Here is a 72,089-nt window from a genome sequence, read left to right on the forward strand (position 1 = left end):
TTGTTTTTGAATATAGTGTTCACATGTGATGATGCATAAAGGTCAAACTCATATAAGGAGAAATTGTTTCTCAATTGATACCATTTCTAACAACTTACAAAGTGGTGTTACAAATCCTACCCCCCTTAAAAATAATCTCGTCCTCGAGATTTAGGAGGAACGAGGAAAAAGATGGGGAAAATCTATGCGAAGCTCTTCTTCTCTTTCCCAAGTCGCTTCATCTTCGCCATGGTGACTCCATTGCACTTTGCACATCTTTATCACCTTATTCCTTGTAACTCGAGTCAATGTATCCAAAATCTTGATCGGGTACCCCATGTAAGTCAAATCACCCTGAACACTGAGCTCTTCCATTGGTAACTGTTCCTCGGGGACACGGAGACACTTCTTAAGTTGAGACACGTGGAACACGTTATGCACATCCGATAGAGTAGCAGGTAGCTCGAGTTGGTATGCCATCTCTCCAACTCTCCTAAAGATCAAGAATGGTCCAATATAGCGAGGGGACAATTTGCCCTTAACTTTGAATCTCCTCATTCCACGAAGTGGTGACACCTTGAGGTACACATAATCTCCTTCTTCAAATTCCAGTGGTCTTCTTCTATTATCAGCATAGCTCTTTTGCCTGGTTTGAGCCACTCTCAAATTCTCTCGAATTATACGAACTTGTTCTTCTGCTTCTTGAATAAGTTTAGGTCCAAAGAATTGTCTTCCTCTAGTCTTATCCCAATATAGAGGAGTCCTGCACTCCCTGCCATATAGAGCTTCAAAAGGTGACATCTTCAGATTGGCCTGATAACTATTATTATATGAGAACTCAGCATAAGGTAGACTCTTATCCCAACTTCCTCCATGCTGAAGGGCACATGCTCTCAACATATCTTCCAATACTTGATTAGTCCTTTCAGTCTGTCCATCAGTCTGAGGGTGATAAGCTGTACTAAAATTCAACTTTGTACTCATATTCTCATGAAAGCTTCTCCAAAATCTTGAGGTAAACTGTGAACCTCGATCAGACACGATCTTCTTTGGTACTCCATGTAAACACACAATCCGAGCCATGTATAACTCTGCTAGTTGAGAACCTTTATAAGTAGTCTTCACAGGAATAAAGTGATCCACTTTAGTCAATCTATCCACAATCACCCATATAGCATCATACCCTTTTTGGGTGCGAGGCAATCCAGTAATGAAATCCATACCAATCTCTTCCTATTTCCACTCGGGTATCTTCAGTGGTTGCAATAGTCCAGCTGGCCTCTGGTGTTCAGCCTTAACTTTTTGACATACATCGCACATAGCCACATGTGCAGCCACATCTCTTTTCAATCCATACCACCAATACTTCTGTTTCAAATCCTGATACATCTTGGTACTACCAGGATGAATAGAATAATCCGAGTCGTGGGCCTCTTTCAATATAGTCTCTCGAAGGCTTTCAATATCAGGAACACACATCCTGTCCTTGAACCATACAGTGCCCTGCTCATCTTCCGTGAATTCCGGAACTCGACCTTCAGTAATCAGATCCTTGATCTCTTTTATTTTAGCATCACCAATTTGTCCTTTGCGAATTTCTTGCTCCACAGTATGTTCCACATCAATAGTAACTCCTTCCGTGTGAGCAACTATCCCTAGGTTAAGTCTCCTGAAATCCTCAACAATCTCATCAGGTAGCTGGGCAACAATAGCTGAATGAACATGCTCCTTTCGACTCAAGGCATCTGCAACCAAATTTGCCCTGCCCGGGTGATAGTGAATCTCCAAATCATAATCCTTAATAAGCTCTAACCAACGGCGTTGCCTAAGGTTGAGATCCTTCTGAGTGAATATATACTTCAAACTCTTATGATCCGTGTACACTTGGCACTTGGTCCCCATGATATAATGTCTCCAAATCTTAAGTGCATGCACAACGGCTGCCAATTCCTAGTCATGAGTGGGGTAGTTCAATCCATGTTTCCGCAACTGACGAGAAGCATAAGCAATCACATGTCCTTCCTGCATGAGCACACATCCTAAGCCTTGGCCACATGCATCGCAATAGATATCAAATCCTTTCTGTAGGTCTGGCATAACCAATACTGGTGGCGACATCAACCTCTTTTTCAATTGCTCAAAGCTGTCTTGGCACTTCTCGTCCCACTTAAATTCTCTTCCTTTCTCCAAAAGTGAAGTCATAGGCTTAGCAATCTTAAAAAATCCTTCAATAAATCTCCGATAATATCCAGCAAGTCCCAAGAAACTTCGAATCTCAATAACTGTAGTGGGTACTCTCCACTCCATTATCTCCTTAACCTTAGCAGGATCCACTGAAATTCCTCCATTAGAAATAATATGACCAAGAAATGGCACCTCGCCAATCCAAAACTCGCACTTGCTGAACTTGACATATAGCTGGTTATCTCGTAGCTTCTGTAGCACCAATCTCAGATGTTCCTCATGATCGCTATCACTCTGAGAATAAATAAGAATATCGACGATGAATACCACGACGAATCTATCCAAATACTCCATAAACACCTTATTCATCAAGTTCATAAAATAAGCTGGGGCATTGGTCAATCCAAACGACATAACTGTGAACTCATATAATCCATATCGAGTCGAGAATGATGTCTTAGGAATATCCGATGGTCAAATCTTCATTTGATGGTAACCCGATCAGAGATCAATCTTCGAGAATGCCCTTGCACCTCTCATCCAATAAAAGAAATCCTCAATGCGGGGTAATGAATACTTGTTCTTCACAGTGACATCATTAAGGGTCCTATAATCCACGCTCATCCCTTGCGATCCTTCTTTCTTCTGTACAAATAGAACTGGCGCTTCATAAGGTGAAGAATTCGAACGAATGTACCCAGCCTCTTGTAACTCTGTTAATTGCTTCTTAAGTTCTTGTAACTCTTCTACGGACATCTCGTATGGCCGTTTGGAAATAGGGGCAGTCCCAGGTAAGGGATCAATGACAAACTCAACTTCACTATATGGTGGCATCCCTGGTAACTCCTCTGGAAAGACATCCGGAAAGTCTCTAACCACACGGATGTTGTCACCCACAAACTTCTCAACTACTAAGATTGCCACTAGTCTAATGGTGGTAGTTACTGCAACTTCAACTTCAATTCTTTGTCCTTTGGAATTGGTGAGTTCTACGGTTCCCTTAGCACACTGTATATACTGCATTTGCCTTTCTTAACCATGACATACCAAGGATCACGTCTATAGTGCTCTCTTCTAACACTATAGGGGTAGCCCATCTGGGTTAGAAACACAGGGTAAGAAAGGAAGAATTGTAGACAAGGCGAGTAATTACGAGGAATGTTACTGCGGGGGATTTATTAGCTAAGTAGATTAATATTTCACCTACTAAAGCTAATTCAATACCTTATGTTGGTACATGCTAAGATGTCCATCTATAATAATTCAATCAATCAAAGAAGCAAATCAGACATTTAGCATCAGCACAATCAACCAATCATTTTTAAATAAAGAAAATAGTTTTGAATTTTGTCTTAGGATCCCTATCTCTTAAAAAGATCATAGTGGTAGGATTCCAAGGTGTGAAATTCATCTTGTCTTAGAGTAGAAAAGATAAGATTAATCAGAGTAAAATAGCAAAAGGTGAGACAAGATCAAGATGAGGTAAGTATAGAATGAATCAGAGTAAGGTAAGTAAGTGAGGGTTGTCCATTTCTATCTAGGTTTCGTCCTACAGTCAACATTTCCTCTGATACCGCTTCTGTCACACCCGGCTTTAAGGAACAAAGCCAGGTGCATCTCATACATGTGCCAAGAAGACAACATATATAATAACAGAGTGTATAAAGATAAATGTCATAAAACATCAGAGTATTTATTACATAGCGGAAGACTTATTACAAAATAAAATAATAAAGATAAAATGAACTAAGGATCGTCGGCGCCAATGTCAACTGAGAAACGCCACCTAGATCAGATCATACTCCTCGCCTTGTGGCTCCTCCTGAACCACCTGCTCTTCTCCTGTGGGGGGGTGTGAGACAGCAAGGGTGAGCTCACACATGATCATAGCTCAACAAGTTGTGGGGAACCAGTGGACATAAACTCACAAAGGTGTGAGTTCATGTGATGTGTAAGGCTAATCAATGATAGGGGTTAAAGCTGAGCATTGCTTTTAAGTAGTTGGTCAAAATTTTATTAGCAGTTACTAAGTGTAAGTAAATACCAAACCTTAAGTGAAGTAATAGAACAAAATTAATAATAAACCCATGCAATGCATATGACAAAATTGAAGTTAAGTTCCATAATTTAAACATCAGAGAGTCCTGAGCTGCCCATGACCGTGAGCTCGGCTAGTATACCAGTTTTACACTCTGCAGAGGTTGTACCCTTTACCCACAAGTCATGTTACCCATCTGCCAAGGGGTCGCGAATCCCATACACCTCTACCTAGGAAGCGCGGCAGGGCAACACTACGAGGCCTTTACAAAGTTCCACTAGCTTCCGAAAACCCGCTACAGTTTATAGGAAGTTCCAATGCAGGGTTCTTGGCTGACCGCCATCGCAGCAAAATCAACCAAGGACCTCCCTACACTGACCACTCCCCTACTGCCCTTGCCCCTTTCGGGTAAGGCAGTCTTCCACTAGCTTTCCTAATTAGTCAGCCAAGGGCGTCCCATTAAACCCTTGTGGTGGCACGTGGTTCTCAAGTTAAGCTCTATGTTCCAATTAACATTAATGAACTTGACATGAACATAAATAGAATAACAAGAATAATTGGAACATAGATATAATAAATGATTATCTCAAAACCATATAAAGCAATAGCAAACTACCCAAGTGATTCAGGGGTAAACAAGGTAATGAGATAAACAATCTAGGGTGACCTATTGGGTCCCGTCAAAATTAACCTATGCATGGATAAGTGATATTAAAGAACATTATTGGGTAAAAAGTGGTCAAGGGCACAACTTGCCTTCAATGAGCTCCTGCTCAGCTACTTCAACCTGCTGCTCACCAGGATCCTCAGCAATGGGCTCTTCTACTCGCCACAATGCAAACAAGCATAGTGCATATAGAGAAATTAACATTACACCAAACATATAAACAAAATACACAGTAATAATCTACACATTAAAATAAAATTCTAGGAACAGAAATCATATTTTTTTGAGTTATAGATTTTAAGATATGAATTTCCAAAGGTCTTATGTGCTTAAAATAGGATTAAGCGAGAATTAAATTTTCTTATTGTTTTCATGACAAAACAGAGACTCTAGATGATAGATAATAATATTACAAAATTTTAGGAATTGGAATGGACTAATTTGGACTAAAAATGGATTTTCTATGAATTAAACAAATTCTATCATTTATTTTCACATTAAAATCATTTTCTAATCACTTTTCTGAATTTTATAAGTCTCTGGACTGGGCCCCAATTCCCAGAGAAGGCAGGGGTTATTATACAAATATTCCCGAGACTCAGAACGCTGTTGCCCTGGACGGTGGGTTCTATTTTCTAATTTTCCAGGGGGTTCATATGAAAGTGTGTTCGCGAAGGGGTATTGGTCACACAGGACCGTTGGATCCGCGGCCGACGGCACAGATTAAATCTGGGTACATTATGAATGGACACGCAACGCCAGCGCTCGGATCCGAGATCTACGGTCCGAATTCTAAATAACCGAGATCGACTCGTAATCACAGGATTGCAGATCTACGGCCCGGGTTCCTTCCTAACCGAAGGGGTAGCGTGGTTAGATCAGGGCCGCCCGCTTATGATCCTATGGCTAACGATCCCTTCCCAGCTTTCCCCCTCCCAGCTTGGGCCATACGGCGGCGCCACCCAACGGCCACCGTAGGGAGCACGCCGGCGCGACTCCGACTGACGCCCAGGGTGCCCCAATACCCAAATTGTTCCGAGCTACGCGATGCGGGAGACAAGACGATCACCGGAGATAGGTTTCTTACCGAGGGGATGAAGCACAGGGGCCTGGCCACGGAGAGCTTTGCCCGGCGGCGAAGTCCTCACGCCGATGAGCAATTTCCCCGTGTCAGTTTGAATTCCCACACGAAGACACCCCGGATACACACAGGGGGCACTGGCGAAGTCCTTTGGCTACACGCTAGGGCAGAATCGAGTCTAGAAGTCGCCAATGCCCATGGCAGCGGAGTTCTCACTCGGTTTTTTTTGTTTCTCTGATCGACGAGCTGCCTGGTGGGGGCGAGCTAGCTAACTAGGGGAGGGCCGCACAGGCAGGCATATATGCGCAGGGTTGAGGGTCTTCCCAGGCGAAGTACGCACGGACGGCGAGATCCACGGCGAATTCAGCAGGCATGCGCGCGGCTTACGGCGTAAAGCGCGGTCGGTTGGGGAAGGCTCTGGTCAGCGGCTCACACCGCCAATGAGTGGGGACCCGGTAACGCGCGCGCGGTCGAGTCCAAGGTGGGCGAATCGACTGGCAAGAATCTCGGTCCGATCACACTGCCCTTTGATTTCTCCGCGCGCCGGTGCGCCGCGAGGAAGACGGGTTCTGTTGAAGGGAATTCTGATGAGGCGGTCCCACACACAGTGAAACTCTCCACAACATACGCGCCACAGCGGCTGACCAAATGGGGCCACATGTCGGCGCGCGCGCGTGACGAAGGTGGGCTGCGCAGGAGTGACTTGAGTTTGGGCCGAATTGGTGTTCTGAGCCCAGTTAGAGTTTTATTCTTTTCCTTTTTCTTTTCTTTTTTTCATTTCTTTTTAAATTCAAACTTCAATTCAAATTCAAACTTTGTGGCACTTTGTATACTGGCTAATTATTTATTTTGATCATATCAACTGTGATGAAGTTATTTTAATGATAATTTTATTTGTATTGAATAATATTCCTTTCTCTTCTCTATTTTCATGGTTTTATTTTCAAGTTAAACTTTAAATTCTATGGATCCATTGATATGCTATTAATGGTATATTTATTTTATTAAGCACAAATGCACAACCAAATAAAAACTCAACATGATGCATAAACTTTAATAGTATATCCTTTTATTACCTATTTGTTTTTGAATATAGTGTTCACATGTGATGATGCATAAAGGTCAAACTCATATAAGGAGAAATTGTTTCTCAATTGATACCATTTCTAACAACTTACAAAGTGGTGTTACAGCTTTGGTGGATGGGATGGCTGGCCAGTTGAGGTTACAGGGTGCTTCTGTCCCAGAAGTAGCTTCGTCACTTGCATGTTGGAATTTAGCGTCACTCCAACATCGTGTCTCTGAATTGGAGGCGACCAACGCTGGTTAGTGCCTTTTTGCTTCTCTTTGTCTTCACTGTAGACTGCTTTACATTCTGATCTTTTTTGTTTGATTGTCTCCTGCTAGGAATGACTCAGCAGATTTCCACTCTTGAGGAAAAACATTCCCGAGATCAGGCTGAATTGGCCCAGCGGTGTGCTGACTTTGAGGAAAAGTACTCTCAAAGTCAGATTGAACTGGGTCAGGTCTCCGCTGCCTTAGATGACGCCAATGCACTGAGTTCTTCTCTTCATGCTCAACTCAATTCTGAAAAGGTAATTTATGAAACTGTGCTTTGCCTTGTTGTGCTCCTATTACTTGCTTGGTGTTTGAGGGAGTTGACTTTTGTTTGCAGGAAGAAAAACGTATCCTTGCTGCTTCTCGCGACAGTCTTGAAAGATTGTATCGTGATTCTAGCAACTCACTGACTATCTTGGAGAGGAGTCATCGCTTCACCATGGAAGAGTTAGACAACCAACGCTGTAAGCTGCAGGAATCCATGGATGAAGTGACCCGGCTCAAGCAGTTGATATCAGCGAAGGACGCTACTTTCAAAGAACTCCGAGCTTCCAAGAAATCCATCACCCAAGAATTAGAAACTGCTCGGCTGGCTGCCAAGGTTGCTGAAGAAACTTCTGTTACTCTCAGAGCCCAGTGTGATAGAGCCATGGACAAGGCTATTCAGGCAGGGCGAATCTTGATGAGGAGACCCGGCGTGGTTGTTCCCAAAGATATAAGGGTTGATGTGAATGTTGCCCCTGATTCCTCGAGTCGTCCTTCCTCATCGATTGCTCCTGAGAAAAATATCACGAAATAGAGAAACATTTTGCGTGCTTTGAACGCGCAGTTAGCATGGTCAAACATTTGTTAGAGGATGTCATTTCAGTACTTGGACGATATCGTTATTTTCATATTGTTTCAGAATTCATCAATTCATAAATTTGTGGTAGTAAAATGATGTGCGATGGTTTTGAAATTTGTTTGTAGGATATAGAAGCCATCCTTATATGAGTAATTGTAATCACGTCAAATCGCCTTAAGTCGCTGCTGACTTAAGTCGATTGCTTCTATCAATAGGGCGTAGTGGTCACCCTGAATTGCGTGGGCGCGAGCATGTTGCACCGCCTTAAGTCGTTACCGATTTAAGCCGATTGCTCCGTTAGCAGGGCATAGTGGTCACCCCGAGTTAAGTAAGCATGGGCATGTTGCACCGCCTTAAGTCGCTGCCGACTTAAGCCGATTGCTCCGTTAGCAGGGCATAGTGGTCACCCCGAGTTAAGTAAGCGTGAGCATGTTGCACCGCCTTAAGTCGTTACCGACTTAAGCCAATTGCTCCGTTAGCAGGGCATAGTGGTCACCCCGAGTTAAGTAAGCGTGAGCATGTTGCATCGCCTTAAGTCGCTGCCGACTTAAGCCGATTGCTCCGTTAGCAGGGCATAGTGGTCACCCCGAGTTAAGTAAGCGTGAGCATGTTGCACCGCCTTAAGTCGTTACCGACTTAAGCCGATTGCTCCGTTAGCAGGGCATAGTGGTCACCCCGAGTTAAGTAAGAATGCAAGTCAATCGTGAACAAACTGAGTATCTTTGAAACCTTTCTTTATTGATGACATATTTCCATTTTACAGAGTACATCGTCATCCCGATAGCTTTTGAAATACAGCTAGGGATAAAACTTCCTGAGGTGTTCTATGTTCCAGGAGTTCCCGACTTCTGTGCCATCCATCTGAGTGAGACGATATGATCCTGGCCGAGTGACTTCTGCTACCACGAAAGGTCCTTCCCATAAGGGCGATAACTTGTGCCGTCCCTCCCCCGTTAGAATTCGGCGGAGGACGAAATCTCCTACTGAGAAGGATCGCTGTCGCACGGCCTTGTCGTGATAGCGCCTTAGAGTCTGTTGGTACTGTGCTGATTGGATTACCGCATTCAGCCGTTCTTCCTCGAGTATATCATTGTCTTCTAGCCTAGTGGCTTCGACTTCTGCTATGTTTTCGAAGATCAACCTTGGCGCCCCGAATTTGAGATCGGCGGGTAACACTGCCTCCGACCCATAGACCATGAAGAAAGGAGTGTTTCCATGCAGAGCTCGGCTAGGTTGGGTTCTTAGGCTCCAGACGACATAGGGCAATTCCCTTATCCATTTTCCTGCAAACTTTTCATTCTTATCAAAGACCTTTTTCCTGAGTGCCTCCAGTATCATCCCGTTGGCTTGCTCAACTTGCCCGTTGGCTCTTGGGTGTGCTACAGAAGCATACTTGATCTGAATGCTTTTTTGCTCGCAGAAGTCGAAGAACTCTGAACTTGTGAAGTTGGATCCTAGGTCAGTTATGATGCTGTTTGGTATCCCGAATCTGAATATTATGTCTTGTATGAATTCCACGGCCTTAGCTGAGGTCAAAGAGGCAATGGGCTTGAACTCTATCCATTTAGTGAATTTGTCGATTGCTACCAATACATGAGTGTATCCTCCTTGGGCTTTCTTGAAAGGTCCAATCATATCCAGTCCCCAGCATGCGAAAGGCCAAGTTACTGGTATGGTCTGCAGTTGCTGTGCTGGTAGATGTTGTTGTTTTGACAAGTATTGGCAAGCTTCGCACCTCTGAACTAACTCGGCTGCATCATTCTTCTCTGTTGGCCAATAGAATCCTGACCTGAAGACCTTCCCGACTAGTGTTCTGGATGCTGCATGTACTCCACATTGCCCAGCATGGATCTCCTCCAGAAGTCGTTTCCCAGTAGATGGGAGAATGCACTTCATAAGGACGCCCGATGCAGCCCTTCTATACAACGTCTCCCCAATGAGGGTGTAGTGGGCTGACTGTCTGGCGATGCGTTCGGCTGTATTTTTGTCATCTGGTTCTTCTTCGTTCTTTATGTATCTGATGATCGGCCTTCTTCAGTCATCAGAGTCTGACTCGGGTTGATCCACGATATTACATTCTTCTGCTTGATCTATTGAGATGCTCGGTCGTGGTATTTCTTGCATGAAGACTCCGGGTGGGACCTGAGTCCGGCCGGATCCTAACTTGGACAACACATCGGCTGCTGTGTTCCGATCTCTTTCTACATGATGAAATTCCAGACCCTCAAATTTATCTTCCAGTTTTCGGACGGCAGTGCAGTATTTTCCCATTGAATCGCTTGAACAATCCCACTCTTTGTTTATCTGGCTAATGACTACCAGAGAGTCTCCGTACACCATCAATCTCTTGATGCCCAATGATACGGCGATGTTCAATCCATGGATCAGAGCTTCATACTCGGCTGCATTGTTGGAGGCTGGCAACAGCAACTGGAGGGCATATTTGAGGTGCTCGCCTCCAGGTGCGGTGAAGAGAATCCCTGCTCCTGCTCCCTGCAGCTTCAGCGAGCCATCAAAATACATCTTCCATACTTCTGCAGTTTCTGGGTTCTCTGGTATTTGTTGTTCAGTCCATTCTGATACGAAGTCAACTAATGCTTGAGACTTAATGGCAGTACGAGGTCGAAATTCGATGTCATGAGGCCCCAGTTCACAGGCCCACTTGGCTATTCGGCCAATGGCTTCCTTGTTGTGAAGAATATCCCCTATCGAAAAACCGGTGACTACTATGATTTTGTGGTCATCAAAGTAGTGACGCAGCTTGCGGGCAGTTAGAAGTACTGCATATAATAGCTTCTGAACTTGAGGATACTTTTTCTTTGAGGGGCCCAGAACTTCGCTGATGAAGTAAACAGGATGTTGCACTGGGTAGGCATGTCCTTCTTCTGTTCGCTCGACTACCAACGCAGTGCTTACCACGTGAGTCGTGCAAGAGATATACATTAGTAGATCTTCAGCTAGTTGAGTTGACGTAGCTCGTCGTGGTGGCTTCAGTACTGGTGGTGTTGTCAAGAATTTCTTCAGTGCATCTAGAGCTTCCTGTGCCTCTGAAGTCCACTGAAACTTGTCCACCTTCTTGAGTAGCTTGTAAAATGGTAAACCTTTTTCCCCCCAGCCTGGATATAAATCTGCTCAGAGCTGCCATACATCCAGTAAGTCGCTGAACCTTCTTTTGTGATCGAGGTGCTTCCATCTTCATGATAGCTTCAATCTTATCCGGATTAGCCTCAATTCCCCGGTGGCTGACAATAAACCCGAGTAACTTTCCTGCTGGTACCCCGAAAACACATTTTTCGGGATTAAGCTTCCATCTATACCGCCTCAGACTGTTGAAAACCAGTTGTAAGTCTTCGATGAAGTTTTCCGAGTTCTCTGTTTTGATTACCACATCATCTACGTAAGCCTCCACACGCTTGCCCCAGTGATCGGCTAAGCATGTTTGGATGGCTCTCTGATAAGTCGCTCCAGCGTTTTTGAGGTCGAACGACATGGAGGTATAACAGAAAGCACCAAACGGAGTAATGAACGTTGTTTTTTCTTCGTCTTCCTTTGCCAAACTGATCTGGTGGTATCCGGAATAGCAATCCAGAAAAGACAGCACAGAACATCCAGCGGTGGAGTCCACCACCTGATCTATCCTCGGGAGCCCGAAGGGATCCTTCAGACAGTGTTTGTTGAGATCAGTGTAGTCGACGCACATGCGCCAATCCACTTTATTCTTTTTGAGTACAAGAACAGGGTTGGCTAACCACTCGAGGTGTAATACTTCTCTAATAAATCCAGCCGTGACCAAGCGAGCTAACTCGGCGTGAATGGCCTCTCTCTTGTCAGGCGTGAAACGTCGTAGTTTTTGACGGATCGGCCTCGCCTGGGGATAGACTTTCAGTTTGTGCTCGGCCAGTTCTCTTGGGACTCCCGGCATATCCGCAGGTTGCCACGCGAATACGTCTCGGTTGTCTTGCAGAAACTGGACGAGCGCGCTTTCCTATTTGTCGTCCAGGCTGGAGCTGATGATGGCAGTCTTGCGTTCATCAGCGAACCCCAGGTTGATCCTTTTAGTTTCTTCAGTCGGTCGCATAGAGGTCGCGGCCTGAGCTTCGTTTGCCAGTACTGCAAGGTCTTCCTCAGGCTGAGTTTGCCTGTGTTGAAGAAATCGTTGACGGCTTGGTGGCGAGGGCTGCTTGGATGGCCACTCGGAAACACTCTGCGGCGCCTTGGAAGTCGGCGCGCACAGTTATGATTCCTTGCGGTCCTGGCATCTTCAGTATCATGTACGTGTAGTGCGGAATGGCCATGAATTTGGCCAATCCCGGCCTTCCCATGATGGCGTTGTACCCGTAGTCGAAGTTCGCCACTTCGAACCTCTGGAACTCGGTTCTGTAGTTCTTCGGAGTTCCGAAGGTGACAGGCATGTAGATGTGGCCCAGCGGGTATTCTCCTTCAGTTGGCACGATGCCAAAGAAGGGAGTGTCTGACTCGTGGAGTTCTTTGAGGTGAACTCCCAAGCCTCGGAGTGTCCGGGGGAAGGTGACGTTGATGCTGCTCCCCCCGTCCACTAGCACCTTCTTCACCCGGCTCTCTCGGATCACCGGATCGACGAGGAGCGGGTATTTGCCTGGATGGTCGAAGTTGAGCCATTGATCCTCCCGAGTGAAAGTGATCGGGTGCTCCGACCACCGGTATGGAGTGGGAAGACCGGTGTCACACCCGGCTTTAAGGAACAAAGCCAGGTGCATCTCATACATGCGCCAAGAAGACAACATATACAATAACAGAGTGTATAGAGCTAAATGTCACAATAATCAGAGTATTTATTACATAGCGGAAGTCTTATTACAAAATAAAAGATAAATATAAAACGAACTAAGGATCGTCGGCGCCAATGTCGACTGGGAAACGCCACCTAGATCAGATCGAACTCCTCAGTGTTAGGCGGCTCCTCCTGAACCACCTGATCTTCTCCTGTGGGGGGGGTGTGAGACAGCAAGGGTGAGCTCACACATGATCATAGCTCAACAAGTTGTGGGGAACCAGTGGACATAAACTCACAAAGGTGTGAGTTCATGTGATGTGTAAGGCTAATCAATGATAGGGGTTACAGCTGAGCATTGCTTTTAAGTAGTGGGTCAAAATTTTATTAGCAATTACTAAGTGTAAGTAAATACCGAACCATAAGTAAAGTAATAGAACAAAAATTAATAACAAACCCATGCAATGCAAATGACAAAATTGAATTTAAGTTCCATAATTTAAACATCAGAGAGTCCTGAGCTGCTCATGACCGCGAGCACGGCTAGTATACCAGTTTTTCACTCTGCAGAGGTTGTACCCTTTACCCACAAGTCATGTTACCCATCTGCCAAGGGATCGCGACTTCCCATACACCTCTACCGAGGAGGCGAGGCAGGGTATCACTACGAGGCCTTTACAAAGTTCCACTAGCTTCCGAAAACCCGCTACAGTTTATAGGAAGTTCCAATGCAGGGTTCCTGGCTGACCGCCATCGCAGCAAAATCAACCAGGGACCTCCCTACACTGACCACTCCCCTACTGCCCTTGCCCCTTTCGGGTAAGGTAGTCTTCCACTAGCTTTCCTAATTAGTCAGCCAAGGGCGTCCCATTAAACCCTTGTGGTGGCACGTGTTACTCAAGTTAAGCTCTATGTTCCAATTAACATTAATGAACTTGACATGAACATAAGTTGAATAACAAGAATAATTGGAACATAGATATAATAAAAGATTATCCCAAAACCATGTAAAGCAATAGCAAACTACTCAAGTGATTCAGGGGTAAACAAGGTAATGAGATAAACAATCTAGGGTGACCTATTGGGTCCCATCAAAATTAACCTATGCATGGATAAGTGATATTAAAGAACATTATTAGGTAAAAAGTGATCAAGGGCACAACTTGCCTTCAATGAGCTCCTGCTCAGCTACTTCAACCTGCTGCTCACCAGGATCCTCGGTCACGGGCTCTTCTACTCGCCACAATACAAACAAGCACAGTGCATATAGAGAAATTAACATTACACCAAACATATATATAAAACATACAGTAATAATCTACACATTAAAATAAAATTCTAGGAACAGGAATCATAATTTTTGGAGTTATAGAATTTAAGTTATGGATTCTCAAAGGTTTTATGGGTTTAAAATAGGATTAAGTGTGAGATTAAATTTCTTATTGTTTTTATGACAAAACAGAGGCTCTAAGTGATAGATAATAAAATTACAAAATTTTAGGAACTGGAATGGATTAATTTGGAGTTAGTATGAATTTTCTATGAGTTATTGAAGTTCTAGCAATTATTTTCCTATTAAAAATCTATTTAATAATCATTTTCCCTGATTTTATTATGTTCTGGACTGGGCCTCAAATTTGTAAAAGGGCAGGGGCTCTGGCGCAAAATAGCCCAGACACAGTGAACAGCGCTCACAGGACGGCGGGTTGATTCACTGAAACCCGAGGGGCTCTTTAATAAATGTACACGGCGAAGGGGTATCTGGGATCCAGGGCCGCACGATCCAGATCTGGCGGTCCGGATTAGATCGCCATTAAATGAAGAGGTATGCGGTCATGGCCACTGGATCAAAGATCAAGGGTAGGGATTTAATGAAGCCGATATCCACCCGTGGCCCTCGGATTCCCGATCTGCGCCCACGATTTAAAACAGCATGACACTAACGCTATCCGTCCGATCTCATCACAACGGCTCCGATCCAAACGCGTGAAGGGGTATCCCTACGATCTAATCTCGACCGTTACCTAAGGATCCGGCGGTCACGGACCCATCTTCCCCAACCGAGCCAACGCACGGCAGTGCCGCCATTCCCACCCGGCGAACCCACACCGGAGTGACATTCACCTACCCCGCTAGTAAATAATTCGCGCTCAGAATCTCACAGAACCAAATTCGCCCCTAACCGAGTTGACTGGCACGGGTTTTATCTCGGGTTGCGGTCGCGGCGACCCAGTCGTCCACGGTTCGTGGCCATGGTTTAATCACGGCGGTGCCAAGCTGTCCGGCTCACAGGGTGTCTAATTTCTACACGGCGATGGACTAGGGAGTGTGGTACGGACACGAGTAAGGTGCGGGTTGCTCACCGAATTCGCGTCGAGGTGGGTGCCGGTTTCCGCGCGGTAGGCGAAGAAGCACGTCGACGGCGAGGAATTAACGGTCCGCTGCAGGTGCTCCTTGCCAACGGATGGTTCCTACACGTGTGGCGGGGGCGTGTGGAGTAGCAGGCCAATTCGCCGTGGCCGATAATCCGACCAAGGCCCGATTCAACGGTGGCGGCGCGGCACCAAGCTAGCGGCAGAACTTCCCTCTCCCAGAACCAGGTTTTCACTGGCGCCAGAGGGATTTAAGGGTTGGGTTTGGCTCGCAGCGCGAGTTGCCCAGGCCTAAATACCCAAGGCAAAGCCGCAACGGCATCACCGGGATCATGGGCACGGCGAGGTCGGCCATGCGGGTCTTGCGCGAGGTGGTTCTGACCGCGCGTGGAAGTAGCTGACAAGCCGGCCCGCGTAACAGTGCAACAGAAGAGCGCACGGCGCAGCGGTGGTGTAGCTGAGCGGTGGGCCCCGCGTGTCGGTGTAATGATGAATGAGCTGGGCTGCGCGAAGGTAACGACAGGTGGGCCGAAATGGAGCGCCAGGGCCCAGGTGGGTTCTTTTCCCTTTTCCTTTTTTTCTGTTTTCTTTAATTGTTTTGAATCCAAATTTGAATTTGAATGTGAGTTTCTCTTTTGAGTCCATTATACAAATTCACACTCTAATGTTGGAATAATGTATTTTCATTTACATATTTTTATCCTTACATTATTTATTTCCTTCTCTTTCCTAGTTTCAAGAATTTCTTTTAGGTTCAAAATTCCCTTTTTTGGTCTTTAATATTTTCTTGTCACAAAATGCACACAAAATAAAATGTTCAGCATGATGCATAATTTTAATGGCATATATTCTTTTATTAATTATTTGCTTTTGAATTTAGTGTTCACATGTGATGATGCATAAAGGTAAAACTCACATAAAGAGAAATTGCTCCCCTATTGTTATTATTTCTAGCAATTTACAAAGTGGGTGTTACAAATCCTACCCCCTTAAAAATAATCTCGTCCTCGAGATTTAAGAAGAACGAGGGAAAAGGTGGGGAAAATCTATGCGAAGCTCTTCTTCTCTCTCCCACGTTGCTTCATCTTCACCGTGGTGACTCCATTGAACTTTGCACATCTTTATCACCTTATTTCTTGTAACTCGAGTCAATGTATCCAAAATCTTGATCGGGTACTCCGTGTAAGTCAAATCACCCTGAACACTGAGCTCTTCCATCGGTAACTGTTCCTCAGGGACACGGAGACACTTCTTAAGTTGAGACACGTGGAACACGTTATGCACATCCGATAGACTATCCGGTAACTCGAGTTGGTATGCCATCTCCCCAACTCGCCTAAAGATCAAAAATGGTTAAATGTAGCGAGGGGATAATTTGCCCTTAACTTTGAATCTCCTCATTCCACGCAGTGGTGACACCTTGAGATACACATAATCTCCTTCTTCAAATTCCAGTGGTCTTCTTCTATTATCAGCGTAGCTCTTTTGCCTGGTTTGAGCCACCCTCAAATTCTCTCGAATCATACGGACTTGTTCTTCTGCTTCTTGAATCAATTCAGGTCCAAAGAACTGTCTTTCTCCAGTCTGATCCCAATACAAAGGAGTCCTGCACTTCCTCCCATATAAAGCTTCAAAAGGTGACATCTTTAGACTGGCCTGATAACTATTGTTATATGAGAATTCAGCATAAGGTAGACTTTTATCCCAACTTCCTCCATGTTGAAGGACACAAGCTCTCAACATATCCTCCAAAACTTGATTTGTCCTTTCAGTCTGTCCATCAGTCTGAGGGTGATAAGCTGTACTAAAATTCAACTTCGTACTCATGTTCTCATGAAAGCTTCTCCAAAATCTTCAGGTAAACTGCGAACCTCGATCAGACACGATCTTCTTTGGTACTCCATGCAAGCACACAATCCGAGCCATATATAACTCTGCTAGCTGAGAACCTTTATAAGTAGTCTTTACAGGAATAAAGTGAGCCACTTTAGTCAATCTATCCACAATCACCCATATAGCATCATATCCTTTCTGGGTGCGAGGCAATCCAGTAATGAAATCCATACCAATCTCTTCCCATTTCCATTCAGGTATCTTCAGTGGATGCAATAGTCCAGCTGGCCTCTGGTGTTCAGCCTTAACTCTTTGACATACATCGCACATAGCCACATGTGCAGCCACATCTCTTTTCAATCCATACCACCAATATTTCCACTTCAAATCCTGATACATCTTAGTACTACCAGGATGAATAGAATAATCCGAATCATGGGCCTCCTTTAAAATAGTCTCCCGAAGGCTTTTAATATCACGGACACACATCCTGTCCTTGAACCATACAGTGCCCTGCTCATCTTCCGTGAATTCCGGAACTCGACCTTCAGTGATCAGATCCTTAATCTCTTTTATTTTAGCATCCTCAAGTTGACCTTTACGGATTTCTTGCTCCAAGGTAGGTTCCACATCAATAGTAACTCCTTAAGTATGAGCAACTATCCCCAGGTTAAGTCTCCTAAAATCCTCAACAATCTCGTCGGGTAGCTGGGCAACAATAGCTGAATGAACATGCTCCTTGCGACTCAAGGCATCTGCAACCAAATTTGCCTTGCCCGGGTGATAGTGAATCTCCAAATCATAATCCTTAATAAGCTCCAACCAACGGCGTTGCCTAAGGTTGAGATCCTTCTGAGTGAATATATACTTCAAACTCTTATGATCCGTGTACACTTGGCACTTGGTCCCCATGATATAATGTCTCCAAATCTTAAGCGCATGCACAACGGCTGCCAATTCCAAGTCATGAGTAGGGTAGTTCAATTCATGTTTCCGCAACTGACGAGAAGCATAAGCAATCACATGTCCTTCTTGCATGAGCACACATCCTAAGCCTTGGCCACTTGCATCGCAATAGATATCAAATCCTTTCTGTAGGTCTGGCATAACCAATACTGGTGGCGACATCAATCTCTTCTTCAATAGATCAAAGCTGTCTTGACACTTCTCGTCCCACTTAAATTCTTTTCCTTTCTCCAAAAGCGAAGTCATAGGCTTAGCAATTTTAGAAAATCCTTCAATAAATCTCCGATAGTAGCCTGCTAATCCCAAGAAACTCCGAATCTCAGTAACTGTAGTGGGTGCTCTCCACTCCATTATCTCCTTAACCTTAGCAGGATCCACTGAAATTCCTCCATTAGAAATAATATGTCCAAGGAATGGTACCTTGTCAATCCAAAACTCGCACTTGCTGAACTTGGCATATAGTTGGTTATCTCGTAGCTTCTGTAGCACCAATCTCAGATGTTCCTCATGATCGCTATCACTCTAAGAATAAATAAGAATATCGTCGATGAATACCACGACGAATCTGTCCAAATACTCCATAAACACCTTGTTCATCAAGTTCATAAAATAAGCTGGTGCATTGGTTAATCCAAATGACATAACAGTGAACTCATATAATACATATCGAGTCGAGAATGCTGTCTTAGGAATATCCGATGGTCTAATCCTCATCTGATGGTAACCGGATCGGAGATCAATCATCGAGAATACTCTAGCACCTCTCATCTGATCAAATAAATCTTCAATACGGGGCAACGGATACTTGTTCTTCACTGTAACATCATTAAGAGACCTATAATCCACACACATCCGCTGCGATCCATCCTTCTTCTGTACAAACAAGACCGGTGCTCCCCAAGGTGAGGAACTCGGACGAATGTACCCAACATCTTGTAACTCAGTTAACTGCTTCTTAAGTTCCTTCAACTCCTCTACGGACATCCTATATGGCCGTTTAGAAATAGGGGCGGTTCCAGGTAAGAGGTCAATAACAAACTCAACTTCTCTATCAGGTGGCATCCCTGGTAACTCCTCTGGAAAGACATCCGGAAAATCTCTAACCACCCGGATGTTGTCACCAACAAACTCCTCAGGTATAAAGAACATTGCACGCATGGGTGAGGAGGTTACTGCAATATTAACTTGAAATCTTTCTCCTTTAGTGGTAGTGAGTTCTACGGTACCTCTACCACATGCTATAACGGCCTTTGCCTTTCTTAGCCATGACATACCAAGGATCAAATCTATACTACTTGACTCTAATATTATAGCAGTAGCTCCAAATTCTCTACCCATAATGGTCAATGTCAATCTACGTGTCATTTGATTCGCCTCAACAGGCCCTTTAGGTGTAATTACTATCATGGGTTTTCTCATATTTAGCAGTGGTATTTCATTTGTGTTGGCATATCTAGCAGACATGAATGAATGTGTAGCACCAGAATCAAATAATATGGTTGCAGGAATTGCATTAACATAAAACATACCAATTACGAGGTCCCCTCCATCCGGAGTAGCATCAACGCTGACTTGATTAACCTTGGCAATAGAATATCCCTTGCCAGAACTTGGAGTTTGCTGCCTGTTCTGAACTGGAGTAGTAGCAATCCTCTGTGGGCAGACATTTGCATAATGACCAGTCTTCCCACACTTGAAACACGTAGTGCCTGGACTCTGTCCTGGAAACTTCGTCGGGGTGCCAGTAGGGGTAGCCTGTCGAGGAGGTGGAGTCCTCAGTGGTGATTGCTGAACTGGGCGTGGTCCTCCTGGTCGAGTCGGTGTACCCTGTGGTGAACTGTAGCGAGGACGAACACTGCTGCTTCCTTGTCCTTGAGATATTGCCTTTCTCTTCAAATCTCCCAATTGAACACGCTTGTGTTCAATAGCAAGAGCCTTATCCAACAGTCTCTGAAATGACGGAAATGTGTGTGCCACTAGAGCATACTGCAGTGGTCCATTAAGTCCTTCAATGAAATGCTCCTACTTCCTCTCGTCTTCAGCAACTTCTTCAGGGGCATATCTGGATAACTGAATAAACTTGTCGCGGTACTCGCTGACTGACATACTTCCTTGCTTCAGCGACAGAAATTCCTTCTTCTTGATCTTTATCATACCAGCTGGAATATGGTAGTTTCTGAACTGTGTACTGAATTCTGCCCAAGTAATAGTATCCGCAGCATCATGGGCAGCAGTATAAGAATCCCACCAGTCAGCAGCAGGACCAGTGAGACGTCCAGAAGCATATAAAACCTTCTCCCGGTCCGTGCACTGTGCAATATTCAGCATCTTCTCAACGGACTTCAGCCAATCATCCGCGTCCAGTGGATCAGGTGAGCTAGCGAATGTAGGTGGCTTATGACTCATGAACTCTCTATGCTTATCATGGGGTGGAACTGGTGGTGGTGGTGGAGGCAGTGGTACTTGTTGCTGCTGTTGCTGCTGTTGTTGCTGTTGCATTTGTTGTTGCAGCTGCTGTTGTTGTGCCCTCCTTTCCTGGCGTATCTCATCCCGCTCCTGGCGCAACTCCTGGCGTATATCTTCTCTTTCCTGACGCATCTCCTGGCGTTCTTGCTGCATCTGGGCACGCATATCAGCCATAGTGTCTGCCATTTGCTGCATCACCGCCATCTGAGCAGCAACCAGTGGGTCAACTCCGCCTGGTGGAGGATTGGGAGGATTCATCTCTGCAGGCTGTGGCTGAGGTTGTCTATATATCCTTCGAGTGTGTTGGTTAGGAGGCAAGTCAATTCCACCACCCCGCCTGGTATTGACCATCTGAGTTAGATACATATGGTAAGAAAATAGTAGACAAGGCAGGTATTTACAAATCAGGTTACTTTGGGGAATTTTATTAGCTAAGCAGATTAATATTTTACCTATCCTAGCTAATTCTATACCTTATGGTGGTACATACTAAGATGTCCATAATTCAATCAATCAAAGAAGCAAATCAGGCATTTAGCATCAGCACAATCAAACAACATTTTAAATAGAGAAAATTTTGTCTTAGGTTCCCTATCTCTTAGAAAGATCATAGTGGTAGGATTCCAAGGTGTGAAATCCATCTTGTCTTAGAGGAGAAAAGATAAGATTAACCAGAGTGGATTAGCAGAGGGTGAGACAAGATCAAGATGGGATAAGTATAAAATGAGTCAGAGTAAGGTAAGTAGGAAAGGGTCTGTCCATTTCTATCTGGGTTTCGTCCTACAGTCAACATTGCTCTGATACCACTTCTGTCACACCCGGCTTTAAGGAACAAAGCCAGGTGCATCTCATACATGCGCCAAGAAGACAACATATACAATAACAGAGTGTATAGAGCTAAATGACACAATAATCAAAGTATTTATTACATAGCGGAAGTCTTTTTACAAAATAAAATATAAATATAAAACGAACTAAGGATCGTCGGCGCCAATGTCGACTGGGAAACGCCACCTAGATCAGATCGAACTCCTCAGTGTTAGGCGGCTCCTCCTGAACCACCTGATCTTCTCCTGTGGGGGGGTGTGAGACAGCAAGGGTGAGCTCACACATGATCATAGCTCAACAAGTTGTGGGGAACCAGTGGACATAAACTCACAAAGGTGTGAGTTCATGTGATGTGTAAGGCTAATCAATGATAGGGGTTACAGCTGAGCATTGCTTTTAAGTAGTGGGTCAAAATTTTATTAGCAATTACTAAGTGTAAGTAAATACCGAACCATAAGTAAAGTAATAGAACAAAAATTAATAACAAACCCATGCAATGCAAATGACAAAATTGAATTTAAGTTCCATAATTTAAACATCAGAGAGTCCTGAGCTGCTCATGACCGCGAGCACGGCTAGTATACCAGTTTTTCACTCTGCAGAGGTTGTACCCTTTACCCACAAGTCATGTTACCCATCTGCCAAGGGATCGCGACTTCCCATACACCTCTACCGAGGAGGCGAGGCAGGGTATCACTACGAGGCCTTTACAAAGTTCCACTAGCTTCCGAAAACCCGCTACAGTTTATAGGAAGTTCCAATGCAGGGTTCCTGGCTGACCGCCATCGCAGCAAAATCAACCAGGGACCTCCCTACACTGACCACTCCCCTACTACCCTTGCCCCTTTCGGGTAAGGTAGTCTTCCACTAGCTTTCCTAATTAGTCAGCCAAGGGCGTCCCATTAAACCCTTGTGGTGGCACGTGTTACTCAAGTTAAGCTCTATGTTCCAATTAACATTAATGAACTTGACATGAACATAAGTTGAATAACAAGAATAATTGGAACATAGATATAATAAAAGATTATCCCAAAACCATGTAAAGCTATAGCAAACTATCCAAGTGATTCAGGGGTAAACAAGGTAATGAGATAAACAATCTAGGGTGACCTATTGGGTCCCATCAAAATTAACCTATGCATGGATAAGTGATATTAAAGAACATTATTAGGTAAAAAGTGATCAAGGGCACAACTTGCCTTCAATGAGCTCCTGCTCAGCTACTTCAACCTGCTGCTCACCAGGATCCTCGGTCACGGGCTCTTCTACTCGCCACAATACAAACAAGCACAGTGCATATAGAGAAATTAACATTACACCAAACATATATATAAAACATACAGTAATAATCTACACATTAAAATAAAATTCTAGGAACAGGAATCATAATTTTTGGAGTTATAGAATTTAAGTTATGGATTCTCAAAGGTTTTATGGGTTTAAAATAGGATTAAGTGTGAGATTAAATTTCTTATTGTTTTTATGACAAAACAGAGGCTCTAAGTGATAGATAATAAAATTACAAAATTTTAGAAACTGGAATGGATTAATTTGGAGTTAGTATGAATTTTCTATGAGTTATTGAAGTTCTAGCAATTATTTTCCTATTAAAAATCTATTTAATAATCATTTTCCCTGATTTTATTATGTTCTGGACTGGGCCTCAAATTTGTAAAAGGGCAGGGGCTCTGGCGCAAAATAGCCCAGACACAGTGAACAGCGCTCACAGGACGGCGGGTTGATTCACTGAAACCCGAGGGGCTCTTTAATAAATGTACACGGCGAAGGGGTATCTGGGATCCAGGGCCGCACGATCCAGATCTGGCGGTCCGGATTAGATCGCCATTAAATGAAGAGGTATGCGGTCATGGCCACTGGATCAAAGATCAAGGGTAGGGATTTAATGAAGCCGATATCCACCCGTGGCCCTCGGATTCCCGATCTGCGCCCACGATTTAAAACAGCATGACACTAACGCTATCCGTCCGATCTCATCACAACGGCTCCGATCCAAACGCGTGAAGGGGTATCCCTACGATCTAATCTCGACCGTTACCTAAGGATCCGGCGGTCACGGACCCGTCTTCCCCAACCGAGCCAACGCACGGCAGTGCCGCCATTCCCACCCGGCGAACCCACACCGGAGTGACATTCACCTACCCCGCTAGTAAATAATTCGCGCTCAGAATCTCACAGAACCAAATTCGCCCCTAACCGAGTTGACTGGCATGGGTTTTATCTCGGGTTGCGGTCGCGGCGACCCAGTCGTCCACGGTTCGTGGCCATGGTTTAATCACGGCGGTGCCAAGCTGTCCGGCTCACAGGGTGTCTAATTTCTACACGGCGATGGACTAGGGAGTGTGGTACGGACACGAGTAAGGTGCGGGTTGCTCACCGAATTCGCGTCGAGGTGGGTGCCGGTTTCCGCGCGGTAGGCGAAGAAGCACGTCGACGGCGAGGAATTAACGGTCCGCTGCAGGTGCTCCTTGCCAACGGATGGTTCCTACACGTGTGGCGGGGGCGTGTGGAGTAGCAGGCCAATTCACCGTGGCCGATAATCCGACCAAGGCCCGATTCAACGGTGGCGGCGCGGCACCAAGCTAGCGGCAGAACTTCCCTCTCCCAGAACCGGGTTTTCACTGGCGCCAGAGGGATTTAAGGGTTGGGTTTGGCTCGCAGCGCGAGTTGCCCAGGCCTAAATACCCAAGGCAAAGCCGCAACGGCATCACCGGGATCATGGGCACGGTGAGGTCGGCCATGCGGGTCTTGCGCGAGGTGGTTCTGACCGCGCGTGGAAGTAGCTGACAAGCCGGCCCGCGTAACAGTGCAACAGAAGAGCGCACGGCGCAGCGGTGGTGTAGCTGAGCGGTGGGCCCCGCGTGTCGGTGTAATGATGAATGAGCTGGGCTGCGCGAAGGTAACGACAGGTGGGCCGAAATGGAGCGCCAGGGCCCAGGTGGGTTCTTTTCCCTTTTCCTTTTTTTTCTGTTTTCTTTAATTGTTTTGAATCCAAATTTGAATTTGAATGTGAGTTTCTCTTTTGAGTCCATTATACAAATTCACACTCTAATGTTGGAATAATGTATTTTCATTTACATATTTTTATCCTTACATTATTTATTTCCTTCTCTTTCCTAGTTTCAAGAATTTCTTTTAGGTTCAAAATTCCCTTTTTTGGTCTTTAATATTTTCTTGTCACAAAATGCACACAAAATAAAATGTTCAGCATGATGCATAATTTTAATGGCATATATTCTTTTATTAATTATTTGCTTTTGAATTTAGTGTTCACATGTGATGATGCATAAAGGTAAAACTCACATAAAGAGAAATTGCTCCCCTATTGGTATTATTTCTAGCAATTTACAAAGTGGGTGTTACATGGTCGCCACCAGTATCTGGCGGTCGTTGAGCTTTTGTTGTCTTTTGTTCTCCTGCGACCCGTGTCCGCCGAAGATGACGTTGACCTCCCTGTCAATGCACGGGAAAGCTCCTCCTCCTCCCTCCTCCTGCTGACGGGGTTGTCGTGGTTCATCTGGTCCTCCCCTCGGCGGAGGAGGAGGTAGAGGTTGGAAGGGTCGGTCGTGCCCGACGGAGTGCTTGAAGTCCCGACAGTTACGAAGAGTGTGACACATGTCTTTGTGGTACGGGCAATGGGCGTCGAGGATGTCGTCCAGCGTGCGCTCGCCTCCGCGAGGTCCTCCTCGGGCGCGAGAGGCAGGTGGTCCGGCGGCGTGCACTTCTTCGCGAGGCCTCTTCTCCCAGCGCTTGTCGGGTTGCGGGTTCGTGTCACGTCGTGGTGCCGCCGGTGCGGGCTTTGCTCCTCCGATGAGGTCCTGGGCCCGTTCGTCGGCGGTGATGTAGAGATCAGCTTCCCGGAACAGCTCCTCGGAGGTAGTCGGTGCCTTCTGTAATATGGCTCGGACGAAGGCCGAGTCATTGGATCCTCTGTAGAAGTCCTCGATCACGGCCGCTTCCGTGACCTCGGGAATACGATTTCTCATGGTCTGGAACCTTTTAAGGTACGACCGGAGAGTTTCGTCCCCCTGGCGCTTGATGGATTTGAGGTCCCATGGTTGTGCTGGTTTGTCGGAGAGGGATTGGAAATTGGCGGTGAAGCGTCGACTGAAGTCGCTCCAGCCGTCGATGCAGTGTCGGGGTAGATGTCGCAGCCATTGCAGTGCGTCTTGCCCAAAGACAATGGGTAAGTACGCGGTCATCACGTCTTCGGACGCCCCGGCAGCTCGAGCAGCGGTGGTGTAGACGGCTAGCCAACCCCCTGGATCCTGCTTAGGTTCATATTTGTCGATATTGGATACCTTGAAGTTGGGAGGCCATTGGATGGCCCTAAGGCGCGGAGTAAGAGCAGACACTCCGCATGTGTCCTCCTGTCGTCGGGGATGATGTCTGTCCCGGGGAGGGGAGTAGTTGTCGTGGTTCCTCGACCGTCCCCGGGTAGTACCGCCAGTTGAGGCCGTCGCCGACTCAGTTCTGGTGGCCTGGCTCCGAGCTGGGATGCCATGATCCCTGTCGTACTCCTCCTGGCGGCGGATCTCGTTCTCATGCAGTCGTTCACGTGAAGCATTGATGGAGCTTCGCGCGTCTCGGCGACTGTTGATGGCGTGTCGTAGATCGTTCGGCGGGTGAGCAAGTGGTAGAAGATGGTTGGCTGCCTGGGTGAACAGTCGTCGGTAGCCCTCGGCGTCGGGAGTCCGAGGGAGTCCATTAGCTATCCGAGCTAGTACTCCTCCAACTTCGCTCGGCGTGTTCATGGCTCGGGCGAAGTCGGGATTCAGGTTGCGCCCGAAGAATGGATTCTCCCGGCGTTGTCTTGCTCGGCTTGTTCTTGAGCCTGGCGGCGATCACGTCGTCGGGAGTTCCTTCGTTCCCTAAAGACGCGTTCTTCCGGAGTTTCTCCCATCTCTGAGACCTCGTCTCGCGAGACAGGTTGCTCTGGATTCCGTTCTCCGGCTTGGTGATGTCTCCGGATGTTTCGGCGCCGATTTCTTCGTCGACGGGATTCTCGCTGAGGTGGTTCCTCTCCGGGTGCGGTCGGCTCGTCGTCAGAGACGGGAGGCAACTCCACTCTTCCGATGAAGAGAACGTCGGGGTAGAATGGCGTGGCAGTCGTGGCGATCTTTTTTCGGAGAGTTGAGGGTAATGCTTCCCCAGTATTTTCGGAGTTTGTTGAAGGAGGCTTTCTTCCCGGCGGATCTGCAACGCGGTGTAGAATTCCCTTTTCGTCGGCTATGGATGAGATCGTTCCAAAGCAGAACATGGATCCAGGACGAAAGGTGATCTTGCTGTGGAAGGTGACAGCCATTGAGCTAGCTTGGATCGTCGACACACCCCCTACCTGGCGCGCCAGCTGTCGGTGTTTTGGGTCCGACCGCACACCCGGGGTTGCCCCTCAAGGTGTTTTTAGGAGTAGGACGGTGTCGACGACTGTAGCAAAATGGTTCGTGCCAGTTGCACGAGGGACAGTGGACAATGTTTACAGGTTCGGGCCACTTAGAGATGCGTAACACCCTACGTCCTGGTGATTTTGCTTGGTGAATGAGGCTACAAGAGAGCTCTCTGAATTGAGAATGCAGAGAGTTGAAGTGGATGGCTAAGTAATAGGGTCGATCGTTCTGAAGGGGTGCCCCCTAGGCCTTATATACTCGACCGTGGGGCAATACACGTGGATATGATAACAATGCGTAGCTAAAGGATCGGCAATCGTTTGAGTTTATCTCCATGTAATTCCGCCGACCTATCCTCGCGTGGCTCCGTTGCATGGGGGCTCCGGCGCGGGAAAGTCGGATCTCTGTTGTGGTCGCTCTTTCGACGCTGTGGTCCGTCCAGGTTTGCACCAATCCGGCCTCGTGTCAACCTGCTTTGTTGATTGTTCCTCCCCAGGCCCACGAAAGAATGGCCTTACAATTTATTGGGCCCTTGGGCCTTTCGTGGGGTCTTTTACTCTTTTAGTGGACCCGGGGGATATCTGTCCCCCACATCGATGAACTAATTTTCCCTTGAATCCCCAAGAAGACGAGTTTTTAGGAAGCAAGGGGAGATATACCCTAGGAGGGAAACCTCTGCACATAACTAAATATCTTATTCAAATTACATCCCTTAGATTCCTCCACCTGGGAAAAGACATGTATCCCAAGGGGATTTGAGTTGTCCAAAATAGCCTTGAATGAATTAAATTCTCATCTGATAGATCATCAATCACCTCGAACAAGCTGGTTGAAAATCAATAATATTTGAACTGGTTTTTCAGTTCTCATCACGGGGAGGCACCAAGTTGAAGTCATTGATCGTCACTAAACATCACCGAGGTACATCTAAGAGTGGTAATGGGCTCTAAATTTTACACAATAAAATTTAAGAATCGAATTAAATTAGAATCGAGTTCTACTTTTGAACTAAAATTAATTAAGAACTCAAACGAATTGTGAAGAAACATTTGGATCATGATCCATCATTATCACCCCTGCTTACATCTAATGCAACTTTAATTGATTTATTAGAACATGCCACAAATAAGATTAATTTAGAGCCTGTTTGGCAGGGCTTCGACTGGCTTTTCTATGAGAAAAAAGCCAGAGCTCTGTCAAACACCTTTTTAAAAACGGCTCACTACGAAAAGCACCTAAAAGCTAGAGTCATTTTTGTACTACGGAGAAGAAGCCACGCATAGTTGCTTCACCGGCTCTGGCTCTGGCTCTGGCTCTGATAGTTTAATGTAGAGAAATGACTCTGGCTCTAAGCAATTTGTGAAATGGCTTTAGCTCTAACAAAAAAGCTATTTTTTAGAAAAAGTCAGAGATGTTTTTGGTCAAGTGAGAGCCGTGCCAAATGGACCTTTAGTAGAGCTCCTTTCTAAGCTCTAGCTCTGGCTCCTCCAAGAAATTCCTACAAATGTTTTGTAGGTGGAACCATGAAAAATAGAGAAGCTGGTACCATTATGACTCCTGCCCAAAAAAAAACCTGTCAAACACACGTACATACTTCGTCAAAAAGCATATGAGCATCATGGCAGCACACACCACCAGTCAGCTCGTTTGACATGCATGCATGGATATGCATGTACATGGGTACCAGACTTCCACCCCCACTCGCGCCAGCTATATAGTTTAGCGTGTATATATACATCTACAATTGTCGTGGAAGACTAGAAGGGACTAGCTGAAATTCTATATATGTGGGTTGCTCTAACTTGGTGAGCTACATTTATAGGGTCGATCGTGGGGAACCGCTTTTCGAAGTGGAGGTCGCAGTACCGTGCGCAGTGCACTACAGTAAACGAGAAAATTTCCGACGGCTAAAACCCTCGGACATAAGAACTAAACCGTCGGAGATAAGCTATGTCCGACGGCAGTAACTTATCTCCGACGGTTTTAAGCCGTCGGAGTTAACGCGTCGGAAATAGCGTTATGTCCGACGGCTGCCGTCGGACATAAACTATGTCCGACGGCCCTATCGAACCGTCGGAGATAAGGCGGAGTAACCGTTTTAACCGCTGTCTGGGCCCACAACTGCTATGTCCGACGGTTAAAGCCGTCGGACATAACATACAGCATATGTCCGACGGCTTAAAGCCGTCGGACATAACATACAGCATATGTCCGACGGCTTTAAACCGTCGGACATAACATACAGCATATGTCCGACGGCTTACACTAAAGCCGTCGGACATAACGTTTTGCAGAAATTGCACAAAAATCTGAATTTTAAAAAATCTGACATTTGCAAATACAAAACAGAATTCATACACATATACACATTCACATTAACAAATATACTCACATAAGTATACACATTCACAAATATAATCACATAAGCATTCACATTCACAAAATTTAACATAACAACATAGTTCCAAATGGTTGCAATAAGTGTTTACATAAACATAGTTGTCCAAACTCCAAAATGAACATTATTCGACGGGTAGGCTTTCACATGAAAGGTTTCAAGAAGTGTTTTACATCAGTATCACTCATATCCATCGCCACCTCCTCCGGCTGGACTATGCGTGCTGAAAAGATTGTTCACCCACGAATGTGTTGGGTCGTCCTGACCAGACCCATCTCCAGGTGCGGCAACTGAAGCGGGTGGTGTCTGAAATCCCTATAACACAAGCACATGAAATAGTAACCACTCAATTGTTCATTTAAACACATAAGACATCTATGAACATGTCACACACGCATATGTGTACATACCATAGGGAATTGTGACGGAGGCGGAGGCGGTGGTGGAGGCGCCAACATTGGCATTGGCAGTGCAAACTCCGGAGGCGGCATCCCATATGTCGGCATAGGGACGCCCGCTTGTTGGGCTAGTTGCTACAAATTATATACAAGTCATTGTTGAGCTAATAAGATACACATCAAGTGTTTTGCAAAATAAGCTACAAAATGTTACTTCAGCTTACCGAGAGAAGAGCTTGATTTTGGGCCTGGAGGTTTGCATAATACTCGTCCCTCTTCTTCTGGTACTCGGCTTGTTGCCTCTGGTACTCAGATTGTTGCCTCTGGTACTCCAATTGTTCCCTCAAGACTGATTGATGGTACTCTGCCTGTTGACGCAACACTGCCATCTCTATGTCGTGGGCGGATGATCGTGAACGGGACGACTGTGAAGACGACGATGTGGACTGTCGTCCACGGCGTCTTAGCTCTCTGGAATCAATCGTAGAATCAAAAATACCCAACCTACAAGAGTGAACCATGCACTTAGTATAGTAACTCATGCCTTAGTTGAATCGCAAGCATATGATGCCAATTTTGTAATCCAAATTAAATAATCTCACCGTCCGTGGGCTTGTCCTCCTCCGCTAGCATATGCTGCCTGAGGGTCGATTGGGTGGCTCCTCCAATCGTACTCCTGCCCATGGCGTTGAACCATCTCCTCCCCATACGAAGCCTGGAGGCAAACAATATCAAATATAAGTGCATAACCCCTATATATGCCCTTGCAAACAATATCAAACACATAATAGAGTATCAAAAACTCACTAGACGGTCGGTGGCCGTCTGAGTGCATAACACATCAGGATTCTGAGGATCAGAACCCCTATGCCCTTGCATATACACCTCCACATCCGTGGGCGTACGACCGGATTTGACTTCCAGTACATAAAAGTTACAATGACACATTTCTATGTAATTCAAAAGTTACAACAAACTGTGACTTACCATTCGCTTAGCCAAGCGCACATGACCATCACCACCGTAGTTGTGGAACGACTCGGTCCCACGGTTTCCCCTGTTCCTTTCGGAAATGGCACGAAACTCAGGGGAAGCCCACCATCTGCACAATGCCCGATAACCCTCCGATCGGGTGGCCATCCACGGCACCGACACCTACATGAAATTTTTTAAATAAAGCAAGCAAATACATGGCTTCGTGCGATTTGAGAGGCAAGAACCTGTTTACCTCTAGGTATTGCTCCTCCGTCAAGTAAATTGATGACCACTCGGCCTTGGTATTTGGCATCGGTCGATCATCAGCATTTGCTCTGTACCATGCCTTTATAGCCTGAATTCGTGCATAGTACATTGCATCTGCAACGACATCGTTCGCGTTATACTCAAACACGTAACGAGCGTTCATATCATATGATCCATCGTCCGGCAACTTGTACCGTTTCTGCAAAAAAAATTAGTGTTATCATAAAAGCAAACATGTATGGAATAACTAAAATAGTATAAATAATTCATACCCAGAATGCATCCCAAACTAGTGCCTGTGTGTTGCCAAACGTTCTACAGACACCATAGCGATAATGCTCCCAAGTGGTGGCGGGGACAGACTCGCCAGTAGGCAAAGTCACAACACCAGGCCAGTGCAGACGAACAAGATTACCAAGGACCATGTTCACCTGCCTGTAGTGTCCTGTGCCTGTGAACGAGTCGTCGATCCAAGACCTGGAAATAGTATACACAATGTGGAAATTAAAACATAACTTTCAATAACATTTAAGCAAAGACATGTCACTCACTTTCCACTAGGCTTTATCAAAACCCGAGATTCGGGTGGAAGCTCTGGAGGTGGTCCAACAAAATGCAGCTTCCTCATTCTCCTAACTCGAGAAGTTCCAGACCCAGCTGCGGAATCTCCACCAGCCCCAGAATCCCCAGCATCGTCTCCAGCATCATCTCCACCATCATCTCCACCATCATCTTCAACATCATCTCTTGCATGATCCTCTACCACTGGTTCCTCAATTTCAGCATCCTATGAAACAAATACCTTACATCATACAATATTAAGTAACTCAAATAATGTAATTTAACAACTAACTTACATCTTGTGGAGGCAAATGTTCTGCCAGCGCTCTCCGTCTGCTCATGGTAGAACCTGAGCCCTGAAAAACTGAATCCTCACCCCTCGAGCTGCTCCTCGAGCTACTCCTCGTCCCAAGCAAACTACGAGCAAAAGACTTCATTTTCTTTGACATCCTATTTTAACAACAACAAGTTAGTACATAAATCGACAATAAAATATGCAACAAAATCATAAAATATGCAATAAAATAATAAAATATGCAATAAAATCATGTTCCATACTCGTCAATCGTAATCGTAATCAAAATCAGGATCTAGTTGCTTTCGTCGATTTAATGGACGCCAAGTAGCTTTCTTCTTTCTCGTCACTCGTTTTCGTTTTGGAGGAACCTCTACATCATTTTGATCACCTAATAAAGATTCTTCCATCATTTCAGTTTGTACATTAAACGTGCTTGTAAGTTCTTCGTCTTGGAAAATCTCAGCAGCCCCCACTTCGTGCTCGATTTGACTTTCAACATAACCAGCATCACCAGGAGCATATAGTCGTTCACGAGGATTAACTTTGTACACTACCCTCCAATCAACCAAACCCTTTTTCTTAGATGGATATGTCATATAATACACCTGCTCGCATTGGTGGGCAAGGATTATAGTGTCGTGGCCTTTTAATCTGTCGTTGTGTTTGACTTCCACCATGCCATATTGATTTTCTCGCGTTGAGTTTGGAGAAAACCAATCACAATCAAAGAACACCACTTTGAGTTGTTTATCTCCAAAAAACTTGTACTCGATTATATCATTAATGACTCCATAATAATTAGTCACCTTCCCTTCATCGTCGACAGCTCTAGTTACAACTCCGGAATTTGTCGTGGCTGCTAGAGGATGATCATCTTCGAACCTTGTGGAACGGAATCTAAAACCATTGACATCATACCGACCATAACATCTGCCAGTTACTGCTCCTAGGGATAATTGTCGAAGGTCCGGGTGTATATTGTCATTTTTATCTACATAATCTCGAAACCAACACAAGAAATTAAGTCCCCCATCTTTTCCCTCTCGACGAATCTGGTCACGTTCACAGCCAGAGATGCAATTTTGAGAATCAAATTCCCTGTTAGTACAAGGAAACAAACATTTTAGTCTCACAACAAAAATTCTAGCGGCAATGACTAAAATAAAGTTTACACTTACAGGAGAAACTGACTCATCTCTTCCATGTTGTTATACATGTAGAGTAAAGCAGTCTTCCATTCGTCGTTGGTGAAACAGTATGTTGTGCTGGGTCCTACAGTTTTGCCCCTCCATTGAAAAATTTCAATATCACTGATAGGGGGCTCGTCGACATGATACCGCAACGTATGGGCATTGACATTGTGTTCCTCTGCAAAGTACAGGCCCGTGAACGATGCTATCTCTTTATATTTGAATTCTTCAGCGATGCACCCTTCAACTCGTCTCTTATTACCAACCATTGCACGTAGCTTCTTTAGTGTCCTTTCGATGTGATACATCCATCTATATTGCACAGGACCTCCTACCTTAGCTTCGTATGGTAGGTGAACAAGTAGATGTTGCATCGGATTGAAGAAACCTGGTGGAAATAGTTTTTCAAGTTTGCATACCAAAATCGGTATTTGTTGCTCAAGCTTCTCCATCATCTCTTTCTTTATTTCTTTGGCACAAAGATGTCTATAAAAGTAGCTTAGCTCCGCTAATGCTTTCCATACATCATTTTTTACAAAACCACGAAACATAACAGGAAGGAGTCTTTCCATTATTATGTGGTAGTCATGACTCTTCAACCCAGAAAACTTGCCCGTCTTCAAATTCATAGACCTTCTAAAGCCCGCGGCGTAACCATCTGGGAACTTTAAGTTTTTCAACCATTTCATCAATTGTTTCTTCCTTTTAGGTTTAATACTGAAAGGAGCACGTGGCTTCTTCTGATTCTCTCCTATCTCCATAGTTGGTCTTCTACAAATTAAGGCCAAGTCTTTCCTTGCCTTAGGGTTGTCTTTTGTTTTGTCAGTGATATTCATGCAAGTGCTGATAATGCTTTCACCCATATTTCGTTCCTGGTGCATGACATCAATGTTATGCATTAGAATCAAGGCTTTCATATAAGGGAGTTCCCATAGACCACATTTGTGAGTCCAATTATGCTCGGTTCCATAACCTTCAAAACGATTTCCATGTTCGTTTAGTTTCAAATCATTAAGTCTCGCGAGAATCTCTGGACCACTTAGACGCTTGGGTGGTCCCCTCGTCACAATCGTGTCCTTTTTAAAAGCGTTCCTATCGAACCTGAACGGGTGATCCTCTGGCAAAAAACATCTATGGCAATCGAAGTAACATATCTTTCCACCAAACTTTAGTCGAAAGCATGAAGTGTCTTCAACGCATATCGGACATGTCAAAATCCCATGACAACTCCATCCAGCAAAGATACCATAAGCCATAAAATCATGAATAGACCATAAAAACGCGGCTCTCAGGTTGAACTTCTGTTTCTTGTAACAATCGTACGCCTCGACTCCTTCCCACAAAATTTTCAATTCTTCAATCAGGGGCCTCATCATCACATCGATCTTTGTTCCAGGATGATCCGGACCAGGTATTACAAGACACAAGAAAATAAATTCATATTTCATGCAAAGAGCTGGTGGAAGGTTGTATGGAACAGCAAAGACGGGCCAACATGAGTACGACGTTGCAGTTAGATTGAATGGCGAGAAACCATCTGTTGCCAAACCGAAGCGAACATTCCTCACTTCATCAGCAAAGCTGGAATCAAAAGCATCTAGTGCCTTCCATGCATCTGTATCAGCTGGGTGCACCATGACATTTCGATTCTCACGTACCCCTTCTTTGTGCCACCTCATGTGTCTGGCTGTATTCTTGGAGATGAACAAACGTTTCAACCGAGGTATAAGAGGCATGTAACGAAGCTGCTTACGTGCAATCTTCGTAGTCACGGTCAAACCATCGTCGTTTTCAACCTCAACGAATCTACGCTCACCACATACAGTACACTCCTTCTCACCTGCGGTCTCCTTCCAGAAAAGCATACAATTATTTTCACAGACATCGATTTTTTCGTAGTCCATACCGAGGCCAGATAACAGTTTTTTAGACTGATACATGTCCTTTGGCATCTTGTGATTCTCCAGAAGTACATCACTGATCAAGTTCAAAAGTTCCTTGTAACAGTTGTTTGAGAATGCAAACTTAGACTTAATAGCCATAAGTCGAGTCACAAATACAAGGACGGTCACTTTTGTGTGCTCATGCAATGGCTCTTCGGCAGCTTTAAGGAGCTCGAAGAACTTCTGAACCTCAGGTGTAGCTGGATCCTCAAACTCGGTGGGTTGACCGGGGTTCTCCGAATCGACGATTAGAAGCTCATGGCGTACATCGTCAAGCATCTCTTCCATCCTATCGTAGTCCTCCTCTTCATGTGACTGAACTTCCGATACAGTACGAGGAGGTGGGTCCTCACCGTGGTGCACCCACACCTCATAGCCTGGCATATAACCGTTCTTGCAAATATGTATAGACATAGTCCTCCTGTCAAGGAAATTAATGTTCCGACACTTGCTACAAGGGCACCTAACATCAGTTCCAGTCTCTGACCGAGCAAAAGCATGGCCGAGAAAAGCATCAGTCTTGGCAACCCACTCACTTGATAGAGCACCTCTTTTCTTCCAACCTTCATACATCCATCGACGATTCTCCTCCATACTAGATACGAGACGTTAACTTAATTAGATAAGTAATGCACGGACCATCCGTTTTTACGAAGAAATCATGCCCCTACATCTGTAGGAAAGGATAGGTCCTAAACCCACCCAGGAGTGACCGACGAGGCCGTGTTTATGACAAGACATGTGGTCGTGCGAAATTTCGGCAGCATAACCCCGCTGTTCTCCAATCGCACGCCTAAAAATGGTGCAATTGGAGAACAGAGAGGTTATGCTGCCGAAACTAAGCAGGAGCACATGCTTTTGTCATAAACACGGACTCTGTCGGTCACCCCGAGGCTGTCCAATAAAGGGACAATTCCGGCCCAACATACCTCACATGCGTCGCTTGTAAGGTGTGTTGGGCCGAAACGGGTGACGCCTAGGTTTCGTTTGTTCACACTACGATACACTATGATTAACTATAATCATCGTGCATTATTAAATAATTAAACTAATAAACCACAATACAATATTACATACGAAATAACATTGTTATAGATGACAAATCATATAAAATGACCTTATTTCCGAGGGCATAATAATTACCCTCGGAAATTAAAAATTTAAATTATCTAAAGTACCACTAAATAAACTAAAACAAGCTACTTTAATTACGTAATCAAATTTTGGCCGTCGGACATAACAAACTAAACAATCAAATGCATTCATACATACAATTATAATCAAATACATTAATACAAGCATACAATTTTAATAAACAAAATTGCTAATTAAGTATACTCACTTAATTAGCGGGCGTGGGGAGCCGGCCGGCCGGCGATGGGCGCACTGGCGGGCGGCGGGCGCACGGGGCAGTTGGCCGGAGCACGGCACGGCGGGCGGAGCACGGGCTTGGCGGTGGGAGCACGAGCGTGGCGGTGGGTGCCGGAGCACGAGCGTGGTGGCGGCCGGAGCACGAGCTCGAGGCGGTGGCGGCCGGACCAAGGGGCGGCGGCGGCCGGAGCACGAGCTTGGCGGCGGGCGGGACGGCGACCGAGCGCGACGAGCGTGGCGGCGACGGCGTGCTCGGGACGGCGGCGGCGGCAGAGAGAGAGAAACAGCCGGTGAAAATGAAGGCGCGCGGGTCGGATCCGCGCGTTAAAAAGCCTTATGTCCGACGGCTAGGTACGCGGCCGTCGGAGATAACCTTAACTCCGACGGCTCTGTACGAGGCCGTCGGAGATAAGGCCTATGTACGAGGGCCGGTTGTGGCCGTCGGACATAACCTTATCTCCGACGGCCTCGTACAGAGCCGTCGGAGATAAGGCGGCCGTCGGATGTTTGTTAGTTTACTGTAGTGGTGGTAGCCTGTTGGGGGACGGAAGACGGAGTGACGGAAGCCAGCGGGCGATCGAGGACGAGCTAGTCCACAGGGCGCGCGTCAGCTGGGTCAACCGGCGTGGTGCCTGTGGTGCGTGGTCGCCATTAATCGATGACCGACCCGGCGCCCGCCGGCAGCTAGCGTTGTGTTCAGCTAGTCCGCTGTCCGCCCGGGCTTGGTGGCTTCACCCTCCAACGACGGATCAAACACGACGAGGCGGTACGTCCCCGTCCGCGCGGATGCGCGTAAACGCTAAAAGCAAACCTGAAAAAAAAAGAAAACTTATTTTAGTTGACACTCCCTCAGTCCCATGATATAAGTTGTAACCACTTATGATTCAAGAACCAAAAAATATATTTAATTTTTCCTATCAATACTAGTGCTACTGCATCGATATATGTACCACTAGAGAGAGAGTGTGCCTTATTGCAAGTCGCCTAAAGGGGGTGAATAGACGAAATCTAAAAATTATAAACTTTGAACATGCATTATGTCCGGGGTTAGCGTTAGAAATAATTCGGAGTGTGGAAGATAGTTCTCCTTGCTATGAGTTGCTTAATTAATGCGGATAACTTTGGGAGCCAACTCAAATCAATATGAGCAAGGGAACTTTTAGAGAGATGAAGGGAGGGGAAACAAATCGAGTGGAGATCAACACAAATAAACATGGCGATTTGTTTATCGATGTTCGGTTCTAAAGAACCTAGTCCCCGTTGTCGGCGTTTCGAGACCGGGGGGTCCCTGAGCCGACGAGTGAAGTGTCGCTGCGTGCCCCAGCCTAGATGGGTCGACGCGAGGCCGAGCGCGAAGGGGGGAAGTGAGGTGGCCGAAGATGGGCGTGGGAGAGGTGGAAATCCCGCGGCCTTCGTGTTCGTCCCGCGCCCAGGTCGGGTGCGCTTGCAGTAGGGGGTTACAAGCGTCCACACGGGGGAAGGAGCGAGTGGCCTCACGCGAGCGCCCGTCTCGTCCTCGTCCCCGTGCGGCCCACCCTCTCTAAGAGGGCCCTGGTCCTTCCTTTTATAGGCGTAAGGAGAGGATCCAGGTGTACAATGGGGGGGTGTAGCAGAGTGCTACGTGTCTAGCGGAGGGGAGCTAGCGCCCTAAGTACACGCCATCGTGGCGGCCGGAGAGATTTTGGCGCCCGGTTTGTGTGATGTCGTGGCCGTCGGAGGAGCGCTGGAGCCTGCTCGAGGGACAGCTGTCGGGGCCGTCGAGTCCTTGCTGACGTCCTCTTGCTTCCGTAAGGGGGCCGAGAGCCGCCATCGTCTGGGAGCGTGCGGGGCGCCATCATCGCCTATCTGGCGGAGTGAGCCAGATGGGACGCTGGTCTTGTTCCCCGTAGCCTGAGTCAGCTTGGAGTAGGGTAATGATGGCGCCTCCTGTTGACGTGGCTGGTCCGCGCCCTAGGTTGGGTGATGTGGAGGCTCCTCCGAGGTCGAGGTCGAGTCCGTCTTCCGTGGCCGAGGCCGAGTCCGAGCCCCTAGGTCGGGCGAGGCGGAGGCCGTTGGCTGAGGCCAGGGCGGAATTTGAGTCCTGGGGTCGGGCGAAGCGGAGTTCATCGTCTTCTGGGGCTGAGCCCAAGTCCGAGCCCTGGGTCGGGCAGAGCGGAGTTCGCCGTCTTCCGGGGCTTTGCCCGAGTCCGAGCCCTGGGTCAGGCGGAGCGGAGTTCGCCGTCTTCCGGGGCTTAGCCCGAGTCCGAGCCCTGGGTCGGGCGGAGCGGAGTTCGCCGTCTTCCGGGGCTTTGCCCGAGTCCGAGCCCTGGGTCGGGCGGAGCGGAGTTCGCCGTCTTCCGGGGCTTAGCCCGAGTCCGAGCCCTGGGTCGGGCGGAGCGGAGTTCGCCGTCTTCCGGGGCTTAGCCTGAGTCCGAGCCCTGGGTCGGGCGGAGCGGAGTTCGCCGTCTTTCGGGGCTTAGCCCGAGTCCGAGCCCTGGGTCGGGCGGAGCGGAGTTTCCTATGGTGTGCGGCCGGGCCTGACTGCCTGTCAGCCTCACTCTGTCAAGTGGCACCACAGTCGGAGCGGCGCAGGCGGCGCTGTCTTTTTGTCAGACCGGCCAGTGGAGCGGCGAAGTGACGGCGGTCACTTCGGCTCTGTCAGCTGAGGGGCGCGCGTCAGGATAAAGGTGTTAGGCCACCTTTGCATTAAATGCTCCTGCGATTTGGTCGGGGTTGCTTCTTGGCGAAGACAGGGCCTCGGGCGAGCCGGGAACGTGTTCGCCGCTGGAGGGGGGGCCTCGGGCGAGGCGGAGATCCTACGGGGTCGGCTGCCCTTGTCCGAGGCTAGGCTCGGGCGAGGCGTGATCGAGTCCCTCGAATGGGCTGATCTCTGACTTGATCGCACCCATCAGGCCTTTGCAGCTTTATGTTGATGGGGGTTACCAGCTGAGAATTAGGAGCCTTGAGGGTACCCCTAATTATGGTCCCCGACAGTAGCCCCCGAGCCTCGAAGGGAGTGTTAGCACTCGCTTGGAGGCTTTCATCGCACTTTTTTTGCAAGGGGACCAGCCTTTCTCGGTTGCATTTTGTTCCGGTGGGTGCGCGCGAGCGCACCCGCCGGGTGTAGCCCCCGAGGCCTCGGAGGATTGGTTTGACTCCTCCGAGGTCTTAACGCCTCGCGCAATGCTTCGGCTGGTCTGGTCGTTCCCTCATGCGAGCTGGCCATAGCCCGGGTGTACGGTCGGGTCCCAAGTTCTCGGGCTGGTATGTTGACGCTGTCAACGGTTTGGCCGGAGCCGGGTTTGCGAGAGCAGCCCCCGAGCCTCTGCACAGGGCGAGAGGGCGATCAGGGACAAACTCAACTTTTTTACATACGCCCCTGCGTCGCCTTTCCACAAGGAGGAGGGGGGAGAGCGCCATGTTGCCCTCGGTGGGCGCCGAACATGGTGTCTCGGGTGAGCTGCAGGCGGGTGATCTGAGCGGACGTCCGTGCCCCATTCGTTAGGGGTCGGCTAGAGGCCCAGAGGCGCGCCCAAAAGTACCTGCGGGTGATCTGCCGGACCCGGTCCCCTGGTGACGGGGTCCGAGGGCTCGATGCCTCCCTCCGATGGGATTCCGTTACAAGATCGTTCCCGCTGGTCTCGGAAATGTCCTAGGGTACCTCGGGAGCGCAGCCCAAGCCTTGGTTATGTATCGAACGTACCCATGGTCATCCCTCGCTCTGTGTCTGAGGCAGCTGTGAACCCTTCGGGGGCCAGCCTTCGAACCCCTGATCAGTAGTGGGCGCGGAGCCCGAGTAGCCTGAGGCGACCGTTGAACCCTTTCGAGGGGCCGGCCTTCGAACCTCTGACCAGTAGTGGGTGTGGAGCCCACGTGCTCTGAGGCGGCTGTTGAACCCTTCTAAGGGGCCAGCCTTCGAACCTCTGATCAGTAGGGAGGCTCGGAGCCTAGTTCCTTCACGGGGAAGGGTCCTTTTCGGGGTATCCCCCTTTCCCGGTCCCTGTTGCAAGAGAGAGAAAGAGGAAAAAAGGAAAAGGATACGAAATCGAACGACGCGGCGTACCTTTTTTGACGCGGTCATTATGGCGAAGGCGAAGCGTCGCTCGCTTCTCCTGCCAGAGGCGCCGCCTGTCCCGCCGCGGAGTTAATGTGATGGGGCAAGTGGTTCGCGGGGCAGCCGTTGCGCGTGCGTGAGCCGTTCGAGGAACCGATGTTTCGCTTCGTGTTTTTGAATCCCGTGGCCGGTCCGGGCGGAACGTTGAACCGGTCTCGCCTTGGCCTTTATATACTCGGGGGAGGGTCTGGCGATGGTTCTTTGCTCCGCTTCCTGCTTCCCTCTTAGGTTTTCGCAACCCGAGAGACTTAGCCAGAGAAAAGGAAACCGCCCAACCTGTCCTTTGTGCCGCCACCCCTTCTGCTCGGTGATGGCCGACCGGGTGACCATCATCTCGCCGTGCGACCCATGGCCTTTCTCCACAGTGACGGCGGGTGATTGAGAGCACCTAGAGGGGGGGTGAATAGGTGATCCTGTAACACTTCAAAACTTAAGCCACAAAACTTGGTTAATTGTTAGCACAATAATTGCCAAGTGGCTATAGAGGAATCCTCAACAAAACACAATAACCAACAAAGATCAATCACAGAGATGGCACGGTGGTTATCCCGTGGTTCGGCCAAGACCAACGCTTGCCTACTCCACGTTGTGGCGTCCCAACGGACGAGGGTTGCAATCAACCCCTCTCAAGCGGTCCAAAGACCCACTTGAATACCATGGTGTTTTTCTTGCTTTATCTCAATCCCGTTTGCGAGGAATCTCCACAACTTGGAGCCTCTCGCCCTTACACTTGAAATTCACAAAGAACACGGAGCAAGGGAGGGATTAGCGATGCACACAAGACACAAGAATCAGAGTGTCAAAACGCACACAAGTCGCAACAAGAGCTCGCAACACAACTCAATGAGTTCACAACTCCACTAGAGCTCTATATGCTATCACAATGAAACGAATGCGCGAAATCGATGTCTTGGTGCTTAGAAATGATTAGGAGAAGCTTGGTGTACTCCTCCATGCGCCTAGGGGTCCCTTTTATAGCCCCAAGGCAGCTAGGAGCCGTTGGGAGCAATCTTGGAAGGCAGATCTTGCCTTCTGTCGACTGGCGCACCGGACAGTCCGGTGCACACCGGACACTGTCCGGTGCCCGATTTCCTTCCTTAAATAACGAAGCCGACCGTTGGCAGCTTGAGAGACGTTGGCGCACCGGACATGTCCGGTGCACACCGGACAGTCCGGTGCCCCCTTCTAGCCGTTGGCTCGGCCACGTGTCCCGCGCAGATTGCGCGGCCGACCGTTGGCCCGGCCGACCGTTGGCTCACCGGACAGTCCGGTGCACACCGGACAGTCCGGTGAATTATAGCCGTACGTCGCCGGTGAATTCCCAAGAGCGGCCAGTTCGCTCGAACCAGCCTGACGCACCGGACACTGTCCGGTGCACCACCGAACAGTCCGGTGCTCCCAGACTTAGCAGATTCTTGGCTGCTCGAGCCAAGACATTTCCAATTGGATTTTTCCTGTTTCCAGCACTTAGACACAATACATTAGTCCATAAAACAATGTACTAAGTCTGAGAAACATACCTTTATCCTTGATTTGTACTTTGTCCATCTCTTTACACTTAGGCACTTGTGTTGGACACTAAATCACCAAAACACTTAGAAATGGCCCAAGGGCACATTTCCCTTTCAATCTCCCCCTTTTTGGTGATTTATGCCAACACAACATAAAGTAAGTAGAACAAGTACAAAAACAATTCAAATTAGAACTCAAAATTGTTTTGATTCGATTTGACATATATGGATCACTCTATGCCATCACTTGGTTTGTTTTTGCAAATCAAAACTCAAATTCCTATCTCTAAGTCAAAACCACTTGTAGAGACGTAGAGACATAAAGAGAGGTTTTCCAAAGAAATTTGATCAAGGATTTCAAAAACTCCCCCTTTTTCCCATAATCAACACTTCTCCCCACAAGAGGCCAACTTTTGACATAAAAGACAATAAAAGAGTTTTGTCAAACCAAAAGCTCTAATCTACTATTTTCAAAATTTCTCAAGTGGTAGCTGATCCATTTATTGCTTTGGCCTTTATTTTCTCCCCCTTTGGCATCAAGCACCAAAACGGGATCAATCTTGGCCCTTTAACCCCATTGCCTCACCAAAATCATCAAAAGAGAACACAAAGGCAGTGAGAGTATAAAGATGAACTTGGAAAAGTTACTCTTTTTCATCGGAGTGCAGTGGAAGTCTTGCATGGTCCAAGTCCACCTTTTCCCTTTCAATTCTCCTTGGAGACTAAAACAACCAAACTCAAGTACATGGTTAGTCTCAAAAGGGTCAAGTTGTAGCACAGCTCCCCCTAAATATGTGCATCTCTTGCAAACAGGACTTGTGAGGTCCAGGGAGTGTTTGTACAACTTGAGCACCACAAAAAGCAACAAAATGCAGAATGAACATGATCAAGGGCATAAACACATGTATGCTACATTTCAATCCAAGTTCCGCGAATCTAAGATATTGAGCTCACTACGCAGCCTGCAAAAGGTCTTCTCATCTAGAGGCTTGGTAAAGATATCGGCTAGCTGGTTCTCGGTGCTAACATGAAACACTTCGATATCTCCATTTTGCTGGTGGTCTCTCAAAAAGTGATGCCGGATGTCAATGTGCTTTGTGCGGCTGTGCTCAACAGGATTTTCCGCTATTCGGATAGCACTCTCATTATCACATAGGAGTGGGACTTTGCTCAGATTGTAGCCAAAGTCCCTGAGGGTTTGCCTCATCCAAAGTAGTTGCGCACAACACTGTCCTGCAGCAACGTACTCGGCCTCAGCGGTGGATAGGGCAACGGAGGTTTGTTTCTTAGAGTTCCATGACACCAGGGACCTTCCTAAGAATTGGCACGTCCCCGATGTACTCTTCCTATCGACCTTACATCCAGCATAGTCGGAGTCTGAGTACCCAATCAAGTCAAAGTTAGACCCCTTTGGATACCAGATCCCGAAGCAAGGCGTAGCGACTAAATATCTAAGAATTCGCTTCACAGCCACCAAGTGACACTCCTTAGGATCGGATTGAAATCTAGCACACATGCATACGCTAAGCATAATATCCGGTCGACTAGCACATAAATAAAGCAAAGAACCTATCATGGACCGGTATGCTTTTTGATCAACGGACTTACCTCCTTTGTTGAGGTCGGTGTGTCCGTCTGTACCCATCGGCGTCTTCGCGGGCTTGGCGTCCTTCATCCCAAACCTCTTTAGCAAATCTTGCGTGTACTTCGTTTGGGAGATGAAAGTGCCGTCCTTGAGTTGCTTCACTTGGAACCCAAGGAAATAGTTCAACTCGCCCATCATCGACATCTCGAATTTCTGCGTCATCACCCTGCTAAACTCTTCACAAGACTTTTGATTAGTAGAACCAAATATTATGTCATCGACATAAATTTGGCACACAAAAAGATCACCATCGCAAGTCTTAGTAAAAAGAGTTGGATCGGCTTTCCCGACCTTGAAAGCATTAGCAATTAAAAAGTCTCTAAGGCATTCATACCATGCTCTTGGGGCTTGCTTAAGTCCATAGAGCGCCTTAGAGAGCTTACACACGTGGTCGGGGTACCGTTCATCCTCAAAGCCAGGGGGTTGCTCCACGTACACCTCCTCCTTGATTGGCCCGTTGAGGAAAGCGCTCTTCACATCCATTTGGTACAACCTGAAAGAATGGTGAGCGGCATATGCTAGCAAGATACGAATTGATTCTAGCCTAGCCACGGGAGCAAAAGTCTCCTCAAAGTCCAAACCTGCGACTTGGGCATAACCTTTTGCCACAAGCCGAGCCTTGTTCCTTGTCACCACCCCGTGCTCGTCCTGTTTGTTGCGGAACACCCACTTGGTTCCCACAACATTTTGCTTGGGGCGAGGCACCAGTGTCCAAACTCCATTGCGCTTGAAATTGTTGAGTTCCTCCTGCATGGCCAACACCCAGTCCGGATCTAGCAAGGCCTCTTCTACCCTGAAAGGCTCAATAGAAGAGACAAAAGAGTAATGCTCACAAAAATTAACTAATCTTGAATGAGTAGTTACTCCCTTGCTAATATCACCCAAAATTTGGTCGATGGGATGATCTCTTTGGATCGTTGCTCGAACTTGGGTTCGAGGTGCCTGAGGTGCTTCTTCCTCTTCAATTTGAACATCCTGTGCTCCCCCTTGATCATGCGCCTCCACTTGAGGTACCTGTTCGTCATCCTGAGTTGGGGGATGCACCATAGTTGAGGAAGACGGTTGATCTTGCTCCAAATGTTCCTGAGGTCGTACATCTCCAATCGCCATGGTGCGTATCGCGGCCGTTGGAACGTCTTCTTCATCTACATCATCAAGATCAACAACTTGCTCTCTTGGAGAGCCATTAGTCTCATCAAATACAACGTCGCTAGAGACTTCAACCAAACCCGATGATTTGTTGAAGACCCTATACGCCTTTGTATTTGAATCATAACCTAATAAAAACCCTTCTACGGCTTTGGGAGCAAATTTGGAATTCCTACCCTTCTTCACTAGAATGTAGCATTTACTCCCAAATACACGAAAGTACGATACATTGGGTTTGTTACCAGTCAGCAGCTCATATGAAGTCTTCTTGAGGAGGCGGTGAAGGTAGACCCTGTTGATGGCGTGGCAAGCCGTGTTCACGGCTTCCGACCAAAAGCACTCGGGGGTCTTGAACTCTCCAAGCATAGTCCTCGCCATATCTATGAGCATCCTGTTCTTCCTCTCTACCACACCATTTTGCTGAGGTGTGTAGGGAGCGGAGAACTCGTGCTTGATCCCCTCCTTCTCAAGGAACTCCTCCACTTGAAGATTCTTGAATTCGGACCCGTTGTCGCTCCTTATCTTCTTCACCTTGAGCTCAAACTCATTTTGAGCTCTCCTTAGGAAGCGCTTGAGGGTCCCTTGGGTTTCAGACTTATCCTGCAAAAAGAACACCCAAGTGAAGCGGGAAAAGTCATCAACAATAACTAGACCATACTTACTTCCTCCTATGCTCAGATAGGCGACGGGTCCGAAGAGCTCCATATGCAGCAGCTCCAGAGGTCTTGACGTGGTCATCACATTCTTGCTGTGATGCGCTCCTCCTACTTGTTTTCCTGCTTGACAAGCTGCACAAGGTCTATCTTTTTCGAAATGAACATTGGTTAGACCTATCACGTGTTCTCCCTTTAGAAGCTTGTGGAGGTTCTTCATCCCCACATGTGCTAAGCGGTGATGCCACAACCAGCCCATGCAAGTCTTAGCCATTAAGCATGCATATAGACCGGCCTCTTCTTTTGCAAAATCAACTAAGTAAAGTTTGCCGTCTAGTACACCCTTAAAAGCTAGTGAACCATCACATCTTCTAAAGACAGACACATCTACATTTGTAAATAGACAGTTATATCCCATATTGCATAGTTGACTAACAGATAGCAAATTATATCCAAGAGACTCTACTAAAAACACATTAGAGATAGAGTGCTCATTTGAGATTGCAATTTTACCTAACCCTTTTACCTTGCCTTGATTCCCATCACCGAATATTATTGAATCTTGGGAATCCTTATTCTTGACGTAGGAGGTGAACATCTTCTTCTCCCCCGTCTTATGGTTTGTGCATCCGCTGTCGATAATCCAGCTTGAACCCCCGGATGCATAAACTTGCAAGGCAAATTTAGGCTTGGGTCTTAGGTACCCAACTCATGTTGGGTCCTACAAGGTTAGCACAAATATCCTTAGGGACCCAAATGCAAGTTTTGTCTCCCTTGCATTTTGCCCCTAATTTTCTAGCAACTATCTTCCTATCCTTTCTACAAATAGCAAAAGAAGCATTTAAAGCATGATATATTGTAGAAGGTTCATTTACTTTCCTAGGAACATTAACAACATTTCTCCTAGGCATATTATGAACAACATTTCTCCTACCAACATTTCTATCATGCATATAAGAAGAACTAGAAGCAAACATGGCATGAGAATCAAAGGCATTATATGCATTACAACTCCTATAAGCATTTCTAGATTGTCTCCTATCATGGTACATAAAGGCATGGTTCTTTTGCACACTACTAGCCATAGGGGCCTTCCCTTTCTCCTTGGCAGAGATGGGAGCCTTATGGCTTGTCAAGTTCTTGGCTTCCCTCTTGTAGCCAAGTCCATCCTTAATTGAGGGGTGTCTACCAATCGTGTAGGCATCCCTTGCAAATTTTAGCTTGTCAAATTCATTCTTGCTAGTCTTAAGTTGGGCATTAAGACTAGCTAATTCCTCATTTAATTTGGAAATTGAAACTAAATGATCACTACAAGCATCAATGTCAAAATCTTTACACCTATTACAAGTTTTAACAATTTCTACACAAGAATTAGATTTGCTAGCTACTTCTAGTTTAGCATTTAAATCATCATTAACACTGTTTAAAGTAGCAATGGTTTCATGACAAGAAGATAATTCACTAGAGAGCATTTCATTCCTTTTGATTTCAAGAGCAAGAGATTTTTGTGCACTAACAAATTTATCATGCTCCTCATATAAAAGATCCTCTTGTTTTTCTAGTAATCTATTCTTGTCATTCAAAGCATCAATCAACTCATTAATATTATCAATTTTAGATCTATCTAATCCCTTGAATAAGCATGAGTAATCTATCTCATCATCATCACTAGACTCATCCTCACTTGAAGAAGCATAAGTACTAGTATCATGAGTGCTTACTTTCTTCTCTCTTGCCATGAGGCAAGTGTGACGCTCGTTAGGGAAGAGGGTCGATTTGTTGAAGGCGGTGGCGGCGAGTCCCTCATTGTCAGAGTCGGAGGAGGAGCAATCTGAATCCCACTCCTTGCCTAGATGTGCCTCGCCCTTTGCCTTCTTGTATGCCTTCTTCTTCTCCCTCTTGCTCCCTTGGTCCTGTTCACTATCATTGTCGGGACAGTTAGCAATAAAATGACCAAGCTTACCGCATTTGAAGCATGAGCGCTTCCCCTTGGCTTTGGTCTTGCTTGGCTGTCCCTTGCGACCTTTAAGCGCCGTCTTGAATCTTTTGATGATGAGGGCCATCTCTTCATCATTAAGTCCGGCCGCCTCAATCTGTGCCACCTTGCTAGGTAGCGCCTCCTTGCTTCTTGTTGCCTTGAGAGCAAGGGGTTGCGGCTCGTTGATCGGACCATTCAAGGCGTCGTCCACGTACCTCGCCTCCTTGATCATCATTCGCCCGCTAACGAATTTTCCAAGGACTTCTTCGGGCGACATTTTGGTGTACCTGGGATTCTCACGAATATTATTCACCAAATGAGGATCAAGAACGGTAAAGGACCTTAGCATCAGTCGGACGACGTCGTGGTCCGTCCATCGCGTGCTTCCGTAGCTCCTTATTTTGTTGATAAGGGTCTTGAGCCGGTTGTATGTTTGAGTTGGCTCCTCGCACCTTATCATCGCGAACCTTCCAAGCTCGCCCTCCACCAACTCCATTTTGGTGAGCAAGGTGACGTCGTTCCCCTCATGAGAGATCTTGAGGGTGTCCCAGATCTGCTTGGCATTGTCCAAGCCGCTCACCTTGTGATACTCGTCCCTGCACAAAGAGGCTAGCAACACAGTAGTAGCTTGTGCATTTTTATGAATCTGTTCATTAATAAACACAGGGCTATCCGAGCTATCAAATTTCATTCCACTTTCCACAATCTCCCAAATGCTTGGATGGAGAGAAAACAAGTGAGTACGCATTTTGTGGCTCCAAAATCCGTAGTCCTCTCCATCAAAGTGAGGGGGCTTGCCAAGTGGAATGGGAAGCAATTGAGCATTTGAGCTATGCGGAATGCGTGAATAATCGAAAGAAAAGTTTGAGTTAACCGTCTTTCGTCTGTCGTAGTCGTCGTTGTCCTTTTGGGAGGAGGAAGATTCGTCGCTGTCGTAGTAGACAATTTCCTTGATGCGCCTTGTCTTCTTCTTCCTCCCGTCTTTTCTTTTGTGGCCTGAGCCTGAGTCGGTGGGCCTGTCATCATTGGGCTCATTGACGAAGGACTCCTTCTCCTTGTCGTTGATCACCATCCCCTTGCCCTTAGGATCCATCTCTTCGGGCGGTTAGTCCCTTTCTTGAAGAGAACAGCTCTGATACCAATTGAGAGCACCTAGAGTGGGGGGTGAATAGGTGATCCTGTAACACTTCAAAACTTAAGCCACAAAACTTGGTTAATTGTTAGCACAATAATTGCCAAGTGGCTATAGAGGAATCCTCAACAAAACACAATAACCAACAAAGATCAATCACAGAGATGGCACGATGGTTATCCCGTGGTTCGGCCAAGACCAACGCTTGCCTACTCCACGTTGTGGCGTCCCAACGGACGAGGGTTGCAATCAACCCCTCTCAAGCGGTCCAAAGACCCACTTGAATACCACGGTGTTTTGCTTGCTTTATCTCAATCCCGTTTGCGAGGAATCTCCACAACTTGGAGCCTCTCGCCCTTACACTTGAAATTCACAAAGAACACGGAGCAAGGGAGGGATTAGCGACGCACACAAGACACAAGAATCAGAGTGTCAACACGCACACAAGTCGCAACAAGAGCTCGCAACACAACTCAATGAGTTCACAACTCCACTAGAGCTCTATATGCTATCACAATGAAACAAATGCGCGAAATCGATGTCTTGGTGCTTAGAAATGATTAGGAGATGCTTGGTGTACTCCTCCATGTGCCTAGGGGTCCCTTTTATAGCCCCAAGGCAGCTAGGAGCCGTTGGGAGCAATCTTGGAAGGTAGATCTTGCCTTCTGTCGACTGGCGCACCGGACAGTCCGGTGCACACCGGACACTGTCCGGTGCCCGATTTCCTTCCTTAAATAACGAAGCCGACCGTTGGCAGCCTGAGAGCCGTTGGCGCACCGGACATGTCCGGTGCACACCGGACAGTCCGGTGCCCCCTTCTAGCCGTTGGCTCGACCACGTGTCCCGCGCAGATTGCGCGGCCGACCGTTGGCCCGGCCGACCGTTGGCTCACCGGACAGTCCGGTGCACACCGGACAGTCCGGTGAATTATAGCCGTACGTCGCCGGTGAATTCCCGAGAGCGGCCAGTTCGCTCGAACCAGCCTGACGCACCGGACACTGTCCGGTGCACCACCGGACAGTCCGGTGCTCCCAGACTCAGCAGATTCTTGGCTGCTCGAGCCAAGACATTTCCAATTGGATTTTTCCTGTTTCCAGCACTTAGACACAATACATTAGTCCATAAAACAATGTACTAAGTCTAAGAAACATACCTTTATCCTTGATTTGTACTTTGTCCATCTCTTTACACTTAGGCACTTGTGTTGGACACTAAATCACCAAAACACTTAGAAATGGCCCAAGGGCACATTTCCCTTTCAGTGATCTAGAGGATCTTGTTGCTGAGGGTTTACTTCGCCCCCTCTCTGATGAGAGGCGGCCAGAATGGATTCCCCCCGTGAGCGGAGCCGCTCCGTCCCCACCGCCGGGGTACATCGTGAGCTTCGTCTCCTTCCACGAGCGGGGATTTGGTGTGCCGGCGAGCCGCTTTATGCGGGCGATCCTGCACCACTACGGGGTGGAGTTGCACAACCTCAGCCCCAACTCCATCTCACAGGCTGCCATCTTCGTAGCGGTGTGCGAGGGGTACTTGGGGATCGCCCCCCACTGGGACTTGTGGACTCATCTCTTTTTCGCGGAGCTTTTGGCTTCGCCGACGGGGGAGAGAAAGGTCCACGCGGCAGTGCGGGCCGGCGGCTGCATCCTTCAACTGAGGCAGTCGCGGGCCTCGCTGTACATTCCTGCCACCCTTGCGTCCTCGAACAAAGGGTGGCAGCGCCGGTGGTTCTACCTCCAGAATGACGGCGAGTTGCTCCCGCCATTTTCCCAGCGAGTAGTCACCGTCGCCACCGATGCTTGGCGCCACGGGACCCCGCACGAAAGACAGAAGAACCTCGAACCCCTTCTCAAGGCTTTGGAGGCGTTGCGGAAAGGGGGAATCACCGCCGCGGGAGTGATTGCCGCCATCCACCGCCGGAGGGTGCTTCCCTTGGCGGAGCGACGATTGCCGCTCTGGGAGATGACACCGGAGGCTGACTTGGAGGGCTCGCGGATGTCCTCGGATCCTCTTCCCTTCGATGTTCTCCACGGGCGGGTGGCCGTCGCGTTGGGGAAACCGGACCCCAGCGCCTTCTCCCAGCCTTTGATGCGCCCTGACCAAGGGTGCGTGACTCTGGTGAGTGTCCGCTCCTTCCTCCCTCTTGCATCGGGTTGCCCCTGGTTCTTACGGTCGGGATTTCCATCCGTCCTCAGGAGGTGGGGTGGCACAAGCCTTCCCTGCCACGGGTACCGCAGGATGCGGCGGACCGAGCAGCGCGGCGGGTTGCCGCGGAGGAGAAGAAGAAAAAGAAGGACGTGGAGAAGACCCGGGCCCACGAGCGGATGCGGGCTCGGGACGCCTTGGAAAAGCTCCGTCGTCGGCAGGAGAGGGAGGGGCTCCCGAGGGAGCCGTCGCCGGAAACGCCTGATGACGACGACGATGATGAAGATGATGACGAGGAAGACGACATGGCTGCCCGCCTCGGCTTTAGCCCTGGCTTGAGGTTAGGCCAGGAGCCGTCAAGCCAGCCCCCGAGTGGGCTGATGCAGTCAGTCCCCGGAGTTAGGACGCCGAGGTCCCGGCCCGAAGAGCGGGGGCAGACCGAGAGGGTACCTGACCCCTCGGCTGGGGGAGTTGATGCGACCCCGGGGAGCCAGGCCGAGGCGTCTGTTCCCCGAGAGCCGTCGCCCACGCCGACAACGCAGGAGAGCGACTCTCAGGTCGCCGTGGCGGTGCCTGGGCAGTCCGCCACCCAGGCGTCCAAAGCGCCCAAAGCAATGGTGGTGCCGAAGCTGCCGGCGAAGCGGACCTTGGCGGCGGCTTTGGGGGTCGAGATCCGAGAGACCTCCCCTCTGGCACGGTTGATCATGGCCCAGAGCGGGTAAGTATCTTGGAACGTCTTCGTCCTGGCTTTTCATTCGTACGTCCTGACCGTGATTTTTCTTTCCTCCTCAGCAAGAGAAGCCATGGCCTGACCGATCTGGCTCCCCGAAAGGCCCTTAAGACAGCGTCGGATTCTGCAGCCGGCGCCACTCCGGGCCTTGCCGTTCAGCTAACCTTCTCGCAAGGCGCTCCACAGCAGGGGGCTCAGGCGGCACCAGTCGCCGTGGAGCGAGTTCCCGAGGCCAGCTCTTCTGCCGAGGCGGCCATCTGCTAGGGGAGGCGGCTGACGCGGACGTGGCCCCGGCTCCACCGGACGTGCCGGTGGTGCTGGCACCTGTTGCTACTGAAGCCGCCGCCGTCCCAGTCGGGGAGCGACCTATCGCTGCCGACGCTAAGACGGCCGAGGCGTCGGCGCTTGGTGCCTCGGAGGAGGGGGGCGTGGAGACGCGATCCGTCCCGCCGAGCGGCAGCCTTGTCGCTGTGCGGCAGAGCCCCGAGGGTCGGCGTCAGTTGCTCCGGTTCCGGACCCGCGGTGCCTCGGATCCCTTCTTCGTTCTCGACGATGAGCGGGAGGAGCAGTCCTGGGACGAGCTCCGCGGGTGTGCCGAAGCAACGGTGGGGTCGCTCCGGTCGTCACTGGAGGTTTTCTGCAAGGACATCCCCAAAATCCTTCAGGTAACGGTTTCAGGCATACCTTTTCTTTTTTTGTGGCCAAGGCGTCTTCCGTGACGCCCCGCTTCCTTTCCTCAGGATCTGACGGATCTGAGCGCCGCCAAGTCGTCGTTCATCCGCCACGAGGTCGACGTCTGGGGCTCGCTGCGATCCCTAAGGACCTCGCTCGTCGGGGCTACTGCACGCCTCTCTCAGCAGGGCGCCGAGGCGGTGGACCTTCGATTGCTCTGCTAGCCGAGGCGGCAGCGGCACGCGCGGAGGCGGCAGCGGCACGCGCAGAAGTGCAACGACAGCAGTCGGAGTTCGACCGGATCGTCGATGAGCGGGACCAATCTCGGGGCCGGGCTGCCGAGGCCGAAAGCCGGGCTGGAGCCCTTGCAACCGACCTAGCTATAGCCCAGGTCGCAGCCTCGGAGCAGCGTACCCGAGCCGGTGGTACGCCTTGGCCATTTTCGGTTTTCGTTTCAGCTTGTTTCCTTCGCTTGTGTTTGAGACCTTTCGTTCTGGCTGTTCGCAGAGCTCGAGTACGCCCTTGATGAGTCTGCCAAGGCGCTTGCCGAGGCGCTTGCCGGGGCGGCCGAGCAGAGGGAGGCCGACCAAGCGGCCATGTCCGAGGCTGTCTCGGACTTCTATCGGGTCCTTGGCTCCGGCGACGTCCCCTCAGGAGGCTCCCCTCAAAGTCGCCTGCGGGCCTTGGGCGATCATGTGCGCGACAGACTCCGCAAGGCGCTTCACCACGGCGTCAGGCGGGCCTTCGCCGTGCTCGCTTCCCACTACGTCGTGGACCTGGAGCGGGTCAGTGAGGGATATTGCCTTCTTGACGAAGATGAAGCCGCCCTGGCAGAAGTCCAGAGGCTCGATGCGGCCGCCGCGGGTCCGAGCGCAGTGCTGGCGACCACCTTCGAGGCAGAGATCCTCCCGCCTGCGCTGTCGTCCGAAGCTGGGATGGACTTGGCCGAGGGCGGGGTCGAAGCCGAAGGCGCGGCTCCTTCCCGTGGCGACGCCTGACTCTGTCGGAGCAGTTTCTGTAGGATGCACGTGCGTCTTTCTGCGGCCGCTGAGGCCTGAACACTTTATTACCGTTGCATAAAGTCGTGCTCCTTTCCCTTTCATTTTGCGTGTCCGGCCCCTCCTGTCAGTAGCAGGATGGCTTCCCCAAGTGGGGGTCACTTTTCATGGCGGGTGACGAGTGAGGTGTCCGTAACCCAGAGGCGTAGGAGTCCCTCGGCTCAGTCGGCCTTGCCACTTACATGCACCCGTGTTCGCTCCTTGGGGTCCTGCTTCCGACATAGCTGGGGGAACGCAAAAAGCCTTTTCGACTAAAAATCTTGACGCAGAGGGGTTCCCCCCTTTTTAGCCCCCAAGGGAGGGTCGGGCTCTGCCGAGGCAAGGCCGACCCTTCCTTGATGACTAAAACTTGTGTGGGGGCAAGGTGAGCGAACAACTTGAAAGCATCTTAAGGGTAGAGGCAACGTAGCTGTTAGACGTTCGAAGTGTTGGTGCAGACCTCGCCTCGACTGTCGGCCAGTTCGTTTGTTCCGGGCTTCAGAACTTTGGCGATGACAAGCGGCCCTTCCCAGGGGAGCGCGTAGCCCCCGGGTGTCTCCAACAAGGGCCTGGGGTGCGGTGGTGGAGCTCCTTCCCATCCCCTAGCAAGACGAACGACTTGGCGCGCCGCGCCAACCGCCGAGCTCTGGCTCAGTCGAGGGGTAGCCCTCCTCGGTGGAGATATTGCAGGTATGGGGTCTGCCAGTTTTGATCAGGCGTGACCCCGCTTTCCTCCCCCTCGACGCGCAGCGTTTCGCCCTCGGGGGCCGAGGGTACCTCGGGCCGAGCCGAGGGTGCCTCGGACTGTGCCGAGGGTACCTCGGGCTGGGCCGAGGGTGCCTCAGGCTCGGGCGCGTCGTCGATCTTGACGGATGGTTGATGCAGGTCTCGGGAGCAGGCTTCCGGGGGAAACGTTATTCGCCCCGAGGCGGTACAGAGGCAGGTCGCCTTTGCCGAGGTGCGGGATGAAAAGGCTGAGGGCCGCAAGACATCCCATGACTCTCTGTACGCCTTTCAAGTCCGCGATGGGCCCCATGCTGGTGACGGCTGCGATCTTCTCCGGGTTGGCATCGATGCCCTGCTCGGAGACGATGGACCCCAAGAGCATGCCTCGGGGCACCCCGAAGACACACTTTTTGGGATTGAGCTTGACGCCTTTCGCCTTGAGACATCGGAATGTCACTTCAAGGTCGGAAAGGAGGTCAGAGGCTTTCCTCGTCTTGACTATGATGTCATCGACGTAGGCCTCGACCGTGCGGCCAATGTGTTCGCCGAACACATGGTTCATGCACCGCTGGTACGTCGCGCCCGCATTCCTCAAGCCGAACGGCATAGTGACATAGCAGTACATGCCGAAGGGTGTGATGAAAGAAGTCGCGAGCTGGTCGGATTCTTTCATCCTGATTTGGTGATACCCTTAGTAGGCATCGAGGAAAGACAGGGTTTCGCACCCAGCAGTGGAATCCATGATCTGATCGATGCGAGGCAGAGGGTAGGGAACCTTCGGACATGCTTTGTTCAGACCAGTGTAGTCTACACACATCCGCCATTTCCCCCCTTTCTTTCTCACAAGCACAGGGTTGGCAAGCCATTCGGAATGGAATACCTCTTTGATGAACCCTGCCACCATTAGCTTGTGGATCTCCTCGCCTATGGCCCTGCGCTTCTCCTCGTCGAATCGGCGCAGAGGCTGCTTGACGGGTCGGGCTCCGGCTCAGATGTCTAGCAAGTGCTCGGCGACATCCCTCGGTATGCCGTGCATGTCCGAGGGACTCCACGCGAAGACGTCGGCATTCGCGCGGAGAAAGTCGACGAGCACTGCTTCCTATTTGGGATCGAGCCCGGGGCCGATCCGGACTTGCTTGGAGGCGCCGCTGCTGGGGTCGAGGGGGACGGACTTAACCGTCTCCGCTGGCTCGAAGTTGCCGGCATGATGCTTCACGTCTGCACCTCCTTAGAGAGGCTCTCCAGGTCGGCGATGAGGGCCTCGGACTCGACGAGGGCCTTGGCGTACTCCACGCACTCCACGTCGCATTCGAACGCGTGTTTGTACGTGGGGCCGACGGTGATGACCCCGTTGGGGCCTGGCATCTTGAGCTTGAGGTAGGTGTAGTTGGGGACGGCCATGAACTTCGCGTAGCAGGGCCTCCCCAATACCGCGTGGTAGGTTCCTTGGAACCCGACCACCTCGAACGTCAGGGTCTCCCTTCGGAAGTTGGAGGGTGTTCTGAAGCAGACGGGAAGATCGAGTTATCCGAGGGGCTGGACACGCTTCCCGGGGATGATCCCATGGAAAGGCGCAGCGCCCGCCCGGACCGAGGACAGATCGATACGCAGAAGCCCGAGGGTCTCGGCATAGATGATGTTGAGGCTGCTGCCTCCGTCCATGAGGACCTTGGTGAGCCTGACGTCGCCGATGACGGGGTCGACGACGAGCGGGTATTTCCCTGGGCTCGGCACATGGTCGGGGTGGTCGGCTTGGTCGAAGGTGATGGGCTTGTCGGACCAGTATAGGTAGACTGGCACCGCCACCTTCACCGAACAGACCTCCCAGCGCTCTTGCTTGCGGTGCCGAGCTAAGGCGTTCGTCGCTTGCCCGCCGTAGATCATGAAGCAGTCGCGGACCTCGGGGAACTCTCCTGCCTGGTGATCTTCCTTCTTGTCGTCGTCGCGGGCCCTGCCACCCTCCGCGAGTGGCCCAGCCCTGTGGAAGTGGCGCCGAAGCATGACGCACTCCTCAAGGGTGTGCTTGACGGGCCCCTGGTGATAGGGGCACGGCTCCTTGAGCATCTTGTCGAAGAGGTTGGGACCTCCGGGGGGCTTCCGAGGGTTCTTGTGCTCGGCGGCGGCGACAAGGTCCGCGTCGGCGGCGTCGCGTTTCGCTTGCGACTTCTTCTTGCCCTTCTTCTTGGCGCCGCGCTGAGTTGACGCCTCGGGGGCATCTTCCGATGGGCGGCCCTGGGGCTGCTTGTCCCTCCGGAAGATAGCCTCGACCGCCTCCTGGCCGGAGGCGAACTTGGTGGCGATGTCCATCAGCTCGCTCGCCCTGGTGGGGGTCTTGCGACCCAGCTTGCTCACCAGGTCGCGGCAGGTGGTGCCAGCGAGGAACGAGCCAATGACATCCGAGTCGGTGATGTTGGGCAGCTCGGTGCGCTGCTTCGAGAATCGCCGGATGTAGTCCCGGAGAGACTCTCCCGGCTGCTGTCGGCAGCTTCGGAGGTCCCAGGAATTCCCGGGGCGCACGTACGTGCCCTGGAAATTGCCGGCGAAAGCTTGGACTAGGTCGTCCCAGCTGGAGATCTGCCCCGGAGGCAGGTGCTCCAACCAGGCGCGAGCGGTGTCGGAGAGGAACAGGGGGAGGTTGCGAATGATGAGATTATCATCGTCCGTTCCACCCAGTTGGCAGGCCAGACGGTAGTCCGCGAGCCACAGTTTCGGTCTCGTCTCCCCCGAGTACTTTGTGATAGTAGTCGGGGGTCGGAACCGGGTCGGGAACGGCGCCCGTCGTATGGCCCGGCTGAAGGCCTGCGGACCGGGTGGTTCGGGCGAGGGACTCCGATCCTCCCCGCTGTCGTAGCATCCCCCACACCTGGGGTGGTAGCCTCGGCGCACCCTCTCGTCGCGGTGGGCCCGACGATCGCGGTGATGGTGCTCGTTGCCGAGGCGACCCGGGGCCGCAGGCGCTGTGTTGCGCGTGCGCCCGGTGTAGACCGAGGCTTCCCGCATGAATCGGGAAGTCGCGGCATGATGTTCCGAGGGGTACCCCTGCCTTCGGGAGGCGGAGCTCTCGGCCCTCCGGACCGCGGCGCCTTCCAAGAGATCCTTGAGCTCTCCCTGGATTCGCCGCCCCTCGGTGGTTGATGGCTCCGGCATCGCGCGGAGGAGCATTGCTGCTGCAGCCAGGTTCTGGCCGACCCCACTGGATGCGGGTGGCGGCCTGACCCTAACATCGTCGGCGATGCGGTGCTGGAAGCCCTGGGGTAGATGACGCATTTCTCCGGCCGGAGGTTGGCCCGCCCATGCCTGCCCGACGTCCCGGCGGATTGGCTCAAGCGCTCCTGCTCCCTCGTCGAGCCTGGCCTGCACCCCGCGGATTTGCTTGAGTTGTGGGTCGTGACCCCCCGCCGGAACGGGGACCACAGCTAGCTCCCGCGGGATGTCAACGCGAGGCACCAGCCTAGGGAGATCACCGTCCTCCGGCATGCCGAGATGGTTGCCTTCGGGGGGACCCCCTAGATCGACGTGGAAACATTCGTGGCTCGGGCCGCAGTCCTCGTCGCCGAGGCTACGGCTACCGTCGGAACAGTCGGAAAGTCAGTAGTCGCATGCGGTCATGAGGTCCCGCATGGCACCGGGGTTGCCAAGTCCGGAGAAATCCCAACAGAAGCTGGGCTCGTCGTCTTCCTCGGACCCAAAGGGCCCGTAGGTCGAGACGTCCGTCAGCCGGTCCCAAGGTGACCGCATACGAAACCCCAGAGGGTTCGGATTCGCCTCTACGAGAGCGTCCGCTAAAGTGGAGCCGCTAGGCGGGTCGAGGCTAAATCCGAGAGGCGTGGGATGGGAATCGGTCGGTACCTCTTGGTCGATGGGCGGTGATGAGGTCATGTCGGGGACTGACTGCACCGTCGTCTCAGGTACGAGGGTGACACCCAGCAAGCCTTTCGCGAGCGTGCTGGCGCCGTCCGTTTGCTCGGGATTGACGTGTCGCGGGGAGACAGCGCTCGTCTTCGTCTCAAGCGCGAGGTCGATGCCCGGCGCGCCCCCCATTGGAGCGCTGGCGTTGTCGGCTCGCTCGACGGCCGACGAGGCGCCGCCTCTTGCTTGGCCTTGGTTGCCCCGCCTCCTCCTCCTCCGTCGACGGGGAAGAAGACGGGGCGAGCTCGAAGGTTGTTCTTCCACCACGCGGGGAAGACGTCGTCGATCCCGCTGCCGGCGGGCAGACTGTCGGCCGCCATTATCGCTGTCGCCCGGTGGTGGAAAGAGTATCATGTCGTAGCTGCCGTCAAGGGACATGAACTCAAGGCTCCCGAAATGGAGCACCGTCCCGGGCCGGAGAGGTTGCTGGAGACTACCCATCTGGAGCTTGACGGGGAGTTGTTCGTCAACACGCAGCAGGACCCTACCTAGCGCGCCAACTGTCGGCATTTCGAGACCGGGGGGTCCCTGAGCCGACGAGTGAAGTGTCGCTGCGTGCCCCAGCCCAGATGGGTCGACGCGAGGCCGAGCGCGAAGGGGGAAGTGAGGTGGCCGGAGATGGGCGTGAGAGAGGTGGAAATCCCGCGGCCTTCGTGTTCGTCCCGCGCCCAGGTCGGGTGCGCTTGCAGTAGGGGGTTACAAGCGTCCACACGGGGGAAGGAGCGAGTGGCCTCACGCGAGCGCCCGTCTCGTCCTCGTCCCCGTGCGGCCCACCCTCTCTAAGAGGGCCCTGGTCCTTCCTTTTATAGGCGTAAGGAGAGGATCCAGGTGTACAATGGGGGGTGTAGCAGAGTGCTACGTGTCTAGCGGAGGGGAGCTAGCGCCCTAAGTACACGCCATCGTGGCGGCCGGAGAGATTTTGGCGCCCGGTTTGTGTGATGTCGTGGCCGTCGGAGGAGCGCTGGAGCCTGGCGGAGGGACAGCTGTCGGGGCCGTCGAGTCCTTGCTGACGTCCTCTTGCTTCCGTAAGGGGGCCGAGAGCCGCCGTCGTCAGGGAGCATGCGGGGCGCCATCATCGCCTATCTGGCGGAGCGAGCCAGATGGGACACCGGTCTTGTTCCCCGTAGCCTGAGTCAGCTTGGAGTAGGGTAATGATGGCGCCTCCTGTTGACGTGGCTGGTCCACACCCTAGGTTGGGCAATGTGGAGGCTCCTCCGAGGTCGAGGTCGAGTCCGTCTTCCGTGGCCGAGGCCGAGTCCAAGCCCCTAGGTCGGGCGAGGCGGAGGCCGTTGGCTGAGGCCAGGGCGGAATTTGAGTCCTGGGGTCGGGCGAAGCGGAGTTCGTCGTCTTCTGGGGCTGAGCCCAAGTCCGAGCCCTGGGTCAGGCGGAGCGGAGTTCGCCGTCTTCCGGGGCTTTGCCCGAGTCCGAGCCCTGGGTCGGGCGGAGCGGAGTTCGCCGTCTTCTGGGGCTTAGCCCGAGTCCGAGCCCTGGGTCGGGCGGAGCGGAGTTCGCCGTCTTCCGGGGCTTTGCCCGAGTCCGAGCCCTGGGTCGGGTGGAGCGGAGTTCGCCGTCTTCCGGGGCTTAGCCTAAGTCCGAGCCCTGGGTCCGGCGGAGCAGAGTTCGCCGTCTTCCGGGGCTTAGCCCGAGTCCGAGCCCTGGGTCGGGCGGAGCGGAGTTTCCTATGGTGTGCGGCCGGGCCTGACTGCCTGTCAGCCTCACTCTGTCAAGTGGCACCGCAGTCGGAGCGGCGCAGGCGGCGCTGTCTTTCTGTCAGACCGGCCAGTGGAGCGGCGAAGTGACGGCGGTCACTTCGGCTCTGTCAGCTGAGGGGCGCGCGTCAGGATAAAGGTGTCAGGCCACCTTTGCATTAAATGCTCCTGCGATTTGGTCGGGGTTGCTTCTTGGCGAAGACAGGGCCTCGGGCGAGCCAGGAACGTGTTCGCCGCTGGAGGGGGGGCCTCGGGCGAGGCGGAGATCCTACGGGGTCGGCTGCCCTTGTCCGAGGCTAGGCTCAGGCGAGGCATGATCGAGTCCCTCGAATGGACTGATCCCTGACTTGATCGCACCCATCAGGCCTTTGCAGCTTTATTCTGATGGGGGTTACCAGCTGAGAATTAGGAGCCTTGAGGGTACCCCTAATTATGGTCCCCGACACCCGTAGAGGAGGCCACAAAGGTCGGGTCTATTCCAACCCTTTCCCTCTCTTAATCGGTCACTTAGACCGGTTGAATGCTTCTTCTTAATCACATCGGTCACTATGACCCCGCAAGGATCACCACACAATTAGGTGTCTCTTGCTTGCTTTACAATTAACTAAGAAGGTTGAAAAAGAGAAGAAGAAAGCACGATTACGAAAACTAAGCAACAAGAGCAACAAATGAAACACGAATCACACTCTCTCAAGTCACTAATAACTAATGATCACTTGTCTCAATTATGAAACTTGGAGAGATTGGAAGCTTTGAATGTGTCTTGGAATGGATTGCTAGCTCTTGTATTGAATGTGTATGAGTGGAGTGCTTGGATCTCCCAAATGGAGGTTGTTGGGGTTGTATTTATAGCCTCCAACCACTTCCTAGCCGTTGCTCCTTTTCGGCCGACCGCGGATGGTCTGTGCCCCTGGTCTGGATGGTCCGCCCCTGCACATCAACGACTGAAATCGCAACGGTCAACAGTAACACCTATATCAACGACTATAGTGCATTTAATGCGTCGTCAGATGCCAGATAAAGTAGTCACGAACGGTCCAATCGTGCACCCCGGACGGTCCGCGAGGACGCTAAAAATGAATTTTACCGAACTCGTCACCTTCGGGTTTTTCTGGTTTTACAACGACCGGATGGTCCGCGCCTGAGGTCGGACGGTCCACGCTTGGTCTCAGACGATGCTCGCTTCTCCTTCAGACGGTCCGTAGTGTTAACGTATGTTTTTACAGTGTTCCTGTCCGAGGCTCACCCTGGTGTTGCGGATGATCCGCCGCAAGGGCCCGGATGGTCCGCGCCTAAGGCCGGACGGTCCACGCTTGGTCTCAGACGGTGCTCGCTTCTCCTTCGAACGGTCCGTAGTGTTAACGTATGTTTTTGCAGTGTTCCTATCCGAGGCTCACCCTGGTGTCACGCACGGTCCGCCGCAAGGGCCCGGACGGTCCGCGCATAGGTGTTTTTTCAAAAGGCTTCTCCTGTCCAGAATAATCTACGGCATTCCGGACAGTCGACTTAGAGTAGTTGTAGATGAACTTATCCACCTGACAAATGATCAACTAGGAAAACTAGTTAGTCCATAAGGTTTGTGATGGTCGTCAAACACCAAAATCGATTATAGAAAATGTTTGAGACCATTTCCCTTTCACTTATATTATGGGACAACTAGAAATTGGTTACACCTTATATTATGAGGACGAAGGGAGTAGTTGACAAGTTGTTCTTGTGCCGCCTAAAAGTTTAGTCAGATTAGAAACTTGTTTTAGAGTTGTTGGTGTCTTGACCCAAGGGTCTCACCAACTAGTGAAATGATGTTGCGTGCCCTGGCCCACATGGGTGATGCAAGTTGACACAAGTTGTTTATCCTGGTTTGGGTGAGAGAAAGCCCTACTTCCAGTAGAGAGAGGATGAGACTTATATTACTTGAAACCTAAGTGCTTGCAGTAAGGAGTACAAGCTGATCGAGAGAGGGAAGGATCCCAAGTCCCTAGGGTTGATTGAGGCAAGTGCCAAGTGGTGGAGGTGAAAACCATGGTGTGTTCGCCTCCCCCGTTGAAGTCGTGGACTCCCCTATTTATAGCCTAAAGGAGGGCTGCCAGGAGTGTTGGGGTTGGCCACGTACGGTGAGGAAGCGAGGCCGAGCCCCTGTAGAAGGTATGGACTATGGTATGGGGTTTGTACTTGTTGTTGACTTATGCCCGGTGGAGACGTCTGGTTCCTGCAGAGAGCCGAGGTCAGGGCCGAGGGCTTAGTCACGTGCCCGAGCCTACCTGATGAGGAAGTTTCCCATGCCGTAGTGGTTGGTGCAGTGCTGAGTATGGCGAATAGCCCCTTCCATTGTTTCTGGTGACGTTGGGTGCCCTTTCGTTGCTAATATCGAGGCTAAAGGCGGGCTCGGGTGAAGCGGAAGTCCGCCCGAGGCCGTGACCGAGCCCGCTCCAGGATTCGTAGACATGCGTGACACAGTTGAAGGAGTGGCCTCCTGCGAGATTCGCGGGGAGCAGGTAGTCAAGGCCGGGCTTGGGCGAGGTGGAGTTTGTTTTGAGGCTGAGGCCGGCTTCGACCGAGGCGGAGTTTGCGCCCAAGGACAAGCCCACACTTATTTCGTATGTGTGTCCCATCTGGAGTTGGCAGGAGGTGTGGGGGAACCGTAGATGTTGTACTCGGACATACGTCATCGTAGTTGGTGAAGGCCGATGGGACCACAGTCTTGTCGCTCCTGTTCACCTGCGACATTGCGTGGGGTAGGCAAGCACATTGAATGCTTATGTCTCATGCGGCCTTCGGCTGAGACCTACCTCGGGGTTGTCTTCCTTGCCTGAGACGGGCTTGGGCGAGGTGGAGACGGAAGTTCTGGGGAGAGGAAACCTCGGCCGGGACGAGGATTCTCCTGAGTACATACCTTGTTCGAGGGCAGGCTCGGATGAAGCGGAGTTATGGGCGACCACGTGAGAGGGGCCTCGAGCGAAGCATGGTTTATACCTTATTGTCCTTGGAGAATGTGCCCATTGGCAATGTTGGAGTTAAACGCGATTAGGGACATGATCTAGGTACCCCTAATTATGATACCGGACAAGAGTAAAGTGCACCGACGGTCCTTGAACTTGGCACGTTGTGTCACTTAGGTCCCTAACTTAGAAAACCACGAAAACAGGTCTAAAACTTTGTGGGCCCATACAAAACCATCCAAAGCCAGGTTTGCAAAACCGGATACAGACGTGGCATGCCATGTCAGAGCCATTTGTGATCCCGAACTTGACATGTTGTGTCACTTGGATATTCAAACTTGGAAGTTGTGTCACTTGGGTCCCCGAAAATTCAGTAGTGTGTTCTAACATGGTATGACTGTCACACCCGGATTTAAGGGATAAAGTCGGGTGCGTCTCATATATGCGCCAAAGAAGACAACACATATAATAATAGAGTGTATAGAGATAAATGTCACAATATCATAAAAGTATTTATTACATAGCGGAAGTCTTACAAAATAAAAGATAAATATAAAGCGAACTAAAATCCATCCTTGGTGCCATAAAGTCAACTGCGAGACGCCACCTAAATCAAGTCGAACTCCTCGTTGTGTGGCTCCTCCTAGGCCACATGTTCTTCTCCTGTGGGGGGTTTATATATCGCAAGTGTGAGCTCACAAAAGATCATAGCTCAATAAGTAGTGGGGAATAATGTGTATGAACTCACTAAAGGGAGGAGTTCATGTGATGTGTAAGGCTGATCAATAATAGGGGTTAAAGCTGAGCATTGCTTTTAATAAGTTGGTCAAATTTTATTAGCAGTTACTAAATGTAAGTAAATACCAAACCATAATAAGAATAGAACAAAATTAATAAATAATCTCATGCAATACAAATGACAAATTGAATTTAGTTCCATAATTTAATCATGTGAGAGTCCTGAGCTGCTCATGACCGCGAGCACGGCTAGTATACCAGTTTTACACTCTGCAGAGGTTGTACCCTTTACCCACAAGTCATGTTACCCATCTGCCACGGGGTTATATGGGCCCCATATACCTCTACCAAGGAAGCGAGGCAGGGTAACACTACGAGGCCTTTACCTAGTTCCACTAGCCTCAGAAAACCCGCTACAGTTTCTAGGAAGAGCAATGCAGGAATCCCCCGTCTGACCGCCATCGCAGCAAAATCAACCCGGGAACCTCCCTACACGCCTACTCCCTTACTGCCCTTGCCCCTATCGGGTAAGGTAGTCCTCCACTAGGTAGTCCTCCACTAGCTTTCCTAGTTAGTCAGTGTTGGGGGCCTTCGGCTTCCGAAGGTCCTCAAAAACATGATTTAACAATGTTTCTGGAGTATAATGTGTGAACAGGTATCTTCGGACTTGAATCAGAAAGGGAGAAGCTCAAAAGATACGAAGGTTGACACAGTGCCGAAGCTGTGAAGCAGGAAAGCTTCGGCATGTTGGCAGAAAGGGGAACCGACTTAAAGATGAAAAGGCCATTTAGACCTCGATAGAATGCTATAGAATTATCACCAAATGTAAAGGGCATGTATGTAATTTTGTATGGGTTGTACCCCGTGCCTATAAATAGGTGAACAGTACCCCCGTACTGTTCACGCGGAATTGGCATTTGCTTTTGCGTCACACTTGTATTTTCATTTCCCACCAAGCCGAAGGTACATTTATAATTCAATATTGTTTCTATTCCTTTATGATGAGTTAATAAAGTTAAATAAATAATGTTATACGATTATTCACGCTATCTTTTATGTTTCATATGCTTCGTCTTTTACTAATGTATATTATAGTGATGAAGGTTAATCCTTCATGACCTTCGTCCGGGGATCGTTATATCCTAAGGGAGATAATGCTTCGAAGGACGAAGGATCTTAATGTTTAACATTTTCTGTGTTGCCTTGTTCTTAACTCATAGCATTTGAGAACAAGTCCCCAACATTGGCGCCCACCTCCGGTGAACTCACTTCCACTTCGAGTCTTCGTGAACACCTTCGGAAGCTATAGACCTTCGCTATGGCGCCGAAGAAAGCTTCAGCGGCTGGGGCTGCAGCACTACAACCGCTGGACCACAACCAGGAGACCGTCTCTCTTCGGGAGGCCAGAAGCCAGAAGAGAAAAGCTGTTAGCCCGACGCTTGAGGAAGAAGAGCTAGACCAAGAAATCAGAGAGATGGAGATGCTACATCAACAAGTGCAGAGGAAGAAGGAGAAGATGGCCCGCCTAGCTGAGTTGCAAAGGCAAATTGACGAAGCTTCTGAGGAAGTTCGCCATCTCACTCACGATGAGCAGAACAGAAGGCCTCATCAGAAAGACCTTCATCAGGAGGGCTTCGTCAACGAAGACGACTGGTATGATAATTTCCATCAGGGAAATTTTGTTTTTGATGATGCTTCTCCTCTGTCTGCTGAGCTGCAGGCTACTCCTTGGCCTCCATCCTATAAGCCACCCCAGCTCCCCATGTTTGACGGCCACTCTGACCCAAAGCAATTCTTGATGAGCTACGAAGCAACAGTGTCTTCGTACGGGGGCAACGCTGCAGTCATGGCGAAGTCTTTCGTCATGGCCGTCAGGAATGTTGCTCAGACCTGGTATTCCTCCCTTCGGCCAGGAACAATCACTTCATGGCAGAAGCTGAAGGATATGTTACTGACCAGCTTTCAAGGATTTCAAACGAAGCCGGTTACAGCTCAAGCCCTCTTCCAGTGTATTCAGGATCACGAAGAATACCTTCAGGCGTATGTCCGAAGGTTCTTACGATTGAGGGCGCAGGCACCAACGGTGCCCAATGAAATCGTTATCGAAGCCATGATCAAGGGGCTTCGTCTTGGACCTGCAGCTCAATACTTTGCTCGGAAGCCTCCTCAGACCTTGGAGAAATTGCTCCAAAAGATGGATGAGTACATTCGTGCCGACAATGACTTTCGACAGAGAAGGGAGGAGGCCTTCAGATTTTCTGAGATGACCAGGGGCTTCGGAGGGAGATACTACCCGAGGCATGTCCGTTCCATTCACAGCACTCAGAATGATGATAAGGGGAGTCAGCAAAACAGGCCGCAGTGCTCCTCACAGGCTTCGGGGCAACAACAAACTTCCTTTCGGCCACCAGCTCCAAGAGGCAGAGGCGCCAGGGGCTTCGGCGGAAGATTCGGAGATCAGCCAAGGAGACTGTTTTGCCTATTCTGTGGAGAGGGCAAGGGCCACACCACTAGGACGTGCCATGTTACAATCCAGAAGCAAAAGGAACTAGCCGAAGCTGCATCTCAACAAGCTCAGTCGAAGCAGGTTATGCATACTGCTTCGTTTCATCCGCCTTATGTCCCACAATACATAGACAACCACCCTGCGGCTTCTGTAGCTTCGGCAAGTCAACCTCAAGCTTCCTGGCAGCAGCTTCCGCCTCCACCTCCATTGCAGCAAGGTCAACAGCCAGAAGGGAGTCAATACGCTCCACAGCAGAGGGACTTCAGAGAACAGTCCGAAGCTCGCACAGTCAACAGCACTGTGCCAGAGTCGAAGCACATTTATTGACATATCCTACCTTTGATAGCAGTCTTTTCTATTCAGTTTTGTTTTCTGTGAAGCAAAAAACATTGATAGTTTCCATGTAATAATTTCGTTGTTTCCACGAGAAAAATTTATTTGATTCACAGGCCTAAGTTGCCGAAGCCTAAAATTTCTTCCGTTACCAAGAAGGACCTTCGGACTAAAAATCCTTCGGAGTAACAAAAAGTCGTTCTAAGGAACGCAGAGTAAGTTTATAAAGTCACAAAAAGTCGTTCCAAAGGGAGCGCAGCGTAAGTTTTCTGCTCAGAAGTCGTTCCTAAAGGAATGCAGAGCCTACAGCGAAAAATCAACGCTGATACCGTCTAAGTAAAAGACGAAGAAGCTCCTAAGGGAGGCTTACAGCGAAAAGTCAACGCTGATACCGTCTAAGTAAAAGACGAAGAAGCTCCTAAGGGAGGCTTACAGCGAAAAGTCAACGCTGATGCCGTCTAAGTAAAAGACGAAGAAGCTCCAAAGACGTTCCTAAGGGAATGCAGAGCTTACGAATATATTTTATGTGTATCTTCGGAACACATGTCACATGCATAACATAACATCATCACATCATTTTGCATAGCATAAGCATCATACATCATATCGCATTTGGCAAGAGAAGGGGACACTCTCAACCTTCGAAGGGATGCTTTGAAAAAGTGACATTGAAATTGTATAGCTTCGGAATACAGTTTCGGGGAATATTTTTACGAAACATGGGCGAACTTTATCAGATCAATATCAAAGTTGCATAGCTTCGGAAAATAGCTTCGGAAAATGTTTTCACGAGGCATCGATGTCATTCATCAGAATAATTTTGACGAAGGCTATCTTCTTCACGACGCATGAAAAGAAGGGAAGGTGTTTTTTCGCCGAAGGCTCAAAAGTGGTATGTATTTAAAGTTTCATGCATCGTAAAGAATTCAATAATGAAAAGAGACTTGTATATTACATTCAAATGTACAAAGTGTTGCATAGATTACACTTTAAATGTTTTTTCCAAATAGCACCTAATCTTCCCTCAATACTGCTTCGGCGGCTTCATTCAGAAGTTGGTCAACAACCTTGTCCATGATAGTTTCGGCCATTTGATTAATTTCTTCATCCCCTTTTGTGTGGGGGTCGGCAGATCGTCCAACAGTTTCTGAGCGAAGAGAACACTTCTTCAGTATTTTTACAAATCGTGAGCAAAGTTTAAAATGAAAATTACAACGCAACAAGAACGACTAGTTGATACCTAACTGTCCTTCGGGCTCCCTACTCCTTTCGGCAGCGTCTGCTACTCTTCTAGCATCGTGAATGCCTTTTTCGCTTCTTTCAATGATCTCTCGCGCCATTCCTCGGCCGCCGTCGTTCCAGATATCAGTAAAAAATTTGCCACCAACCACGCTCGCTTCGGCCGAGGGGTCCTTGATGTCTTCGGTAGATAAGGTAGCTTCGGATTGAGCTAAAAATTTTACATGTTCGCAACCTTTCTTCTCTAAGACGGAAGCAATTCCTCTGGCGCCCGAAAAAGCACATATGTCGCCACGACTGTTCAGAATCTCTTCGAAGGCCTCTGCTTCGTGGCTAATCCATTCCAGCGGACCTTCGGGATTGCCTCGAGAGAAATTCTCTTCGCTGGAAAAGGCGCCTACGCTGGCGAAGCTGGATTTAATTTTATTCACACATTCTACAGATTTGACATAGCATTTCCCCTGAGATGTGCGAAGCTCCTTAACTTTTGATTCCAATTTGTTGACCATAAAATCACTAAGTTCTCGTTTCGTTTCCTCAAGCGCGCGCTCCTCTTTAGCTCTAGCCAGCTGTTTCTGAAGATCTTTAATCTCGCGTTTTTGAGCTTCGGCCTGGGCCTTTGAAGCAGCTTCGTCTTTTTTCACTTTATCTACCAGTGTAAGTAAAATTTTATCTTTTTCCAAAGCTTCGTTTCTCAGTTTGATAACTTCGGAGCGTAAATTATTAAACGCAATTTCATAACTTTCATCTTCGGCGCTCTTTTGCGCTCTTAACGCGTTGCTTAGGATCAGGCCCTATATGAAAAAAGAATTCATATAAGAAAAAAGGAATGAGTTGCGTAAAAAAAAAAGATAGGGGGTTTTTTCTCAAGTGTTTAATTCCCGTACCTTCAGGCTGTTGTACGCGAGGCTGTCTGCGAGATCCTCTTTCGTCATGGCGCTTAACCCAGCTTCAAGCTTCGGAAAGCCTATGCTTCTCGCCATCTCTCGGCAGACGGATAGCTCTTTGTTATCAGGCAGGCAGTATAAGAAGTCATCTTCATTTGTTCCATTGAATATTACTGCCCCCTTCGGATATTTCAGCTCCTTTGCATAATGGTTGGCCTCATGAGTTTCTTCCTCAGATAGCTTTTTCCCCGAAGCATGTCGTATGATGTAATCATGCATGCCGGCAGGTGCTTCGGGGATGACGGTGTCCGTTTCTTCAACTAATATTGGTTCCGGAATTTTTACTGCTTCGGCTTCAAAAGGATGTTCTCTGAAGGGCTCTGAAGGCCCAGCTTCAGCTTCAGCTTGTTGAGCCGAAGCTTCAGTAGAAGCTTCAGCAACTTCAACACTCTTTTTTGGAATTGTGCTTGAAGACTTAATTGTCTGCAAGACGTCTAGTACATTTACCATTCTTTTCCTTTTTGGGGTCACTGATGGCCCCTTTTGGTTTTTTGCTGTCCCAATGATTGCTGTAGGACTCAAAACTTCTGATGTTTTGGAGCCCTCAGTTGCTTCTCTTACCTCCTCAATTTTTTCTGTGAGCGGCGCTTCGGTTTTCTCTTTTGTTTCTGACAACAAAATGTTTGATTGTTCTGATTCTATCTTTGGTGGCACTTCGGCCGTTTCTGCGATCTCTGGCAACAAGGCTGGCTCGATTAGTTTTTCAGCTTCGGTGGCTGAAGAAGTCTTCCCGGTAAACTCCGGCACCGAAGCTGGTTCAATATAACGAGGCCGTTGCGTAAGAACCTTTATCTTTTTCCTTTTGGGTTCTGGCTCGCTAGGAGCAGCTGCAGCTTCTTCTTTTGCAGAGATTGTGTTTTTTCTCTTCTGCCTTCGAATGGGATAGCAGTAATCAGGGTAGACAAACCCAATGGCATCAAATACCCGATTCAGTCTCTTCTTTTTTCGGCCTCCGAAGGCTGCTGACATTGCATTATCTTCAGCCTTCGAGTAGGTCCCGAGTAGCTCATCACTTAAATTGTCAATGCTTTTCAACCACTCATCATCTGGCTCAATAAATTTATCTCCAAATTTGAACGTGTACTTCAGTCTCACAAGCTCACCTTCGTCGGCCTCTTTTATGGTTTCTTGTGGCATTTCCCATTTCTCAGCAAGCGGCCACACCCTGAAGGCGATATGTTCTTGTACTAAGTCCCTTGTTCCTATAAAAGAGCAGACAACGCCGAAGGCTCTTTGGCACTCTTCGGCGGCTTCGTTCATTTCAACCTTCGGCCTCCGAAGGCCGAAGCTTTGCCAAATAGGACGCATAATTATACCTTTGATGTCTTCTCGTGCTGATAAGTCATTCTTCACATAAAACCATTCTGTCATCCAATCCCCGGGCCATCTCTTCCGAAAGGTTGGTACGGGACAGCTTGCCCCGGACCGAGAAACGAAGCTGTAGCAGCCAAAGTTGTTATGGTACTGTTCTTTGCCCCAAGGCTTTGTTTCATATAATAATTCATGAACATTACAAAAGCTTCTTGCGTCAGGCTTCAGACCTTGACTCCTCGCGGCCCACACGAAGATATTTAGCCTTATAATTGCCTCGGGAGTAAGTTGATGAAGATAGACTTCGAAGATTTTCAACACCTCCACGACGAAGCTGCTCAAGGGGAATCGCAATCCAGCTTTCAAAAAGCTTCGGTACACCACAACTTCATTTTCTTCAGGGTGTGGACAAGTTTTTTCCCCTTCGTCCGCCCTCACAATAGACAGATCCCGGAAATACTTTCCTCTCATATTAACAAGATGATTCTCTTTGATAGTTGACTTACCATAAACTGAATGGCTTGGTCGCCAGGGGCGATCTTCGGAGTCTTCGCCACCGCTGTCCATATCATAACTTTCACTGTCACCAGTATCTTCAGACAGCCCCTCCAGAATTTCCTTGGTAATCTTTTCTGTGTTGGACTTCGACATCGCTATAAGAAACCCTAGGTTCTTCTCTTCATCAAGACTCAGCTTCATCTCAGCAGCAGCCTTCTTAGCAGCTTCAGACATCTTCGGAAGCGCTAAAAAACTGTTTCTAAAAGCCGAAGCTTCAAAGCTAAAAACTTAGCAGATCACAGTGCACAAGAGCTAAAAAATGAGTGAGCAGGAGTGGTTGGCCAGAAAGCGTGCAAAATAAGTTTGCGGTATGGCCGTATTTATACGCTTGATGCGTTGAAAGTTGAAAGACCCCACTTGTCATTGAATGTTGCTATTCTAGCAAAGGGAAGGTGTTTTTTCGGACCTTCGGCATAAAGCCTTCGTTCATATCGCAATCTGAATTTATTATTTCAAACAAATTAATATTGCGAGGGGCTACTGTTGGGGGCCTTCGGCTTCCGAAGGTCCTCAAAAACATGATTTAACAATGTTTCTGGAGTATAATGTGTGAACAGGTATCTTCGGACTTGAATCAGAAAGGGAGAAGCTCAAAAGATACGAAGGTTGACACAGTGCCGAAGCTGTGAAGCAGGAAAGCTTCGGCATGTTGGCAGAAAGGGGAACCGACTTAAAGATGAAAAGGCCATTTAGACCTCGATAGAATGCTATAGAATTATCACCAAATGTAAAGGGCATGTATGTAATTTTGTATGGGTTGTACCCCGTGCCTATAAATAGGTGAACAGTACCCCCGTACTGTTCACGCGGAATTGGCATTTGCTTTTGCGTCACACTTGTATTTTCATTTCCCACCAAGCCGAAGGTACATTTATAATTCAATATTGTTTCTATTCCTTTATGATGAGTTAATAAAGTTAAATAAATAATGTTATACGATTATTCACGCTATCTTTTATGTTTCATATGCTTCGTCTTTTACTAATGTATATTATAGTGATGAAGGTTAATCCTTCATGACCTTCGTCCGGGGATCGTTATATCCTAAGGGAGATAATGCTTCGAAGGACGAAGGATCTTAATGTTTAACATTTTCTGTGTTGCCTTGTTCTTAACTCATAGCATTTGAGAACAAGTCCCCAACAGTCAGCCAAGGGCGTCCCATTCCAACCTTATGGTGGCACGTGTTTCTCAAGTTAAGCTCCATGTTCCAATTAAAAATAATGATTTTGACATGAACATAAATAAAATAACAGTATAATTGGAATATGAAGATAATGTAATATTAAACCCAAAACCATATAGAGCAATAGCAAACTACCTAAATTATTCAGGGGTGAACAAGGTAAAAGATAACTAGACTAGGGTGACCTATTGGGTCCCATCAAAATTAAACACATGCATGAATAAATGATTATAAAGAACATTATTGGGTAATAAAAGTGGTCAAGAGCATAACTTGCCTTCAATAGCTCCTACTCAGCAACTTCTACCTGCTGAACACCTGGCTCCTCTGCCACTAGCTCTTCTACTCGCCACAATACAAACAAAAATAGTACAAAGGAAAAATTAACATCACACCAAACATGTATATAAAATGCATATTAATAATCTACATATTAAAATAAGATCATAGGAAAAAGAAACATTAATTTTGGAGTTATGGATTTTAAGTTATGAATTTCCAAAGGTTACATGTGTTTGATACAAGATTAATTAAGAGATAAATTTTAATACTGTTTTCATGTCAAAACAGAGACACTATGTGATGAACAACATTATTACAAAATTATAGAAACTGAAATGGACCAATTTGAACTTAATATGAATTTTCTAGGGATTAAACAATTTCTGGATTTATTTTTGCATAAGAAAAGCCTTTTCTACTTTAATTTCCATGGCTTCTAATTTCCTCGGTCTACATGCATGAATAATGAAAAGCACATTGGCTCCTGCGCAAAATTCCCTAGACTCAGAACCCATCTATGTGGACCGCGAGTTGTTTTCAAGATTTTAGAGAGGCTCTTTTGTTATTTTGCACCGGCCGAAGGGGTACGGGCAGTCGCTGGCCGACCGATCAGGATTCTGCCATCCAGATTAGACTGGCAACGCGCTCGGACCGGTATTGAGCCCTAGCCGTGTGATCGTCGGTGAACGCACCGGATTTAAAACCCCCTACATCTAAACTCGCCCGTCCATAATCCGATCAACGCCCAGGATCAACCCCCCAGCTAACCAGTATGAAGTTCTAATCTGGGCCATCCAATACCGGATCCATGG

The 72,089-nt window shown here is 49.0% G+C and overlaps 1 long non-coding RNA gene across 1 annotated transcript; it reads right to left on the reverse strand.

Moving 5' to 3' along the window:
- Window positions 1-29,126: 29,126 nt before the first annotated feature.
- LOC109939232 (uncharacterized) lies at window positions 29,127-29,622 on the reverse strand. Its single transcript, XR_002264234.3, has 2 exons — window positions 29,560-29,622; window positions 29,127-29,464 (listed from the first exon to the last, which is right to left on the reverse strand). It is a non-coding gene; the product is annotated as an uncharacterized lncRNA (long non-coding RNA).
- Between the last annotated feature and the right edge of the window lie 42,467 nt (window positions 29,623-72,089).

This window comes from Zea mays, chromosome 8, assembly GCF_902167145.1.
Source record: "Zea mays cultivar B73 chromosome 8, Zm-B73-REFERENCE-NAM-5.0, whole genome shotgun sequence".
Classification (NCBI taxonomy): Eukaryota; Viridiplantae; Streptophyta; class Magnoliopsida; order Poales; family Poaceae; genus Zea; species Zea mays.